Genomic DNA, 72,089 nt, shown 5'->3' on the forward strand with positions numbered 1-72,089 from the left:
ACCCAGAGCTGCTCAAATGCCCACACTCACTGCTGACCTTGATATTACCTGCCAGGATGCCCATCTGACCTCTCTCCCACATCACTCCTGTTAGTTCTTAAAGGCCCAGTTTTTATGTCATCATCTCTGAGAAGACAAGAGTACTGGCCTGGGAACCTGCAGGATGCTGCCCTCTTTCTTTCTGCTAGTATTGCCAGTTTATTATTTCACCTGCTGCATTAAGTAATTTGAGAGAAGGGACAGTCTTTTCCAAGGATGTATCCATATCAAATTCTAATACATATTAGATGCACGACAAAGATTTGTTGAATGAATGAAAAAAAAAATGAGTGTATGTAGAACTTCTCTGCAAACTAGAATAGAACAGACTTTGAAAAGGGCAAAGTTCTTGGCAATAGTCTCTAAAGATAGAACTTTCAAGCTTACTTGTCTTTACCGGAGTGTAAGTGCCCTGAGGTCAATGACTTAGTCTTCTTTACTCACTGCTGTGTCCTTAGCACCTTGAAAAGTTCTGGTCCTTATTAAGTGTCAAATGAATAATTAAATCAATATCAACGAGCAGAGGATAATTTGAAATAAATTCCAGTTTCAAAACATCAATGGGAAGAGGCTCAGCTACCATAATAACTTGCATGGCATTTTGCAGTTCAAAAAATACATATATTTCTCTTAATCCTCTTAACAACATTGTTCAGAGGATTTTATCATAACCACCCCCCATATTATTTTTACCCCCCATTCAGTAGATGAGAAAACTTCAGCTGAGAGAATGGCACAGCCAGAATTGAAACCCTAGTCCTATGGCTCCAAATCCTGTGACCTTTCCACTATAAGCCACTTAATCTAGGACATTAAACTTAATGGCCAGATGAAGAAAAGGAGACTCTTTGCAGCAGTAACACAGTTTTATTAAAAAAATAAGCTTTTGGAAGATCTGGCTACAAGGTGAATAAAAACAAACCACTATGGACCCCTGAGTAACATAAAAGAAGGGTGGTATAAGGTACCATATCTGGGGTGGAAGCCTCCTCTCTAAAAATAGAAGGAAATCACAAACAAAGATCCTCCGTAATATTCTACTGCAAAGAAAATGGATCTGATTTCCATGTCAGTGAAAGGAACTGTAAATATGCATACCTTTAGCAACAAGCAGCTGATAAGTCTTGGAATAATCCAGAAAGAGTGAGTTGTTTGTAGGAATTAATGTAAGCACTGATTATTTGTAATTTGAGAAAAAAAATGCAAGAATTATATTCTCATCTATAGTATCTCATGCAAATGGTATTGGTTCACCTTCTAGGTACGCAAAGAGGTGATTGGAATTAGATTTGTAATCCAGCCTTATGTCTCTTCATCCAATAGGTAATGTGTTTAAAAGTGTTGCCTGGAATACCTATTATGCCACTGAGGTAGGCTGAATAATGCCCTCCCCCAAACAACATCTACATCCTAATCCCTGGAACCTGAGAATAATACCTTATATGGCAAAAAGAGCTTTGCAGATGGGTTTAAATTAATGATTAAGAGATGAGGAGATTATCCTAGATTATCCACGGGAGACTTTAATGCAATTACATGTATATTTATAAAAGGGAAACAGGGAGATTTGACACAGACAGAACAGGAGAAGGTAATGTGACCACAGAGATAGAGATTGGAAGGATGTGGCCACAAGCCAAGGAATGCTGCAACCACAAAAAGCCTGAATAGAGAAGGAATGGCTTCTCCCCTAGAGCCTATGATGAGAGTATGGCCCTGCCAATGCCTTGATTTTTGCCCAGTAAAACTGATTTCAGACCTCTGACCTCCAGAACTACCTGAGAATAAGTTTCTGTTGTTTAAACCATCAACCTTGTGATAATTTATTACAGCAGTCATAAGAAACGCATACACCCACCTACACCTAGAGCATTAGCAGGTGGTTTTGTTAAAACCTTTCCTTGATTTAGCTAAGGAGGTGTGATAGAATTAATGAGACCTTTTGAACTTGTCTCTGGTTCTGGAAATGGGAAATCATTTGCTTGATACTGAGTGAGGACCCTTTGTTTCTCTTCACTAAAAAGTTTAAATCAGATCTGAACATTCTGGAATTAACATATAAAAGTAGACAAGTGGCAATCCTGATGTACAGAATAGTCTTATGTTGAATAGTCTCCATTCGGAAGTCTGTAGAATTTTCATAATACTGCATTTCTAGATCTAGCAGCGTTTCGCTAACTTTTCCTTTCACATAGTCCTCTTAGTTCTAAGAACTCAATAGGGGCTATTTACTGCACTCAAAATTTTATGTATATTATCTTTATTCTCACAATAGACCCTTTCCCAAAACCAAACCCACTGTCGTCGTGTCGATTCTGACTCATAGTGAACCTACAGGACAGAGTAGGACTACCCCATAGAGTTTCCAAGGAGGCCTGATAGATTCAAACCACCAACCTTTTGGTTAGCAGCCGTAGCACTTAACCACTATGCCACTAGGGTTTCCATAGACCCGTTAGGTAGATACTTTTATCTTCATTTCATAAATGAGGAAACGGAGGCTCAGCAAAGTAAAAGAACTTGCTCAAAGTCATACAGCTGATAAGTAATGAAGATTCAAATTGGGTTTCTCAATTCCATTTTACCACATAACACCTTGAGTCAGACAACGCTTTTATTTTCCAGTTATTTGAAAGACACCTTTCATTTTTTGTTTGTTTTTTCAAGTGTTAAAAAAGGAAGGAAGATATACATATGTGTGCATATGAGTGTCACATAAATACGTGGTTTGGGCTCTGAGGAACAATAAAACAACGGTGCAAATACATACGAGGTCACTGTTGTATAAATCTGCCTTTGACACTTCTAGACTGAGTTTTAAGCAAAGAAACAATATTGCCTGTTCATACTTTAGAAGGATAACCCTGCCTGTGTTGAGAATATTGGTTGGTAAAGACGAAGAATGAAAGCATGGAGACTGCTTAGAAGATTATTGCAAGAATCCAGGAGAGAAATCATGGTAGCTTGCACTAGGGAGGTATCAGTGGAAGCGAAGACAAGCAGATGAGTTTGAAGTACAGTTTTAAAAAAGAACTAATAGGATTTAAAGAAAGGTTGGTTGAGGAGATAACTCTTGGGTTTTTAGCTTGGGCAACTGGGGCCATGGAGGAGACTGTGGGTGAGGAACAGATTGGGGTGGTGTGAATGGAGGTAGACATTGAGAGTTCCATTCTGGACACATTAAAATTAGACTCTCTGTTAGAAACTTACATACACATAACAAGTAAGCAATTGAATGTGTGAACCTGAAGCTCAGAGGAGAGATCAAGGCAAGAGACAAACATTTGAAGGCAATCAGCCAAGTTAAGGAAAGAGTAAATGTTGGAAACCTGACATACTTTTGTGTTCTGAGTATCTAGCATACAACTACTTATTTCATTTAGTATAGTCTTATTTTTAAAGAGTATTAATGGCTCTTGCCACTTTAGCAACCCTCTCTCCCTAAATTAAGATTAAACCGTATATCCTTGAACCTCCTTCTTCCATTTATTCTTTAAAAACTATGATGCCCAGTGAGGTCATTTCTCTACACATAAGTGAAATATGATAAAATCCATCCACACTGGGGAGCTTTTTCTCATTAGAGGTGACAGGAATCTGAGCAATTAGTTTTTAGCATCTTTATTTTTTATGAGAAAGGAATACAGACCCCTTGCTAGAATTATCATAGAAATTAGAGAAAGATTATTATTATAGATATCATAGTACTGCATGAAATTATACATCTTTTTACTTTAGGAAGTTAAATATTTCTCGGAACTAATTCCTGCAATGATAACTTGTTGAACGAAACTACTAGGGACGTTGCAGAATGTTTTATGTAAACTGAATATTAAAAAAAAAAAAATTTCAAAGTGTATAAATACACTAGAAAAACACTTTATGATACGAGTGCCAGAACCAATACCAGTGCTGTCAAGTCAGTTCAGACTCATGATGACCCCATGTATGTCAGGTAGAACTGTGCTCCATAGGGTTTTCAAAGGCTGACTCTTATGGAAGTAGATCACCTAGCCTTTCTTCTAAGTCACCTCTGGGTGGAGTTGAACCTCCAATATCTCAGTTAGCAGCCAAGGCATTAACTATTTGCCTTACCCAGGGACTTTATGATAATCTCACTAAAACTGCTTAAGTCTATAGGCAATATGAAGCACTCTATAGTTGCGGTACACAAATACGGTCATGTAAATTTTATGTTTTGAATTAAGTATGTGTGCTTCCACCTTTGTTTTTAGCAGAAAATCAAGACTTCATGAAATTTCCAAGAACCACAGGGATTTTCTGTTACTATTCATTTATAAAGCCTCAAACATGGGTTGGTCTTGCACACTCTTGTGGATTAAGAATTGGAGTCTGATTAGTCCATAACTGGTTATATTTCTTATTGCCACATGGTGCCATGTATGAAGACTGGTCTTCCGCAGCCTATCTGACCATGTTTATTCAGTGCTTATAGTCGGTTGCCCAATGCTTGAGGCTTCAGCCTTAAAACTCAGTTTAAAGTTACCTTCTAGGGATCAGCTGGTACTGGGATTCCTCCAGCTGTACTTACTCTGTGGTCAGAATGCTTTTTTTCTTAAACCTTCTACATAAAAAAAGATCTTATTCATTTTTCATCAAACAATGGGGTTATTTAACAACCCTCCAAGACAGGCTATCTTCAATGACTCTACCTGTCCTACAACTACCTTTCTGAAGGTGGCTGCTGTCAGAGAATCAAAAGTACTTTATCCTTGTAAAGGAGTCTTTACAAGGGATTACAAATGGATTTTCTGCTCCTTATCCACTCTAAAGAAAGAATCCCAAGTTAATCCCTTTTGGTTTATTCCATCACGTGAAGAATGAAAGCTTCCAAATCAAGTCTAATGTCAAAAAATAAAATATAAGCCATACACAGCTCCTTGAAGGGACTTTCTACATCTGGAAAAAATTTCAACAATGTGCTAGAAGAGAAAGGCTATCAGTTAGAGAATTACATCTCACCACAATGACAAGCCATTATGTGTCTGTGACTATATTGCTCTATGTATACTTCTAAAATGACAATAAGTTGAGAGGACTTCTATTTTTGCTGGGCTGAAGTTACTTTCTCCAAACTTGTCCACCCACTGTAATCAACTAGACAAGTGGGGAAATAAAAAAGAAATAAGTGTGAAGGACTGATTCCTACAAAAAAGAAAAACAAGTGAGGTAAGCCCTATGCTAATCCTAGCTTTCCCCTAAAGGCACTTTCTGGACTGTAATGTAAGAAGGAAAAATCAAAACAGACTGTGGTGCACTCACTGAATCAAGGAAACAGAGGTCAGAGGTCAGGGAGATGAAGGTGTCTGGAATTTGTGTAGCAGAGAATTGGAAATGGGGAAATTATGCAGGAAAAGAGCTCCAGAACCATTGCATAGGAGTTCTTCATGTATGTTGATGAATATGAAGATGTGTGTAATATAGGGTACAACTGCATATAGCCAGACAAGCACTATTTGGGTAGTATAAGGTAAAAAATGTCCAGATATCTCACAGAGCCGGAACACTTTCAAGTTCCAACTAATAAGAATTAAGGCCCTTTGTTGATTAGCTAAAGTATTCAGTAAAGTTCTCCAAAGCATTGCATCTTTTTAGTAAGACTTAACTAGCCATAGAGTAAAGACTGCTTTAGACCTTTTCATTGTTAAAAGCTTGAAAGTAAACCTTATAAGGAACAAGGGAATCCACAAGTAAATTTATTGCCTGCTGTACATCGGAATCGACTGTACGGCACACAACAACAACATGTCAAAATGCAATACAAGGAGGAAGAGAATAAAATCCAGGCACTAAACAATGTAACAAGCACAGTATCCAGCATCCAATGAAAATTAGTAGATGTGATAAGAAGCAGGAAAATGTCATCCATTACCTGGAGAAAAATTAATAGAAACAGATATCAAAATAACAGAAAGATAGAATTAGCAGACAAGAACTTTACAACAACTGTTACACACATGCTCACTTATTAAATTAATATAAAGAAATAAAAAACATGAACATGGAAAGAAGAGACAGAGACGAAATAAAAAAGAACTAGAAAGTGTTTCTTTCTGCTCAAGATTTAGAAAGTTGCAAGAAAACTTCATTCCCACCCATGGTAGGCTGACTAATACCCCAAAGATTTTCAAGCCCTAATCCCCGAACCTGTGAATGTTACCTTATTTGCATATATGATTAAGTTAAGGATCTTGAGATAGGGAGATTAACCTGGGTTATCCAGGTGGGCCCAGCGTAATCGAAAGGGTTCTTATAAGAGGGAAGCAAGAGATCAGAATGGATAGTAGGAGAAGTGACAACGGAAGCAAGAGATGTGACAACAGAAGCAAGTGATACAAGGAAGGGGTCATGGGCCAAAAACCACAGGTGGCCTCCAGGAACTGGATGATACAAGGGAACAGATGAGATAGACCCTTGTCAACACCTTGATTTTAGACTTTTAACATGTAGAATTATAAGAGAATAAATCTATTGTTTTAAACCACTAAATTAGTTGTAATTTGTTAGAGTAGCAAGAAGAAACAAATTCAGATTTTGGCACTGGACATGGGATGCTGCTATAACAAATACCTAAGAGTGTGGGAGTGATTTAGAAATTGGGTAATGAGCAAAGAATTCAAGGATCTTAAGGAATATGATAGAAAAAAACTTAGATTGCTTTTAAACAGACTGTTGGTAGAAATACGGACATTAAACATGCTGCTAGTAAAGGCTAAGAAGGAAGTGAAGAGCATGGTAGATAAAACCTACACTGTCTTACAGAACACCTAGATCATCATAAACAGACTATTGATATAAATGTGGATGTTATAAGCACTGCTAGTGAGGGCACAGAGGAAAATGAGGAAGATGTTATTGGAAACTGGAGGAAAGGGGATCCTTATTTTGTAGAGGCAGAAATCTTTGCTGAATTGTGCCCTACAGTTATGTGGAAAGCAAAATTTGTAAGGAATGAACTAAGCAGAGGAGATTTCCAACCACAGTGTTGAAGGTGTGACCTGATTTCTTCTTGCTACTTGTGGTAAAACATAAGAGGAAAGAGATAAGTTGAGGGAATGACTATTAAGCACAAAGGAAACAGGTCACGGTAATCTTGGAATTTTTCAGTCCATCCAGATTGCAAAAGGTGCTAAAAGAGATTCACTGTCAGTCAGGAAAGCTTTTTCTCCAAGGACGTGGCTGGAAAACTTCTCGATAGCCCCTCAGAAGGAACAAAAGTTCACAGCATTCAATAATGTGAGCACTCTTTGAAGAGATTAGACATGCAACTCTTGGATCCACTCAGCCATCTCAGAAGAAGTAAAAAATAAAGATGGGATTATCCAGGATATACCTGTGGTAGAGCCTATTATCTAATGGAGTAAATACTTGTGACATACATGGAAGACTCTCAAGGTTTTGAAGAATGTTCTACCAGAAGAAACGCTTCCAATTTGTATTTGAAAGGAACAGAGAGGTTAAGAAATGAAAAACTCTTTGCGATGGAGTTGATTCTAACTCATAGCGACCTTATAGGGCAGAGTTGAACTGAGGTAATGAGGTCCCTCTGTCTCTCTGCCTGCTTCTCTCTTTTATATCTCAAAAGAGATTGACTCAAGATGCAGCTTAATCTTGTAGATTGAGTCCTGCCTCATTAATGTAACTGCCCCTAATCCTGACTCATTAACATTATATAGGTAGGATTTACAACACATTTTGGGAAAATCATATCAAATGACAAAATGGTGGACAATCACAAAATACTAGGAATCATGGCCTAGTCAAGTTGACATACATTTTTTGGGGACACAATTCAATCCATAACAGCAGCCCACCACCCACAAAGCCAAACACCATGGCTTTTCATTTAATCGTTAATATGTCATGATTTTTAACATGGTGGACTTTAAAAAATCATTTTTAATAATCCCATTGTTTTGTGACTGCTATTGGAAACATTTTCTAATGTACTTCAAAAAAATTATTAAATGCTCAGAAATATGTAAAATACACACCATTGGCACAAATAATCAAGTTTACTAATTGGAGAACTACAGAGGAAATCACCCTTAAGCTGGGTTTGAAAAGATGAGTATGAACTTTCAGGCAAATGAGGAAGGTAGGAGAAAATAGGTGAGTCTATTGAAGTGGTGAGATACGATACCAGAAAGGTAAGCAAAGGGCAGGCTACAGAAAGCCAGCTAAGGAGCTTGGACTTGATTCTGTAGGCAAAGGGAAGATATTGAAGGATTTTTTTTTTTTTTTAGAGCTTTTATTAGATATAACTTACATTCTGTAAAATTCACCTTTTAGTGTGTAATTCAGTGGCTTTTAGTATACTCACAGACTTGTGCAGCTGTTACTATGATTTAATTTCAGAACATTTTCGTTACTTCAAACAGAAACCCTGTACCCATTAGCAATTAACACCCTCCCCCCCCATTCCTTTTTCTCCCTGACTCTTGGCAACCACAAGTTTACTTTCTGTCTCTATGAAATTGCTTCTTTTGAACATTTTATGTAAGTGGAACCATACAATATGTGATCTTTTGTGACTGGCTTTGTTTATGGCACTGGGTACTGGGTTGTTTACTAAGCATAACGTGTTCAAGGTTCATCCATATTGTAGTATGTCTTAGTATTTCATTCCTTTTTATGACTGAATAATAACCATTCCAATGGATATACTACATTTTATTTATCCATTTATCAGTTGATGATCATTTGAGTTATTTCCTTTTTTTGGGTTATTCTGAGTAATGTTGCTATGAACCTTTGTTTATAAGTTTTTGCGGAGATATTTATATATATTTCTTTTAGGTTATGTACCCAGAAGTGGAATTGCTGGGTCATTTATGGTAACTCTACGTTTAATTTTTTAAGGATCTTTCAAAATGTTTCCGAAGTAATTGCACCATTATACATTCCCATCAGCAATGTTTCCAATTTCTCAACATCCTTGACAACCTTGTTATTGTCTGTCTTTTTTATTTTAGCCATCCTAGTGGATATGAAGTGGTATCTCATCTTGGGTTTGCCAGGTCCTGCAGCTACGTGAATCAGAAGAAGCCTCCAGCCTGACCCACGGACTTGGGACGTTTTAGTCTCTACAATCATGTGAGGCATTTCCTTGATATAAATCTCTCTCTATATATATTTGTAGTCTTTACTGGTTTTGCTTCTCTAGAGAACCCAGCCTAAGACAGATCTATTTCGAGTTTATTTTTATATGTGGAATACAGCAGGACTCCAGTTTTATTCTTTTGAATGTGGATATCTAGTTGTTTTATTATCATTTGTTGAAGACTATTCTTTCCCCATTGAATTGTCTTGACATTCTTGTTGAAGATCAACTACCATACATGTAAAGGTTTATTTCTGGAGTCTAAATTCTATTCCAATGATCTATATGTCTAGCCTTTTGCTAGTATAACACTGTTTGACTACTGTAGCTTTTTATTAAGTTTTGAAATCAGGATGTATGAGTTCCCCAACTTTGTTATTTTAAATAGCATCCCTTGTATTTCCTTATGAATTTTAGGGTCAGCTTACCAATTTCTGCCTTAAAACTGGGATTTTTGTAGATTGTATTGAGTCTGTAGATTCGTTTAGAATGTATTGCCATCTTAACAATTTTAAGTCTTGCAATCCATGAACATGGGGTGTCTTTTCATTTATTTCTTTTTTAAATTTCTTTCAACAATGCATATGATTAAATCAGCTGGCATTAAGTAAAGCAGATTTCTCTCCATAATGTTGGCAGGCCTCATCCAATCAGTTGAAGGTTTTAAATTTAAAAAGGGAGGCTTCTAGAGGGCGTATTCTGCCTACAGACTATAATCAGACATCTTATCAGAATTCCTCCTCTTCCCCCATTGCGTGACCTATGGATTTTTGGGACATAAGACTGCTGGAATTTCCAGCCTGTCTACTGACTTGCAGATTTTAGACTTGCCAATCCTCATAATTGTGTGAGCCAATTTCTAAAAAAGTCAATCAGTCGATCTCTTTCTTACTGGTTATACGTTACCGGATCTATTTCTCTACAGAACCCTGACTAAGACAGTGTCATGAGGATGGGAAGAAAGTGCTAAATACAAGACATATTTAGGAGGTATATGAGAATCTCATTTCTGTCTTCTTGGATCTGTCTTTTCTTGGTGTTCAAAGGATTGGTATACAGTTCCTTGGGGTTATTTTTATTTCTGCTGAGACCAGAATGCATTTTAGAAAATAAATTTTCTAAAGAACCTAATAAAAATAAAAGAGAAACAAGAAAAGAAAGCATGCAAACAAACATACACATCTGTCTCAAACACCATCAAACTAACATAGTACAAGTTTCTGACGCTGCAGTTGTTGATTCTTAGCAGATAATCAAGCCAGATTCTAATTTTATATGAAGTCCAAATCTAGAGAATCCTCTTTTTAAGTCATAGTCTGCTTCCCTCTCATGCTCTCTCTACCAGAGCCCACATTCAATCAGAACAGATTTTCTGGAAAAATCAATGGATATTACATGTGTTTGAGGAGTCATCCTCTGTAAAACAATCACATTTTCCTTAAATGTCTATCATCATAGAAGGAAATTCTGTAGTAACAGATTCACTTTTGTGAATCTCTCAAAGGATACAGTCACTAAGGAAGTCCTTTCTTTCCTTTGTGGCAGAGCTCATCCTCAGACATTCAGCAGCTTGGTAGAGATATCAGCTCTCTCTTGTGCATAGAAGACCCTAAGTTACAGCAATAAAAAGACCTCTGTCACTGCCTCCAGAGGCAGGAGTTGAGGGGAGTGGCACAAACACCTGAAGAGGCATGGCAATATGGTGTGATGAGAATGCTGATAAAATTAAACAGAGAGAACAAAAAGGAAAAGGTGTTAGGGAAGACTTCTTAGATGCAGCAGTGAATTGTATTGAAATAATTACTAGTGATTAGCCAGGAGAGGAAAAAGGGGGATATTGCTGTCAGAGAAAAGCAAAAAATCACTCAATAAATCAGAAACTACCTGGATTTTGCATTTATCTGGTTTCAGTATACACTAAAATTCCCCTAGTAGTTTCTGAAACAGTAAACCAACTGATCATCTGATAGAACACTGGAATAAGGATCACAGTTTGCCTGTTAGAATAAATTCTTGTATAAGTTGCTTTGTCTCTTAAGCCCTTAGTCATCTTATCTTTAAAATAAAGGGGCTGGACCCTGTGACCTGTGCTTACATTGTGTGCACTTCCTGAGAGAATTACTATCTTCTCTGGAAAGACAGTGGAGATGTCCAGAAGGGACTTACTGAGTGTAATCGGAATTCTGGGATGGTTGAAGAGTTTTTGGAGTGGAGGAGTTGAGTGAACTGGAACTGTAGGTAAATTGAAAGGCAGTGCTGTGGCTTCAGCCTGCCTTATTCAGGAGTGGATCAGAAGGTGGAAAGGAGGTGAAGATGGTTGTAATGCACTTTGGTGGTAGGAGATTCAAAGAAGAAGAATTTGAAAAGCTTGGTTATGTTTCTTATCCATTAGATCCATTTCTATTTACCATATATAGGTATTTGTGCTATTCTGGAGTTTAGAAACTGTGGTCTTTTATAGGAAACCCTGGTGGCATAGTGGGTAAGTGCTATGGCTGCTAACCAAGAGGTTAGCTGTTCAAATCTGCCAGGTGCTCCTTGGAAACTCTATGGGGCAGTTCTACTCTGTCCTCTAGGGTCGCTATGAGTCAGGATCAACTCAACAGCAGTAGGTTTTTAGGTAGGATCTTTTATGCAGCAGTGTGGTATATGTATCTACTCAAATGACTTAGGACTTAGAAATATCACTCACTCATTCACTCATTCATAAGGAATCCTCAATCCTATCACTTCTGAGAGTTTTCCAGAAAGAAAATGCCAACTGCAGAAACATCATTCTTGTGGAAGAAACGTGTCCCATGAGCTGAATATAGGACATGTTTGGCCCGTACAACGTGTCTAAACATTATGAGCCATGATTTAAAACTAACATTTCACATACAAACTTGAATTTATAGCTTCTCTTGGAAATCAAAGATCTGACAGTATTCAGTCTCTGATCTCACGTGGCTACTATTCGTTGGAGTTGAGTCGTAGATGCTCCCGTTTTATGGGGGATAGACTTGTAATTTAAACTCTTTGTGTATCAGTTTCCCTATCTTTAAATTGGAGTATAATAAGGGAACCTACCTCATAGGGTTGTTTTGAGAAGTTAAACAGATCAATATATGTAAAGTACTTTTAACAATGCCTGGTACATAATAAGCGCTATATCAATGTCTGTTATTATTATTATTTCTTGCCTGTTTAATATAGCCCTAAAACAAAACAGTTGCCATCAAGTTGATTTCAACTCATGTGTGCGAGAGTAGAATGGTGCTCCACAGGTTTTTTAATGGCTTATATTTTGGAAATAGACTGCCAGACCTTTCTTTCTAGGTGCCTCTGGGTGGACTTGAACTGCCAGTTTTTTGGTTAGCAGCTGAGCATGTTATCCGTTGCACTGCCCAGGGACTCTGACATACCCCTTACTATTTGCCACTGTCTTACATCTTGAGGTACTCATTTATTTAGTTTCCTTTCTGACTCCTACAAGCATTTCTATTTTGACCCCTGTTATATAAAAATATATATATAAGCTGTTAACATTTGTGGATTTCACACTCTTATTTTAGCCACTCTAAAGCCACCCAAATGTCTATGACTTGTTGAGATTTGTGGGTTTGTTGAAGCAAAAATTAGAATCACTCATCTTGAAAGCTTGATCAGCAAAAGCAAATCACTCAATCAATGAGTGGGCCCAGCTCAGCATCCTCTTTTCATGTGAAGCTGTTGTTCTTCAGGTCTCTGCAGGCCCACTGTGGAGGGTAATCACTATTGTTTTATCATCTGGCCATCAGTCCATGCCCTCTGTGCACCTCTGTGTACCTCAGGGCTTATTGTGTGCCTTTTTCATTATAATTCTTGCTTCCACAATAAACACTTGAATAAAGTATTATTCTATGGCTCAATAATACATTCCAGTATTATTCTGGAATGTTTGGAAAATAAAGTTCTGACAATGATTGTGAATAATTTTCATGAGAAAGACAAACAGGATCTAGTTAAAAGATTCCTATTGCTGTTGAGTGGATTCTAACTGATAGTGACCCTACAGAACAGAGTAGAACTTCCCCGTAGTGTTGCTGAGACTGTAAGTCTTTAAGAAAGCGGACTGCCACTTACATTTCCTGCACAGTGGTTGGTTGGTTTGAACTGCCGATCTTTTGGTTAGCAGCTGAACGCTTACACCCACTGTGCCACCAGGCTACTTTCCATAAAGATTACAGTCTTGGAAACCCTATGGGGGCAGTTCTACCCTGCCCTATAGGGTCATCATGAGTCAGAATCGACTTGACGGCAACAAGTACTTTGGTTTGGACTTTATTTTATACATCCTGAGCCCAGCCCAGGTTTCTGACCCTCTCCTAAAGCTTGGAACTGCTAACCTAGGAGAAGAATTAGGGCATATGTTGTCATAAATCTAGTGACCAAATAAGAAATCTCTTTTTTCTTCATTTTTATGGGCCTACTTTTCTTTTATATTTGATAAGATTACACTGTAAGGCGATAAGCTAAATTAACTTTGTAGATGTTGTTGTTATTAGCTGCCATTGAGTACGCCCTGACTCATGGCAACCCCGACTCATGGCAATGCCATGCACCACACGATGAAATGCTGCCAAGTCTTGTAACAGACTGGCTCGGTTGTGATCCACAGGGTTTTCATTGGATGATTTTGAGAAGTAGCTTGTCAGACCTCTCTTCCTATTCCTTCATAGTCTGGAAGCTTCACCGAAACCTGTCCACCGTGGGTGACCCTGACGGTAGTGGCATAGCTTCCAGCATCAGGCGATACGAAAGCCACCACAGTACAATATACTGACAGTTGAGTATTGGAACTTTGTAGATAGGGTCGTGTAATTGGAAGACTATGTGATTTTACAGCATCTGGAGAAAACAGACATTAGTTATCTAGCACGGCTTTAACAAGAATTACCACAAGTGGATGGCTTTAACAAAGAGAAATTTATTTTCTCACAGTCTAGTTGGCTAGATGTTCAAATTCAGGCATCAGTTGTAGGAGAAGGCTTCCTCTCTCTGTCAGCTCTGGAGGAAGGTCTTTCTCATCAATCTTCCCCTGGTTGAGGAGCTTCTCAGGCACAGGGACCCCTGGTCCAAAGGGCATGCTCTGCTCCTGGTGCTGCTTTCTTGGTGGTATGAGGTCCCCCTGTCTCTCTGCTCTCTTCTACATCTCAAAAGAGATTGGCTTAAGACAGTATTAATCTTATAAATCTCATCAATATAACTGTCACTAATTGATCTCATTACATCATAGTTATAGGATTTATAACACATAGGGAAATCACATCAGATGATAAAATGGTAGACAATCATCCAATACTGGGAATCATGACCTAGCCAAGTTATGATTCTTCAAAGGCCAGAAAAGACTCTTTCATCTGTCCACAGCATTGCACTGCGGCTGCCTCCAGCAGTCCTGATGGTGCTGCTGTTAAATTCCTCTTTGGCTTTACAGTCTGAACACAAATGCATAGTGGAAATTGGCCTTTAGCTTTATATAGCCGGAGATAACTGCCTGCCCAGTTCTTAGCTAGCCTAATAGGGATCGTTCTTGATCACCAGAGTATAATTAATGTGCCTCTCCTCCCAGGTGACAGAAGTTACCTTTAAAGAATTGGCTGAACACTACCCTTCTGCAATTTCCAATTCCCTCATCATGAAATTCTTTAAAAATATTGGAATGATCATAATAGGTTACTTGTTATGCTCTCAAGATATAGAGAAATATTGCTGAAGCCTCAAAATGAGGAGGAGAAAGTAGAAGCATAGGTGGAGGGAGTGAAAAAGCAGAGCTAAGTTCTTGCTTGTCCTGAAAAAAATGGAAAATATTTCTAGGGCATGGTGTTCTATAAGACATGCTGAATGGCCAGTCTTGTGAAACGCAGAGGCAGACTGTGGGGTTTTGTACCACTCAGCTGGCATTGTAGATAATCTGCCTATCTCTGCCTTTTGCTAAGTTTACTACCATCTACTTCTTGGACTCTGCCTATTTCTTTCTTTTCCATCCTTCTGTATCCTCTAGCTTAGCTTCTGTGATCCATTTATTTCCATGTTGGGCCCCCTGCCTCTGTCTTCTGTGTATGCCCACCCCCACCTGTCCCCAGACACTGACTCAGTGTTGATGTCCTCTCCCACACACCTCTGCCCACACACTTCCTGCACAGCATCACGTCCATTCAGCCTTTGTTGGTGTCCTCTTTTGCCAGCACTGACTCAGTGTGGCCCCCTCTGCAATTTTGTGTTGGTGTCTGTTTGGATCAGTGTCAATCTTAGACCGACATACAAATAAAGCACCACTCAACATTGTCCCCATAAAGCAGAAAGCATGGAAAATTGTCTGGGAGAAAGAGGGAAACTCAGTAACAATGACACTGGACCGTCAGTGTTCTTAATAAGTCCTTGGCAGGTAGCATCTTACTGAGCTCTGGGTTTTCCCCCTAAATTAAATGCCTCAGGTCATGCCTTTTTTTTTTTTTTTAGTTTTCTGTTAGGTTTTTTTTTTTTTCTCTCTCTCTTTTTTTTTTCATATGCTGCTATTGCTGTAGGTATCACAGTGATTGAATGGATGTATTTGCATGTCTGCTCCCCCACTAGACTATGAGCTCCTCGAAAGAGACTGTCCTGTCCATCACTGTACCCCACAGCCTCCTACAGAGCCTCATTCACCAAGGATGATTGGCTTTTTTTTTTTTAAAGTGAAACCAAAAAACCAAATCCTTTGCTGTCAAGTCATTTGCAACTCAAAGGGGCCCTATAAGACAGAGTAGAACTGTCCCATAGGGTTTCACTAAGGAGGTTGTTTTCTTTTCTCTCTCTCTTTTTTTTTTTATTAACTTTTATTGAGCTCCAAGTGAACGTTTACAAATCAAGTCAGTCTGTCACATATAAGTTTATATACATCTTACTCCTTACTTCCACTTGCTCTCCCCCTAATGAGTCAGCCCTTCCAGTCTCTCCTTTCGTGACAATTTTGCCAGCTTCCAACTCTCTCTATCCTCCCATCCCCTGTCCAGGCAGGAGATGCCAACACAGTCTCAAGTGTCCACCTGATATAATTAGCTCACTCTTCATCAGCATCTCTCTCCTACCCTCTGTCCAGCCCCTTTCATGTCTGATGAGTTGTCTTCGGGGATGGTTCCTGTCCTGGGCCAACAGAAGGTCTGGGGACCATGGCCGCCGGGATTCCTCTAGTCACAGTCAGACCATTAAGTGTGGTCTTTTTATGAGAATTTGGGGTCTACATCCCACTGACCTCCTGCTCCCTCAGCGGTTCTCTATTGTGCTTCCTGTCAGGGCAGTCATCGATTGTGGCCGAGCACCAACTAGTTCTTCTGGTCTCAGGGTGATGTAGGTCTCTGGTTCATGTGGCCCTTTCTGTCTCTTGGGCTCTTAGCTGTCGTGTAGGTTTTATTCATATAATTTTTAAACTTCTATTTGTATGATTTTCAATTTGATTGGCATTTATCTTCCTCCCTAAAGCCTTCCCCAGGGAGAGGTAGTTTCCTTTGTCTTCATCCTACCATGGCAATTTGTTCATATTTCCATTGTGTTGTTTCTCATGTTTGATTTGATTTTGTTTATATGTGTGACTTTCTCTAGAAGACAATGTTTCTTTCCTTATGCTCAGTGCCCAAAAGAGTATAGAGCAACAAAAGGGCTGACCTCTCTAAACATGTGGTAGACATGGCCATGTCTGCCCTCAGAAAGCCCCTAAATTAACAGAAATGAAAAATTCTTAGATCCTGCAACACAGGGTCAGATAAAATTAGTTGCATGACATGAGTTAGTTTCAAAAATAGAGGAATTACATAAGTAAGAATTTTAGTGCCCAGAAACCTTACAATGAGTATTGATAAGAAACATAATTATTGCTATAAGTAAGCATAGATTTTTTTCTGGGAACTTACATAGCCATTCCCACAGGGGTGAGGTGACCCCTGGCTTTGGATTTTCTGACCTGGCTGGTTCCTTTCCCTATGCTGACTGCCCCCTGGCCAACACCACTGCCCTAGGGACCTTTCCTGAGAAAGAGAAGGGGGGTGACAAGGATCTTTGTTCACCCTAGTATAATTCTTCGTCTGTGGTTCTCATACCATTTTGATGTTTGAGGAAGCTTGAGCATAGAACAAGTCGGTATCCATGAGTTTTGTTTCCTTAATTCCTCAAATGCAGTCGTTATCTTTCAGGCCATGGGCCTAAGATAGAATTTAGTGAACAAATTTGCACACACACAAAAAATCCTCCTTTAGTGTTATAATTCTCATTATGTTCATGGATTCTACTTGCACTCAAGGGAAAGAGGTTATATGGGGAGTGCATAGCACAGGGAGAAAATTCTTATCATCAATATTTTTAAGTGTTTCCTCCAATACTAAAGTTGATGGTGATGTTATGTGTAGTCCCCTCAAACAATAAGGACTTATTGAGCTATCTTCCTTTAAGGACTTATTTGTAACTATGTTAGGAAAAGAGAACATTAGATGGGGGAAATTAAGGTAATATAATATGATCTTATGTGAGTACAAATACTCTAGGAGTTAACGTGTGAGAAATATCAGTGTAAGCTGGTATAAAAAAATATTTCCTGGAGAAGGTGGGTGTAATCGATGGACAGAAGCAGATATTGACCTGTGTAGTACCTTATTCCTCCAGTTACTGAATGTACTCAGGAGAGATAACATGAAACAAGAAGAATGGAAGACAATACGTGAGAATTATGTGTTGAAGGGAGTTATGACCAGAGAGTCGAGGTGGAGAACACAGGCGTGGAGTATAGGCAGGCAGTGCAAGGGTGCTCTCCAGGGTCCTGAATCACCGTTATTCGTTCTAACCCTGGCTGATAGGCCCAGACTTTCAGGAATAGGCCCAAACACTCTGCCCACACTTGCTGAACCAAGTGTGGGCAGATGTGTTGATGGATGAGATAGAAGAAAGGAAAAGAGGGAGCAAAGAGTAATAAATTTTCCAGTAGTATATAAAAAAAAAGTAGTATAGCCACTGAGAAATGTGATGATTTGCAAATAATTGCAGAGATGGGGTGGGGGTGGGGAGGGGAAGCACAAATAATCTCAGGCAATACATCGAATAACTGTACTGGTTTCTTACTGCTGCATAGCAAATTATAACAGATTTAGCAGCTTAAAACAACATAAACTCATTATCTCACAGTGTGTCTAGGGGTCAGGAGTCTGGGCACAGGTTAGCCAAGTTTTAGTCTCAGGGTCCAACAAAGCTAAAATTAAGGTGTCAACCGGGCTGCATTCCTTTCTGGAGCTTGGAATTCTCTTTCACGCTTATGCCATTGTTGAAAAAAATTTAGTTCCTTGTGGTTGTCAGACTGAGGTCCCTGCTCTTTTACTGGTCCTCAGATAGGGCCATTCTCAGCTCCTAGAAGCCATCTGCAGTTCCTAGACACAGGCCCCCCTCATAGCCTATTCAAAGCACCATAGCATAGAAAGGATCCAGTATCCTTAAAGGGTCCACCTGATTAGGTTACGCCCACCCAGATAGCCTCCCTTTTGAATAACTCAAACTTCACTAGTTAATAACCTAACATAGAAATCCTATTATATTCACAGGTTCTGCCTCTGCCAAGTGAAAGGAATATACAGGGAGTGCTGCACACCAGGGACTGGAATCTTGGGGTAAACTTAGAATTCTGCCTGCCACAAAAAAAAAAAAAGGAAAAATAAAATCGTGTAACAATTTCCAGATTTTTTTTTTTGTTGCAAGTAGCTAAATCAATTCTAGACAACTTAAAATAAGGTGCAATTTATTGTATATATGCTAGACTATATTAAAGATTCTAGGGAAGAGCTGAGCAACTGGCCATTGGGAACAGTATATTTTGGGGAAGTTCCAAAGATCTCATTTAATGGACCCCTTCTTCACAGCACCAAGTAATTCCCAGTCTTCATGTCTCTCAATTCAAAAGTTTAAATTTCTGGGAGAGAATTTTGGCATAGGTGTACACATTGGATCAATCAAATATACCTGGGGAAAAGGTCTTATACTATAGAAATAGCTTATGGAAACCACTCATGACTATTGGGACTAGTTATCAAAGAACTAGTAATCATTGAAAAATGTACAGTCACTCCACACGCATGGAATCTATTCCACAAGTGAGGCAGCAAGGGTGCAATGTTGATGTGTATCAACAATTGTGTGTAGATTGCGTGGAGAATGCCATCCAGGTAGAAATGGCATGATAAAAGATTCATCGTTAGTTAAATCGTATTAAAAATACTCAAAACTTTTTAGTGTTTTAAATTTTCCTGTTCTGATTAAACTTTTGCATTTTTGAATGCTATAATTTAAGTAGCTAAATGCTAGTACTTTACTTTGTCTTCTTGAGAGGCCCTTTGAAATCTTCTGTTCAGTTCTTTCACTTCATCAATTCTTCCTTTTCTTTAGCTGCTAGACATTCAAGAGCAAGTTTCAGAGTCTCCTCTGACATCCATCTTGGTCTTTTCTTTCTTTCCTGTCTTTTCAATGGCCTCTTGCTTTCTTCATGGATGATGTCCTTGATGTCATTACATAACTCGTCAGGTCTTCGGTCACTAGCGTTCAATGCGTCAAATCTATTCTTGAGATGGTCTCTAAATTCAGGTGGGATATACTCAAGGTCATATTTTGGCTCTCATGGACTTGGTCTGATTTTCTTCAGTTTCAGCTTGAACTTGCATATGAGCAATTGATGGTCTGTTCCACAGTCGGCCCCTGGCCTTGTTCTGACTGCTGATGTTGAGCTTGTCCATTGTCTCTTTCCACAGATGTAGTCAATTTGATTTCTGTGTGTTCCATCTGGCGAGGTCCACGTGTATAGTCGCCATTTTTGTTGGTGAAAGAAGGTATTTGCAATGAAGAAGTTGTTGGTCTTGCAAAATTTTATCATTCGATCTCTGGCATTGTTTCTATCACCAAGGCCACACTTTCCAACTACTGATCCTTCTTCTTTGTTTCCAACTTTTGCATTCCAATTGCCAGTAATTATCAATGCATCTTGATTGCATGTTAGATCAATTTCAGACTGTAGCAGCTGATAAAAATCTTCTGTTTCTTCATCTTTGGCCCTAGTGGCTGGTGCATAAATTTGAATAATAGTCGTATTTACTAGACTTCCTTGTAGGCATATGGGTATTATCCTATCACTGACAGCGTTGTACGTCAGGATAGATCTTGAAATGTTCTTTTTGATGATGAATGCAACACCATTCATCTTCAAGTTGTTGTTCCCAGCATAGTAGCCTATATGGCTTTCTGATTTCAAATGGCCAGTACCAGTCCATTTGAGCTCACTAATGCCTAGGATATCGATGTTTATGTGTTCCATTTCATTTTTGATGATTTCCAATTTTCCTTGATTCATACTTCATACGTTCCAGGTTCCAATTATTAATGGATGTTTGCAGCTGTTTCTTCTCATTTTGAGTCATGCCACATCAGTGAATGAAGGTCCTGAAAGCTTTACTTCACCTCAACATAAAGAAAACTGGACCAATGAGCAACATTATGATAAATGGAGAAAAGATTGAAGTTGTCAAGGATTTCATTTTACTTGGATCCACAATCAACAACCATGGAAGCAGCAGTCAAGAAATCAAAAGATGCATTGCATTGGGTAAATCTGCTGCAAAGGACCTCTTTAAAGTATTGAAGAGCAAAAATGTCACCTTGAATACTAAGGTGGGCCTGACCCAAGCCATGGTATTTTCAATCACATCTTATGCATGTGAAAGCAGGACAACTAATAAGGAAGATGAAGAAGAATTGATGTCTTTGGATTGTGGTGCTGGCGAAGAACATTGAATATACCATGGATTTGGAATGTACAAAGCATGAATCAAGGAAAATTAGAAGCTGTTAAAAATGAATCTGTCTTAGAAGAAGTACAACCAGAACTCTCCTTAGGAGCAAGGATGGCAAGACTGTGTCTTACATACTTTGGACACTTTGTCAGGAGAGATCAGTCCCTGGAGAAGGACATCATGCATGGCAGTGTACAGGGTCAGCAGAAAAGAGGAGGTGGATTGACACAGTGCTTGCAACAATGAGCTCAAGCATAACAACGATTGTAAGGATGGCTCAGGACCGGGCAGTGTTTCATTCTGTTGTGCATAGGGTCACTATGAGTCAGAACTGACTCAACAGCACCTAACAACAACAACAACAACAAATGCTAGTAATCTATAGCCGCTGTGCTATATAAAACCACAGTTTATATGAAAAAAAAAAACCAAAAACCAAAACTGCTGCTGTCGAGCCGATTCTGACTCATAGTGACCCTATAGGACAGAGTATAACTGCCCCAAAGAGTTTCCAAGGAGTGCCTGGTAGATTCAAACTGCCAGCCTTCTGGTTAGCAGCCATAGCACCTAACCACTATGCAACCAGTGTTTCCAACAGTTTATATAAACTGCTTTATTTATTTTCAATAGTTTTGACATGTTTGAAATAATTAGGATACCTTCCCTTTCAACTTTGGAAATTCGAAGGTGTGTGGGAATTAATCTTTGCCCCCAAGTATTCCCATACCAACGTCACACTTGTGAAATGGACAGAAAGGGTCAGATCATGTTGGAATAGTGTAAGAAAGGTGTTGGCATTTTGTGCTAAGTGTTATGGATTGAGTTGTATCCCCTCAAAATATGTATGGAAGTCCTGGCCCCTGTACCTGTGAATGGGATCCTGTTTGGAAGTAGGGGTTTCCTTCTGTTAGGTTAACGAGGTCGTACTAGTGTAGGGTGGGTCCTAAACCTAATCACTTCTGAGTTATAAAAAGAATGGAATAGACACAGAAAGATGCATAGGGGAAGACAGATACCAAGGATCACCAAGGTGTGCCACGAAATGCCAAGGAACAACAAAGATCTCCTGGGTCTCCTGCCCTAGAGCTGATGCCTGATGTGAAATTCTAGCCTCCAAAACTGTGAGACAATAAATTCCTGATCTCTAAAGTCATTGTGATAGTTAATTTTATGTGCCAACTTGGCCTGGTGGCTATGGTTCTGAGTTGTTTGACCAAACACTAGTCTAGTTGCTATTATAGAGTACATGACATGTGCTGTTATGAAGTAGTTACATGTTATTAAAGTAAAGCACATTACTGTCAGTAATGTAATGTAATATAATATATGTAATCATCTTTAATCTAATGTGATATGATGTAATTATCTTCCATAATGTAATATAATCAATCAATCAGTTGAAGGCCTTAACAGCAAAAAGGACGTTTCCTGTGGAGTCTCCTACCTCTAGATTATAGATAGATATTTTGGCATTACTGTCATCTCACTCTTCCTGTTGTCTTATATATGGAGCTTGGAATGCAAACCTGCAGCAGTGTCCAGCCTGTCACCAGACCTACAGATTTAGGGCTTGCCAGCCCTCCACAATTGCATGAGTTAATTCTTTGAAGTAAATCAATCTCTCTCTTTCTGTCCCTCTGTTCACACGTGCGCACACACACACACACACATATATATACAGAAAGAGTGAGAGAGATCACCCATCTGCCCATCTGGAAGTTTGTCATACTGTGGTGGCTTGCATGTTGCTATGATACTGAAAGCTATGCCATCAGTGTCTCAAATACCAGTAGGGTCACTCATGGTGGACAGATTTCAAAGGAGCTTCCAGAGTAAGACAGACTAGGAAAAAGGTCTGGCAATTTGCCAAAAATTAGTCAATAAAAACCTCATGGATAACACTATATTGCCCAATACAGTACTGGAAGATGAGCCACTCAGGTTGGAGGGCACTCAGAATGTGACTGGTGAAGAGCTGCCTCCTCAGAGTAGAGTCAACCTTAATGATGTAGATGGAATAATGCCTTCTGGACCTTCATTTGCTTATAAGGCCCAACTCAAAATGAGAAGGAACAGCTATTAATATCCATTAATAACTGGGATTTAGAATGTATAAAGTATGAATCAAGGAAAATTGGAAGTTGTTAAAAATGAAATGGAGTGCTTGAAGAGCAATATCCTAGGCATCAGTGAGCTGAAATGGACTAGTATTGGCCATTTTGAATCCAATAATCATATGGTCTATTATGCCATGAAAAACAAGTTGAAGAGGCATTGAATTCATCATCAAAAAGAACATTTAAAGATATATCCTGAAGTACAATGCTGTCAGTGATGGGTTAATATCCACATGCCTACAAGGAAGACCAGTTAAGACAACCATTATTCAAATTTATGTATCAGCCACAAATGGAAACCTGAAGAAATTGAAAATTTTTAGGAACTGCCGCAGTCTGAAATTGATAAAACATGCAATCAATATGCATTGATAATTACTGGTGATTGGAATGCAAAACTTAGAAACAAAGAAGGATCAGTAGTTGGAAAATATGGCCTTGCTGATAGGGATAATGCCATAGATTGCATGACGAATTCTGCAAGACCAATGACTTGTTCATTGGAAATGCTTTTTTTTTAACAGCACAATGACTTTACATGTGGACCTTATGGGATGGTTTACACAGGAATCAAGTCTACTACATCTGTGGAAAGGGGCAATGCAGAAGCTCAATATTTTCAGTCAAGACAAAGCCAAGTACCTACCACAGAATAAACCATTAATTGCTCATACGCAAGTTCACATTGAAGCTGAAGAAAATCAAAGCAAATCCAAGAAAGCCAAAGTACAATCTCAAATACATCCTGCTTGACGGATAGATTAGATTTGGAATCAAGAACAGATTTGATGCACTGAACATTAATGACCAAAGACCAGACGAGTTGTGGGATGACATCAAGGACATCATACATGAAGAAAGTGAAAGGTCATGTCATTAAAAAGACAGGAAAGAAAGAAAAAACCAAAATGAATGTCAGAAGAGACTCTTGAGCACAGATAGCTAAAGTGAACAGAAGAAATGATGACGTGAAAGCGCTGACTAGAAGATTTCAAAGGGCAGCTTGAGAAGATGAGGTAAAGTATTATAATTAAATGTGCAAAGACCTGGTGTTAGAAAACCAAAGAGGAAGAACAACACTAGACATTTCTCAAGCTGAAGGAACTGAAGAGAAAATTCAAGCCTTGAGTTACAATATTGAAGGATTCTGTGGGCAAAAAAAAAAGAATGACATAGCAAACATCAAAAGATTATGCAACCCATGTATTTAATCAATAGCCTCAGGAGAAACCCTGGCAGCATAGACTGAAAGAAACAGGGCAAATGAAAGAAAAGTTTTCAGCCTCTTGGAATTCTATAGGCAGGAAATGGGCCAATGGAGCTATTTGGTCCTGAACATCTGCTGTCCCCCAAGGAAAGAAAGGGACCATCTGGGGAACAGTTCAGAGACCAGTAGGACTGTCAAAAAGAGCACAGGGGGCAGGGGCACTACTCCTCACTTTCAAAGTGTGGAGCCACTGCCGCCTAGGTTTCAAAGGGTGGAGATACTGCCTAGGTCTCCAGGAATGGGGCCTCTGTTCTCGATGGTGATGCTGCTGTTCAGGTGGGCCAAGAGAATGGGGCTGCCACCGAACGTTGATAAGGATTGACTGTCCTGCAGTGGGCTGAGAAAATGGGCTGAGGGGATGGGGTTGCTGCTCTGGCAGACCAGGAGAATGAAGCTTCACAAGGCTGGCAGGCAGTGTTGCTATCCCAGTGGACCTGGAAAGTGGGGCTAATGCTCAGCAGTGGCATCACTAGTGGTGTGTGGGGGGTGTAGACGACACTAGGCAACACTGTAAAGGGGGTGACACCAAAATGACTGTCTAAAATGTTTGTGCAGTGTGAGCTGTGGGTGTTGGTGGCCCAGACGCTGACAAGCCCCAGGCCTGGTGTGGGTATGGGTGCTGTGGTGCAGCTGTGCCAGGTGCTGGTACAGGAGGAGGTGGCCGACGGGCGCAGCTCGTAGGCTATGCATCTGCTGGGCCAAGGCTATTGGAGCACACAGTGTGGGCGCACCTAGATGAGCAGCACCGGGGCCCCCAAGGGCCTGGCTGGATTCCATATGACTTGGTATCGGAGGAGGGTGACCCCATGAGTTACCACACTGGGTGACACTAAGTCTAGTACTGCCACTGATGTTCAGACTCAAGGGGACTTTGTCCTGAATCTGGAGAGTGGGGCCATTGCCCAGGTGTGCCTGGAAAATGGAGGCTTATTTTCAGATCTGGAGAGCTAATGAGATTTGCCCTGCTGTGTTTTGGACTGTTGGTACCCAAGACCCCTTCTTTCTCTTTAATTTCTCCCTTTTGTAATGGGAATATTTACCTTATGCCTGGTTTACCATTGTACCATTGTACTTTGGAAGCAGATAACTTGTATTCTAGGCTCACAGGTCCACATATGGATAGGAATTTTGCTCCAAGATGGAGCACTCCTAGAGTCTCACCTATATTTGATTTAGATGGTTCATAAGATGAGATCTTAGATTTAGAATTAACCCTGGAATGGGCTAACATTTTTGGGAATGATGTGATAGGGTGAATGCATTTTTACACATAGGAAGAACATTAATTTTGAGAGGCCAAAGGGTGGAATGTCACAGATTAAATTATATCTCCCCAAAATATGTACTGAAATCCTAGACCCTATACCCGTGGATGTGATCCTGTTTGGAAATAGGGGTCTCTTTTGTTATGTTAATGAGGTAGTATCTGTGTACAGTGGGTTCTAAATCTAATCTTTCTGAGTTATAAAAAGAGGCAGAATTGACACACAGCAGGAAGACATGCTAAGGACCACCAAGAAATGCCAGGAAACACCAAGGAACTCTGAGAGCTACTGACAAGGAAGGACCCTGCCCTGGATCCATGCTATCTTAGTCATCTAGTGCTGCTATAACAGAATACCACAAATGGATGGTTTTTAACAAAGAGAAGTTTATTTTCTCACAGTAAAGTAGGCTAAAAGTCCAAATTCAGGGTGTCAGCTCTAGGGGTAGGTTTTCTCTCTCTGTTGACTTTCTCATCAATGTTCTCTGGGACTAGGAGCTTCTTCACCCAGGGACCCCTGGTCCAAATGACTTACTCTGCCCCCAGCATTGCTTTCTTGGTGGTATGAGGTCACCAACTCTCTGCATACTTCCCTTTCCTTTTCTGTCTTGAGAGATAATAGGTGGTGCAGGCCACATCCCAGGAAACTCCCTTCACCTTGGATCAGGAAGGTGACCTGAGTGAGGGTAGTGTTACAATTCCACCCTAATCGTCTTAATATAAAATTACAATCACAAAATGAAGGACAACCACAGAATACTGGGACTCATGGCCTAACCAAGTTGATACACACATTTTTTGGGGGGGACACAATTCAATCCATGACACACACCCTGATTGGGATTCTAGCCTCTAAAATTTTGAGACAATAAATTCCTGTTCTTTAAAGCCACTCACGTGTGGCATTTGTGTTAATGCAGCCCTAGGTAACTAAGACAGCTAACTACACCTGTCACTGGGAACACCCCCTCCACCACCAAACTTCAACTCTTTGACATGGGTGGATTTAACACTACATTTTCTGGTGTTCAAAAGCAATACCTAAAAATTCCATATTGTAATTTTGCCTTTTTGCTGAGGCACAAATTGGAACCTTGTGTACTGTCAGCCTGAGGTGGAATAGTGAGGTACTTTGCCAGTGAGTGAGCAAAGCTGACCACTCGGATCCTGAAAGCCTTACGTAAATATGCGTTTTGTCCCTGCTGCTGTTGTGCGTTCTTTCACATGGGAGGAATTAACGGCAATAGTGGTATTCACTTTGATTTCTTTAAAGTTCCAGAGTATACATATTTTTTTAATATAATAGTCTTATGTACTGTTTAAAATTTATGTAATACTTCATGAATTATAAAGCACTTTTCTATACATGGCATCTTTTGATGTTCACCATGTAACCCTTTGAGGTAGTCAGGTAACCCTGTTCAGAAGGTAAGAACTCAGAAGGAGTTCAGATAGAATGCGTCAGACTCAGGAGCAGAATCCTAGTCTTTTGACTTCTATTTCTGTGCTTTTCTCCTCAACGAAAAGATACCTTTGTTTCTGTCTAAAGTTGTGATTACCAGCAGAAATAACAAAAGCCCAACATTAGCATACCTGTGATCACTCAATAAATATTCACGGTGATGTTTAGGCCATTTTTCTCAATTGGGAGTCCACAGATCTCTTAGTTAAATGGAAATAATTCTAGTAATATTCTTTCTCTATGGGCTTTGCTCCTAGAAGCTCTTTGGAGCACAAAAAAAATGGACTCATTCTTTGTAATTATTTTTTAATTTCTTTCCAATATGCACATCAGGGAGAAAAGACACTGCACAGTAGAAAAGAAGTGATATGGAGCTAGTGACAGGGTGGACCTTGGGGAATCCCCGGGAGTCCAACAGTGCAAGACACCAGCCTTAATTAACAGAGAAGTGAATCATACACAACGATACGCACAGTTTGGTTATGCCTTCTATTCCTTTGTTAAGCTAAATAAAAAATACTGAACATGAGTGTTTGCTTGTGGGGCATAACATTGGTAACAAAGTGGCTGGAAGGGGCCATGACAGGTGATGGTTCCTATATTGCTTTTCTGGTTTATTTTCCTCCCTAAACAGCTTTATAAACTAGTGGTTAGGCTGTTGACTCACAGCTGTGTTCTTCTGTTAGGTTTACGTGCCAGGTATCTTTTGCGTAAGTGAAAAGCAAAATGAAATATGAATGCAGCATCTCCATTTTGTACTGTTTAAAGATACAGTGACAGCTATTTAAATATGACATTGCTCTAGGACTCTGCATGCCCCTGAAAGTCTATTGTGTTCAAAACGTGTATAAAGCCTGAACCAATATTGTACGATGGAGAAAAGATTTTTGTCCAGACAATAAACATATGCTTTAGTGCCCTTCCTAATTGTCAAATCCTTCTCCTCAACCCCTCTCTTTCCTACGTGTGATGCAGGCTTTGAAGGAAAGGGCTCTCCCTGGGGGTGATTTTATGATCTAGGAAAACTATCTTTGGTGATTTTTTTCACCTCTGTATTTAATGTTTATTCTTTCAGCTTTTGAGTCTCCTTTTTTTTCCTGCCAGAACAATCATTTTCCCAAGGTTTATTGAAGAGAAAGATTAGCTTGTAAACTGAATTGCAATAAAGGGGTAGTGATTTCTGATGAATTTGCATTTAAAAGGGAGAAGGTTAAGAACCAAATTTTTCTATTTCACAGATGAGGAAGTGGGCTTAAAGGAAATGAGGAACTTAGCCAGTTAATAAGGGATGCAGGTGAGATTTGTCTACCTACTAAATCTGATCTAATCTCACTGCTTGACAATGCATACTACAAAGGAAAGAATTTCTTATATGGGGAATTTCTAATAATGGGACTCATGAACTCTATTTAATAGATGGGAGTTGTGAGGTCTTCAGCTCTCAGACTTTGTATTTACTCATTCTGCTCAAGAAAAACTCTACTGTCCAGAAGAACCTTTGGGAAAGGGCAAATCCTTCTTCCTTCTCTTCTTTGGGGTGGACTCATTAAGAAAAAAAAGTAGCAGTCAGCAGGAAGTACAGTAGGGTCTGTTCTGTACTGTCTGAAGGTCTTCAGTTTTCCCTCTACATGTGCTCTTTAAGCTTACTACAGCCTGGAGGGAGTGTGTGGTCATGCTCAGCATGGAGGGAGGCAGAACTGGTCTTTACTTGCCCATGGGTATGATTAGGACTCCATAGGGAGGAGTAGCGGGATGAGGCTATGTACACAATGCTGAAGGCTATGGAGTCTGGTATCAGCCAGACCCAGGCTTGAGGCTTGACTTTGCCATTTACTAGCTATGGGACTTTGGGCAAATTACCTAACCTGTCTTTATCTGTAAAATGGGGCGATATCAGAATTTACCTCATCAGGTTGCTGAGTGGATTAAATGAGATAATGAACGTAAAGTGCTTGGCACAGCGGAAGTGTTCAGTACATGTTAGCAAATTTAAAAATGCTAATTTGAATGACTCCTGTTTGTGCTCCATGTAATTGTGTGTTTCAGCCATAGCGCTAGTGACTGTGACTTGCTTCTAAAGGACATGCACTGATGAGAGAAATAAAAGGTGTGTGTACATATATATATATTTTTTATTATGTGGGGTGTGGGTTGCCTAAATAACACACAGAGATGAATATAACCAGCAGCTGAAGAACAGCCCTGGAGATCCCTTCTCTTGGACCACAACCACGCTCAGCTCTGCTCTGGGAAGGTGAATGTGCTATTTCCTGCAGCCCTGGCTGTGTGCTTCTATTCCAGGGTAAGCTCAGCCCCTACTTTGCCTGTCTCTGCCGGACTGTCATTGTGTGATTCATAACTCAACATTAATGGCACATGAGGGAGGAGTGGTTAGGGGAATTTTCTTTCATGTGACATAAAGTGACTAGGATCAGGATTTTGTATAGAAGCATTAATTACCCTTGTCAGTTTAACCAAGAACAAATTTTACTTCAGTCAAGGATCATGGTATTTCACTGGCACCCAGTGAATACGCAATGGAGGTTTTGCCGTTTATCCATGAGTATAATAAATTTGAAGTCTCTTGTGATATTTTTTTTTTCCTCTTCTGTTTAAACTAGTACTCATAAACCTGTTGCTGTCGAGTAAATTTCAACTCATAGCGACCCTATAGGACAGAGTAGAACTGCCCCAAAGGGTTTCCAAGGAGCAGCCATATGTGTGCCAACAAGCATATGATTCTGGAATGTGAGACAGGAAGAAGGTAGTTGGTGACATAACCAGATGACCAGTGTGCAAGTGTGTTTAAACTCAATTTGTTGCCTCTCTTATCCTTTTTCATTTTTCTGCTTTTCCCTTTCTTTACTGATTATGGAAGCCAATGGAATATTAGAATTGGAAAGAGCCTAAGAGATCATCTATCCCGTTGCAAGAAAAGATTGTGGAAGACTAAAATTTGGTAGGTGCTTTGACTAGCTCTGGTCTTTGATAAGACTATTTTACAACTCTACAAAAGAAAAAGTTAATCTGTAGAAGGGTAATAATAACACAAATAATCCCTGTCCATTTGAATGCATCGGGTAAAAGATAATTGATTATGGATATAGATCAGTTTTACTAGTTTTGCATCCATTTATAAATTCAGCATTCCTTATTTGACTATGATCGTGTGGTACTTTGAGCACCCTTTGAACCAGTTACATTACTAGTTCCCTTATTTAAAACCTTGGACACATGTCCACTTACATCTGTATGACTGACACGATTTTACCTTTAAAAATGATCCTTTAACATTATTAATGAGGAAATAAAAAAAAAGAACATGAATTAACCCAGCATTTCTACTACTAAGTATACTGTATTTTTACATAAATAATGTGTGAATTCTGCATTTGTTTGCCAATTATGCCTCCCTCCCCCTTGAGGTATTTTTGTAAGCACCACTACGCCAATTTTTTTTTTTCACCTGCTGGTGTTAAAAAAATTATTATAGCATGCTTACAAAAGTACCTTTAGGGGGAGGGTGCATTCAGCAAACAAACACAGAAGGTGCACATTATTTGTGTAAAAATATGGTATAAAAAAAAATGGTATACTTAAGATATAGTATACTTAAGATAAATAAGGAGCCTTGGTAGTACAGTGGTTAGGAGCTTGACTGCTAACCAAAAGATCGGCAGTTCAAATCCACCAGCCTCTCCTTGGAAACTCTATGGGGCAATTCTACTCTGTCCTGTAGCATAGCTATGAGTCGGAATTGACTCGAAGGCAATGGGTTTTATTTTCTTAAGATAAATAAAGCATATACTCAACAAAATTGGTACACAGTGGTCCCTAACAGCATTATTCATAGTAGTCAAAAAGTAGAAACAGCCCAATTGCCCATCAATTGATGAATGGATAAACGAAATCTGTATATACATACAATAGAATATTATTCAGCAATAGAAAGGAACGAAGAACTGATACATACTACAACATGAATGAAACCTAAAAACATTACGCTAAGTGATAGAAGCCAATCACAAGTTACACGTGTGTGATTCCACATATATGAAACGTTCAGAATAGGCATATTCATAGAGACAAAAAGTAGATTAGTAATTGCCTAAGGATGGATTCATCTGGCTCATAACGATGGTATAGTGACCTTATAGGGACCCAGTAGGACAGAGTAAAGCTGCTGTATAGGATATCCAAGGCTGTAGATTTTTAAGGAAGTAGACTGCCACATCTTTCTCCTGAGGAATGTCTGGTGGGTTCTAACCGCTGACCTTTTGGTTGGTGGCCATGGCTTAAACACCGCACCGGTTGGAATTGACTCGATGGCAATGGGTTTTAGGTCTGGAAGGCTGGATTGTGGGTTAAGATTGTGGGGAGCGACTGCTAATGGTAAGAGGTTTCTTTGTGGGGTGATAAAAATGTTCTGAAATTATATGATTGCACAACTCTGAATGTACTAAAATCATTGAACTATATACTTTAAAGAGGTAAATTTTATGACATGTGAATGACATCTCAATAAAGACCTTAAAAATGTACTTACAAAGTGAAAAAAGAAAAGGGATGGGGCTGTTGTAATATAGGATTCCTTTCTGTACCAGGACCAAGAATAGTATAGCATATGTAAGGAAACAGAGTAAATAATATTTGGTTGTCTGGCTAGAAGGCCCTGGATAATTATTTTAATTTGAAAGATCCAGTAAGATCTGTGGAGTCAAAGTCAGGAGTTCACTCCTGCCACTATCAGTTGCTGACTCTGACTCCTGGCTTTTCTTTCTGTGAGAAATGACTGTATTAATGTCTCAGTGTGTGTGTGTGTGTGTGGTATGGTGGCAGAGAGTGAGAAAGAGAAGACTGCATGAAATAATGCATGTCAGACCTCTAGCAGAAGACCTGGCACATAGAAGAAACGTTGTTGTTTTTTTATTAGTGTTATCATTGCCTTTCTCTAGGAGAGTAGGAAAATACAGGTTTATTGCCAGATGCAGCATTTAGGACTTGTATTTAGAGTAGATAGTAAGTTAAAATAGCCATGTAAGACTCTCGTCTTTGAGTACCAGTGTGTCTAAAAAAAAAACGTTCTTGGCCTCTGCAAATTGTTACTTTAGTGAAATAAATTCTATTCTTTCTAAATTTGCAAAATGTAAATATTTTCTACTCTAATACTTTGCTATAAAACAATTTCATAGAAGAATTCTAATTTAGGAGACGTATTTTTTTTTATAATTCTGAGTATGTTAAAACTGTAATGGTTTAGAAAAAGCTTTGCTAGGTGGAAAAAAGTGAACATACTCAACATATAAACCAGTGTGGCCTAGCTGCTCAGTCTGATATTTCCCTGTGAAAATTCCTGTTCAATTCTATGTTGAGGTAAAGAAAGCATCCAATTCTGAGTTCCACTTCTACAAAGATGAAAGAAAATTTTTTAAGGAACATTTTATTTATTTATTTATTTATTTTTGAGTGCTACTGAGGTGAAATACAAAAATCAATTGAGAGAGATGTGAATTGAAAAGCAACTGGATTTAGTTATTTATTTATTTTTTAAGGAAAGAAATGGTCAGTTTAAAAGTAGGGAACAAAGTTCTAATTAAAGAATGCAATGATTAGTAAAAAACATTCTTCTGTGGACAGAGAACTTAGATCACTTAAGGGAAGGAGTCAAGTGTGAAAGGAAAGAGAAAGAGAAGGAAAAAGCATGGGGAAAAAAGATGGAGAATCATTTCAATGCTTCCAGAAATTTTGAATGTTAAAAATTTTGCTCCTTAATAAAATGACACTTTAATTAATTTAAAGCTAAAATGCACAAGTATTTGAAGTGCACATGATTTTGAGAACTTGATTGTTTTTGGGGGGATGAAAATCTCTATATTCAGAAATGTAGTAGCTGTTGCAACTCCTATTTTTGGCTATAGGACAACAATACGCACAAGCGGAATCATCTTATGTTTCCTACATGAAAAGTAGCGTTTTCTATTTTAAAATTGTAAGATACACATTTTTTTCATATTATAATGTTTCTGAAATTAAAAAGTCATATTTTTTAAAAGTAGGGATTTTTTTCTTTATTTTTTTCTGAAAACCAAAAACCAAACCAAGCCCATTGCCAATGGATTGACTCTACTCATAGCGACCCTCTAGGACAGAGTAGAACTGCCCTACACGGTTTCCAAGGAGCACCTGGTAGGTTTGAACTGTCAACCTTTTGGCTACCAGCCAAGTACTTAACTGCTGCGCCACCAAGCCTCCTTTTTCTGAGAAGCTGCTATCAAATCAAGGGTATCATTCAATGACATCTGAGGATCAAGGAAATTAGTAGACACAGTGTTAAATTCTGGCTATAGAACGGAAGTTTCTCATAATAAAGCTTGACTTCTGTTACTAGTCTATTTCTCTGTCACTACACAAATACACTAGAAATATGGACCAAACATCAGAAGTTAGGAAGCTAAATTTTATTGTTATCTGTGGCAACATACCAAGATATGTTTAATGTCTGCTCAATTCTGAATCACATAGAACTGTTTTCTGTCCAAGACAGTCACCACTAGCCACATATGGCTACTTCAATTTTAGTTAATTGCAATTAACTAAAATTAAACCTTTAGTTCGTCAGTCACACTAGCCACGTATGGCTTGTGGCTACTGTACTGGATAGCACAGATATATATTGTTTATATCATCTCAGAAAGTTCGATTGGACGACACTGATATACACAGGTTCCAAAAAGATACCTGTGGTTACTGATCATAGGTTGGCTGGTTGAGGTTAGTAATAAGGCAGTGTTTTGACACCAACATAGCCCATTAATTTCACATCACATTCTCTAGTCATTGGGCACAGAGGCGTCCTTAAGTTTGTTTATAGGCATCACAGACACGTGTTAATTGCCTTGGGACGGGATATGAACATATAAAATAATCATTTAAGCATTCACTCATCCAGCAAATACTAACTGAGCACCTACTGTCTTCTGAGCACCATGTTTACTTATGCTAGGTCCATGCAGTAAGAAGGAGAAAACACCATCCTTGACCTTAAGGAACTGTATTAGAGAAAGCAAAATTAAATAAGGCCATTATGGAGCTAAAAGAAGTGGGTTCTGTGGGAGCACAGTGAAAGAAGTGGTTTATTATGGAAATTAGTTAGAAAAGGTGTACAACTGGGAATCCTATTTTAGTTTGTTCTAATACTTCTTTCTCCTTCACAGAATCTAGCAATAGCCTAGGTTCATAACCACTCAAAAAAACCAAACTAGTTGCCATTGAGTCAACTCCAACTCGTGGCAATGCCATATGTGCAGCATAGAGCTGCTCCATAGGGTTTCAAGGCTGTGACCTTTTAGAAGCAGATTGCCAGGCTTTTCTTCCAAGATGCCTCTGGGTATATTTGAATAGCCAACCTTTCATTTAGTAGTCAAGCATTTAAACATTTGGACCATCTAGGGACTCCTAGGTTCTTAATAGATTGTCAGTATATCAACTGAAAAATTTTAAAAGAATCAATCGCTTACCTTGTTAGATCTTTAGAGAATTTTCTTAAAGAAGCTGTATCTTTTAAAAGGATTTTGAACAAAAAAGAAAAAAGAGGACATTTCAGGATAACTTCTGGAAGCCCAAGATGGTTTTGTGAGCATAAAGGCAAACATAATTTTCTCAAATTTGAAAATATATTTTAAGTTCACCCTTATATGAATGTCAACCAAAAGGGCCTTATAGCTGTCAACTACAAAGGTTAATTTTTTTTTCTGTTAATTTTACAATGAACTATAGATAACTGACAGAAAACATAATAAGTTTGAGCTTTACCTGCTGCCTGGGGAGTAGTCAGGGTTTGAAAATGATCAGGGACCCTTCAAAGAAAAAGAAAGTCAAGGACCAGGGAGATGTGTTGTCAGTCAAGGCAGTTGAGATGAACAGGATGGTTGGCATCAGCTCTCCTGAACTTATTTATGATGTGGGCAGTTCCAAACTGCCATTTTATTCTTATATTTGCTACCAGATGGATTGTCCAGTCCCTCCCACTCTGTATTAAACAAAATGTCTAATAAATATTCAACACTTGGCACATGTAAACTACGCTTGTTGAGCCTCCTTAACAGACACTAACGAGGGTGTTAGCTTTCAATTAACTATACATATAAAGCTTTGGGTTTGGACTCGAACGTTCATTCAGCACAGGCGTCAATTTGTAGGTTATTATGGGACATTAGTTGGTTGCTAGACAACCACATGTCCTAGCAGATTTTAGGCTAAGTGCCAGTGCTAAGCAAGGATCCGATATTTAAACTCTTAAATTTATGTCTTGTTATCTGCTCCATCCAGATTATTCTAACAACTATACAGATCTCACCAGGCAAAGATTGGGGGGAAACAGCTACAAAGTTCAAATACTGGGGTAACAGGTCAAGAAAGTAACCATGAATGCAGAGTAAGAAATGTTTGTGTCACGTGAGGCTGGTGACAATCTCAGCCAAACTGCTGGGAGGACTGCATGTGGGGCTGAGGAATCTGATGACAGGATATTGGGTACTATTTTATGGCTTCATTTGTGTGACTTTTTAGGGTTTCACTGATATTTTATTATTGTTTTAATAAAAATTTTTCTGTGAGAAATATGATTTATATATATTTGTTATATGTTTAATTTTGTTTCCCGATATATAAGTACTCTCCATTAATATGTCTGTGATATTACAATGGAACCCATATGAAAAAGGATACGGTATAAAATATGACTTTGCTGAAGGACATTGCTCCCCTTCAGTGACCTAATTGGTGATATATTTCTACAAGTAAACCTTAATAAGCAGATCTCCCATACTGGGTGAAATGGTCACAGGAGAGAATTGACAAAGTTGATAAGGGAGCCAATGACTTACTGTGTATTACTCATACATTTAAGTCGAGTTTGGACATTTTTTGAGGCTTGTCTATGGGGTGCCAGTCATGGTCTTGGTCTCTGGAATTATTCTACCACCTGTATTATATTCACTCCACAAAACTGGATATGGGCCCCACTTCCTCCTTCCCTATTATAATAAAATGGGCAGGTGCTCATTCATTTTCTGGGGTAGTCAGTTCTCTCAAATGTCCTGCACAGAGGCAAAGCCTCAGGCTACTGGCCATACAACACTTTCAAAAAACATAGAGGAGATAGAATCAGTAGGTTCAGATATTGCTACAAATTCATTTATGTCATCCATCAATAATACAGCTCTTGGGACTGATCCATATCAAATTCATTCCAGCAAGTGATTTTCAATGATACCAAAAGAAACCACCCCTCTATTCATTTTCAAAAGCATGTGTCAGCACTCCCTAAAACCCACACTGATTTCTTTCCAATACCCTCTTGTGCTTTGAAGGAAGGACCTGATAAAAGCCCAAGTAAAGAGGTTTGCCATTGACCGGGGCACTTTACTGGCTATAACTCAAAGCAAAGGATACATCTTCAGTCCATTAGGGTAAGCCACACCTGCCAGAAGCTCATTGGCAGTCAAAAGTTATAAGACACCCCAAATATCCCCAGTGGGTCCTGTGTAGGTGAGAGATAAACATACAATGAACTGGAGATGCCGAGTGCATTATGACACTCTTTGCATTTGACTCAAGGCCCTGGTTGAGCTCTGTAGCCATTTACTGTCAGTGTATTTCTATCTGCATTTGGTCCCCTTTGAAGCAGTTCCCTAGAATGGTTCATCATGCACTTGGCACATAGTAGCTGCTAAGGAATATTTGTTGATAGAATCAGTGGATGGTGGATGAAAGAATAGAACTAAGTGTTTAAAAGTGGGCTCTGGATTCACCCCTAAGCTCCACCTTTTCCTTTTTTAAGAGCACTTGATTAGAGTTAGTCCCATGTATTGGATTAGTGCCTGATCCCACTCTCTTACACTCTCACAAAATGGTTTCTAGATATTCCAGTAAATAAACTCTCTCTCCTTGGTGCAGACTTAATGCCTTAGTTCTTATCATTTACCTGGCATCAAGTTGTATACAAAATGTGCCCAAATCCACCTAGCTTAATAGTCCATTTGACCAACATTACTGCCCAGTGTGTTTATGGGTTGTTGTGAAAATAAGTTTTACACACTGATCTAAATTGGATGGATGTATGAGCTACAGCACACAGATTGAGGATCACTGATTTATTGTTTGTTGGAATTCAGATTCATTTAATCTCACATGGAGAAGCTCTGGAACCCCTTCAGTTTATGTTACCAAAGAACTGTGCTAATCATTGCCATATGTATCCAGATCTCAGCATAAATACATGCACCTGATTCGTTCTCTATAGCTAAAGCCGTGTTGATGGAGACTAGCACTCAGGATCCACAACTGTGATCGCCAGTGAAAGGGCAGCAGTGAATTAGTAGACACATAAGGCCAGCAATTTGGGGCTGGTATTCTTTTACAAAGAAGGCTATGATTAGTCAAAATGTATCTGGCCTTCTCATCTTCTAACCTAGATGGCTGGAATCCTTTAAACTGTATTTTTGACATGGTGATTGACAGTGCCCTGCCATTTGAAGGACAGGGAGTGACATAGATTTATGGTAATATAGAAGCCAAGCTGTGTTAGCCTTTTAACAAAACAAAGATGGCACTAATGACCCATCATCGACGTATAACATTGTCTTGTTTATCCAGTGGTCAGGATGAGGTTCTACTTATCCAGTTTACGCATTCTCATTTGGTGTCATTTGTGACCATAGTTTTGACCTATAAGCCTCTAACCTGAAGCCTGGGATGAAGGAAGGCAGATAATTAACAAAACAAAACAGAAAACCAGTTGCTGTCAAGTTGATTTCAACTCATGGCAACCCCATGTGTGTCAGACAAGAATTGTGCTCTGTAGGGTTTCCAATGGCTCATTTTTGGGGAAATAGATCACCAGGAAGCATCAAGAGAAGATGGAAGGAATACACAGAGTTGCTGTACCAAAAGCAATTGGTTGAGGTTCAACCATTTCAGGAGGTAGCATATGATAAGAACTGATGGTACTGAAGGAAGAAGTCCAAGCTGCACTGAAGACACTGGCAAAAAACAAGGCTCCAGAAACTGACGGAATACCGATTTAGATGTTTCAACAAACAGATGCAGCGCTGGAAGTGCTTACTCATCTACGCCAAGAAATTTGGAAGACAGCTTCCTGGCCAACCAATTGGAAGAAATATCTATTTGTGCTTATTCCAAAGAAAGGTGATCCAACAGAATGTGGAAATTATCAAACAATATCACTGATATCACACACCAGTGAAATATTGCTGAAGATAGTTCAAAAGTGGTTACAGTAGTACATCTATAGAAAATTGCCAGAAATTCAAGCTGGATTTGGACGAGAATGTGGAACAAGAGTTATCATTGCTGATATCAGATGAATCCTGGCTGAAAGCAGAGAATACCAGAAAGATGTTTACCTGTGTTTTATGGACTATGCAAAGACATTTGACTGTGTGGATCATAGCAAATTATGGATAACATTGCGAAGAATGGGAATCTCAGGGTACTTGATTGTGTTCATGAGGAACCTGTAAATAGATCAAGTGGCAGTCATTTGAACAGAACAAGAGGATACTGAGTGGTTTAAAGTCAGGAAAGTTGTGCTTCAGGGTTGTGTCCTTTCACTGTACTTATTCAGTCCATATGCTGAGCAAATAATCTGAGAAACTGGACTACAAGAAGAAGAATAGGGCATCAGGATTGGAGGAAAAACGACACAACCTTGCTTCCTGAAAGTAAAGAGAACTTGAAGCACTTACTGATGAAAATTAAAGACTACAGCCTTCAATATGGATTACACCTAAACATAAGGAAAACAAAAATTCTCACAACTGGACCAGTAAGCGACATGATAAACGGAGAAAAGATTTAAGTTGTCAAGGATTTCATTTTACTTGGATCCACAATCAATTCCCATGCAAACAGCCGTTAAGAAATCAAACAACAAATTGCATTGGACAAACTGTCTGCCAAAGACCTTTTTGAAGTATTAAAAAGCAAAGATGTTACTTTGGGGACTAAGATGTGACTGACCCAAGCCGTGGTATGTTCATTCACCTCATATGCATGTGAAAGCTGGGCAATGAATAAGGAAGACCTAAGAAGAACTGGGAAACCCTGGTGGCATAGTGGTTAAATGCTACGGCTGCTAACCAAGAGGTCAGCAGTTCAAATCTGCCAGGCGCTCCTTGGAAACTCTATGGGGCAGTTCTAATCTGTCCTATAGTGTCGCATTGAGTCGGAACTAACTTGACAGCAGTGGGTTTGGTAAGAAGAACTGACACCTTCAAATTATGGTGTTGGTGAAGAATATTGAATATATCATGGAGTACTAAAAGAAAGAACCAATCTATCTTGGAAGAAGCACAGCCAGAATGCTCCTTAGAAGCAAGGATGACGAGACTTCGTCTCACATATTTGGACATGTTATCAGGAAGGGCCTGTTCCTGGAGAAGGGCATCATGCTTGGTAAAGTAGTGAGTCAGCAAAAGAGAGAAAGACCCTCAACGAGGTGGTTAACATGATGACTGCAACAATGGGCTCAAGCATAACAACCATTGTGAGGATCATGCAGGATCGGACAGTGCTTCGTTTTGTTGTGCGCGGGGTCACTGTAAGTTGGTACTGACTTGACGGCACCTACGAACACCAACAGATCACCAGACATTTATTTTCAGGCGCTTCTGAGTTGACTCGAACCTCAAACCTTTTGGTTAGTAGCCACCCAGGAATTAAGGCTGCCATAAGGTGATCTACCCCATGAACTTGGCCTTATCAGCACCATGCTGTCATTGGAGAGACGTGCGGAAGGTGGAAAAACCACAATTCTTAGAGTCAAACATACCTGGATTGAAATCTCATGTCTGCCACTCTCAAACTGTGTTTCATTGGAAAACTTCTTCAGACTCTCTCAGTAACTCAATTTTCTTTTATTTAAATTGAGCTAGTAATTTTTTTTTTTTTTAGTAATAGCAACGTCCTCTATTTTTTGTGCGGGTGGTGACTCAACATACATTAAATAAGATAATATATTGGCAAGTATCTGCCACAATGCCTGGCATCAAGCAGATGTTCAATTGCTAATCTCTTTTTTTGCGTTCTTCATAACCCAACTAGGATGTCGGAAGTGTTCTTTTTGACTCAAGTAGCGCTGCTTGCAAAGCACTGTCGTCTCTAAACCAGAAACACATAACAAATAAAAATTCAATTTGGACAAATCTCCACGCTCTTTTTAAATCAATAAAAAGAAGCTTCACTTTAAGGGGACTTTAAACTGCCCAAAAACAAAGACACAGGTGTTTTTTTTAGCCACTGCAGCAATGTTACAGTGTGGTCTGGATGAGAGGTGAGTCTTTGCTGAAATACAAATGTAGATGCTTGAGTACATGAATAATGCATGTGCAGTTGCTGCCTGTCTGCTAGAAGAATGTCATCTTTAAGATCAGGATTTGGGAAATAATTAGAAAATAAAGGCATTGGTAATGAATATTCCCTTTCTGAAGACTATGTATACTGTATATGTCATTTATGCCCCTTTTTACTCAATGTTAAGCATTTTCTTTGATAAAAAAAATTCAGATCACTTCATAAGTAGTGAGACGCATTGACACACAGGTGTTTGTGAAGAGATGGGACTCGTTTATGTGGTTGCTTCTATTGTCTGTCTGCATTTAGACAGAAGGTCCTCAAGGACATGGATCAAACTTCATGTTTTTTTGTAATCCTTACTCATCTCTAGCATAGTGCTGGCCACATAGGAAGTAAATCCTCATTGATTAGAATTGAATGAGTCAGAACACAGACATATGACCAAGAATAAAGAGCAGGATGAGTCAGAGGAGAACGAGAGGAGTCAGGGTTTGAGTGGGGATGTAGGAGGAAGAAAAGGGAGAGAAGCAATGTGGAAAAAGCAATTGCTTTGGGGGTGGGAGTTGCTTGGAGACAGGCCTACTAGAGCCCAACAATCTGTGTCTGAAACATTATTCAAAATAGATCCTATTTTTTTTTATTGCCCTGTTTAAGTAGAGAGAGACCTAATTATATTAGGCAATTTTTGCTAGCTCTCTTGCCTCCTTCTGGTCTTTGCTCCTGTCAACTTTTCCATGATATCTTCTCTGACAACCCTTTACAAGCCATCACCAACACCCCCCAATCCTTCCTTGTATTCTCTATACTTTTCATTATTTTATTTTTTTTCCACTACACTTATCATCTGCTAACATGTGTGTTACTTATACCCCCTTTATAATGTTGGCTTTATAATTGCAAGGTTTTTTTTTTTTTTTTTTTTTTAATTTTTCTGTCTCTAGAACCCCAAAACAGTATTCGGCATATAATAGATGCTCAAATGTGTTGAGTCAGTAGATGAATGAATGAGTGAAGGAATGGATGAATTTAGTGTTTGCCAAATCCCTGATACTGTACTAAGGAGGTCAAAACCAAACCAAACCCATTGTCTTTGAGTCATTCCCATCTCATAGAGACCCTAAGGGACAGAGTAGAACTGTCTCACAGGGTTTCCAAAGCTATAATCTTTACGTAAGCAGACTGCCACATCTTTCTCTTGCAGAGAAGCTGGTAGATTCAAACTGCCAACCTTTCAGTTAGCAGCCAAGTGCTTAAGCACTGTGCCACCAGGGCTCCGTGTGCTAAGTAAGTACTGAGGATATTAAGACTATTAAGGTAGGCTTTCTCCCCATGAAGTGCTTGTAAAGGCAGACAGGTAAAATAATCATTTCCCCAAATGATGGTCAGTGTGCTAAGGGTATAGTAGAGCTAAGTGTGGGTTTCTCTGGAGGAAGCACTAACTGCCTGCAATAGGACATAAGGGGCTCAGGGAAGTTTCCCTCAAATGAGTGAAGTCAGAGTTGGGATGTGGAAAATGGGTAGAAGTTAGCTGGATACGAAATTAAAAAAAAAAAAAAATCCTAAGCAAACAATACATGTCTTGGGTATAAAAAGTCTCATTTTTAAAAGATCAAATACAGCGAGTAATTCGCTGAAAGTATAAACCTAGCTGGTTTGTGTGTGCCTCAGTCCATGCAAGCTTTAACAAACAAGGAGAGAAGGGCCATTGGAGCCTTGATAGCAGGATAGCTTCTGAAGCTTGACCATTTTACATGAGACCTTAGATTAACCAAATGCCTCTGAGTAAATTTCAACTCGCGGAGACCCCATGTGTGCCAAAGTAGAACTGTATTCCATAGAGTTTACAATGGGTGACTTTTTGGAGTTAGATAGCCAAACCTTTCTTCTGATGTACCTCTGGGTGAACTTGAATCACCAACCTTTGTGTTAGCAGCCTAGCACTTAACCCAGGGTCTCTACCCTAGAGCATGTGCTAAAAAATTAAGGCAGATGCCCAATGGCAATGAAAAGAAGTCACAGAAGGTAATCAGAAATTCCTTTTCTCTTCTTAAGGAATATATTAGGAATATTTATGCTTCAATGAAGATATTATCTCATTGATTTAGAAAAAGCAAACCTGTGTAATTTTTGATGCCCAAGACTATAAAGATGCCAGCTATGTAAGCAAAAAAGCAATGTCATCTACTTTGAGCCAATACCCACTGACCCACCCACTGCTGTCGATTTGATTCCCACTCATAATGATCCTGTAGGACAGATAGTGTTCTGTAATTATCTGTTCTGGTTCACAAGAACCAATTATTAAATTTTCAGAAATTCTGTGAGCTGGTTGTTAAAAAAAAAAAAAAAAAACCATTGCTGTTGGGTTGATTCCCACTCATAGCGACCCTGTAGGACGGAGTAGAACTTCCCCGTAGGGATCCCAACACCATAAATCTTTATGGAAGCAGACTGCCACATCTGTTACCTGTGGAGCATGCAGTGGCTGGTGGGTTCAAATCACTGACCTTTTGGTTAGTAGCCAAGTGCTTAACCACTGTACCACCAAGGCTCCTCAGTTCTTAAACAACCACTATTACAAATTATTATATAAGCTTTCAATTAAATAAATTACATTGGGGGCCGAGATGGCAGAGTAGTGAGATGATTCTGTTGGTCTCTCTTATAACAAAGACCCCCCAAAATAAGTGAATTGATTATTTATGACAATCTAGGAGCCCTGAGCATCAAAGGTAATGTTGAGGAATTGGACTGAATGGCAGGGGGAAGGAGAGACAGTTTAGAAGCAACCAGGAGTTGCTATAGCTTACCTGGGGGGAAATAACTTCCTGCAGGCCGAGCCAGCTGGAGTACGCTGTGAGGCAAGCAGTGGTGTTCGGGATGCATTTTCCACGTCGGGAGAGACCAAGCAGCAGAGAGTTTACTCAAGCCTCCAGAACCAGTGAAAAGCAGGGCTCAACTGGCAAAAGATAAATATATGTCTAACCTACTGCACGGAAAAAAAAAACACCCCATTTGGAAAGAAACCTCCCAGCTCTGCACCTGGTCCTGGGGTGGCTTCAGTGACTGCTGCTTTCCCTGGTCCAGAAGTAGGACCCACCACACTTCCTGAGCCATTCTCCCAGTCTTGGAGAGGGAACAAATTAACAAACAGGAAAAAATAGTCTGCCAGCCCCCCAAGCCTGGAATTCAGGGCAAGAACAGCTCCTTTGCCTAGGTACAGGCATAAGGGCTTCAGAGACTTTGAATGCCATTCACCCCTGCATAAAACTCTGTAGGCCCATTTCCACAGCATAGGCCCTTGTTAGCACAGTAAGATAGGGTATCTACCTGAAGCCTAACTTCAACTGTATCAGCTATATGGTGGAATGGCAGCTTCATGACATTTGATACCACTCTGCCCATTAAGCAGGGTCCTCACCTACCCACATCATGGGCCTAAGGACTGGTGGCTCCACCCATACTACCTTGCCACCTTCTACAGGGGTCCAAGAACAAACGCTACCTGCCAGTCCTTACACCATTGGGTGCCTTTACTGCTGCAAAACCCACCCACCTACGCACTCTAGGAAACAGGGATTTGCTTTCCTCCCAGACACTCAGGAGCAGCTGTCAGCCCCCTGCCTCACTCAGTGTGTGACCTCCTCTGCAGCCAGATATCTGTGCCTACTCAAATCACCCATCTGGGACTGTAGATGAGAGCCTGCACCTGGTGGTCAAATACCTGGATACTTGAGCTGAATCCATACAAGAAAAGTAAAGGAACTCCTGGGCTCATATACATAGTAACAGACCTAACCACCAGTTGACAGGACATTAGAGCTTCAAAGACACCAATAATCAAACTAGCTCACAAGAGCAGCCTATCTGAGCATATTGGAACAAAACAAAACAAGAAGATAGGACACAGTAAACAAACATAAAATAAATACAATAAATTATTGATGGCTCGGAGACAACAGTCAATATCAAATCACATAAGGAGGGAGACCATGATGAGTTCAGCAAGCTCCAAAAACAAAGAATCAAGACTCTTCTGGTGGAAGAGAATTTCTTGGAATTGCTGGAGGTGGAATAAACCAAACCAAACCCAGTGCCATTGAGTCGATTCGGACTCATAGCAACCCATAGGATACAAACCATTAATATAGAGAACTCTTCAAGAGATCAGGAAGGAGGTCAGGCAAAATGCAGAACAAAAAAGGAACGCTCAGATATAGCATTAGAAGAACTTAAGATTAAAGAAGAGCATAATAACAAATTTAATAGTCTGCAAGAATCCATAGAGAGACAGCAAACAGAAATTCAGAAGATTAACAATAAAATTTCAGAATCAGACAACTCAATAGGAAGTCATAGGAGCAAAATTGAGGCAATGGAAGTCAGAATTAGTGAGATTCAAGGTAAAGCAATTGACACCAACATATTTGAGGAAAAACTCAGATAAAAGAATTAAAAAAAAATGAAGAAACCCTAAGAATTATGTGGGACTCTATCAAGAGGAATAACTTACAAGTGATTGGAGTACCAGAAAGGTGGAGGGGGAGGGGGTGGAAATAACAGAAAATACAGAGAGAATTGTTGAAGATTTGCTGGCAGAAAACTTCCCTGATATCATGAAAGATGAGAAGATATCTATCTAAGATGCTCATCTAACCCCACACAAGGTATATCCCAAAGAAAGTCACTAAGACATATTATAATCAAACTTGCCAAAACTAAAGACATAGGGATAAACAAAAAGTCATCTACAAAGGAGAGTCAATAGCATTAACCTCTGATTACTCAGCAGGACCCATGCAGGCAAGAAGAAAAAAAAACAAAATCGCCAGCCGAGAACTATATATCCAGCAAAACTTTCTCAAATATGATGGCGAAATTAGGACATTTCCAGATAAACAGACGTTTAGAGAATTTGCAAAAAACCAAACCAAAATTACAGGAAATACTGAAGGGATTCCTCTGGTTAGAAAATCAATAATATCAGATAATAACCCAAGACTAGAGCACAGGACAGAGCAACCAGATATCAACCTAGATAGGGAAGTCACAAAAATAAATCAAAGCTGAAACACAGAAAATAGGGAAACAGAGATGTCACTATGTAAAGGATGACAACATTAAAACAAAAAAGAGGGATCAAGTAATGTAGTCATAGATCTTTCATACGGAGAGGAAGTCAAGGCGATATAAAGAAATAAAAGATTGGTTTAAACTTAGAAAAACAAGGGTAAATAGTAAGGTAACCACAGAGGAAACTAACAATCCTAAACATCAAAATTAAAAAAAAACAAAAAACAAGAAAAACATAAAGAGTCAGCAAGTACAAAATCAACAACAATGGAAAAGATGAAAAGGAAATACATAAAAATGACTCAGCACAGAAAATTAAGTGGAACAAAGGAACAGTCAACAAAACACAAAAGAAGACATCACAATGGCAGCACTAAACTCATACCTATCAATAATTACACTGCAAGTAAATGGACTAAATGCACCAATAAAGAGACAGAGAGTGGTAGAATGGATAAAAAACCAGGATCCGTCTACATGCTGCCTACAAGAGACACACCGTAGACTTAAAGACACAAACTAAAACTCAAAGGGTGGAAAAAAATATATCAACCAAGCAACAACCAAAAAACAGCAGAGACTTCTGGCCAACATGGTGCCATAGACAGAAGAACCACACCGTCCCTCTACAGCAAAGACCCGAAAAACTAAGTCAAACAGAGGCGAATGACATTCCTGGAACCCAAAGTGTTGAATGACGAGATAGAGAACTCAGCCAAACACCGAATGGAATAAGAAACTGGCAGATGACAGAGAGCAAGGAGAGATACATGCAGAGGTCTCCTATCAGTGAGCATGGCAAGGATTCACCGTCTTGGACTCCTTTTGAGGATCAGTGGTCAGGGAACACAGGGAAGTAGCTTTATGGAGCTCCCGGCAGGAGACAGAGAACCTGGTAACCAGCGATACATACTTTCCCACCCCCTATCTTTTTTTTTATCCTCTTCCTACTGTTCTTCCTCGGAGCTTCCTGGCTGGCTGTGGTGGCTTTGTTGGCCAGGAAGTGCAGCATCTGTGCCACTTGGATTTGCCCTGCCCACATCAGATATCTGCAGACAGGGAATATGGGAAAGCAGCTTCACAAAGTTCCCAACAGGAGACAGACAACCTGGTAACAAGTGATATGTGCTTTCCTAACCCCACCCTTCTCCCGGACCCTTGGCGTCCTCTGCTTCCCGACAGCCACAGTCTCTTGGCCAGGAGGCAACTGCTTTGGCTCAGGGCAACTTGGATTCACCCCACCCACACTGGCTGGCTCCCTGAGCTGCTATTGCTTCTTTCCATTTCTTTGGGTGTCTTCTGAGCCTTCCACAACCTCCCACTCCTTTCTCTTGAACACCTGGCTCTGTGTGCCGTCTTTGCTTCTTCTTGAAAGGCTATGAAGCCCTGCTGGACTAAGGAACTAATCCCCCAGCCCGAGACACCATACTGGTGGGATACCTGGGGCTTTTTCTTTTTTTGCTTGTTTTGTTTTGCTTTGTTCTGTTCCGTTTTGTTTGTTTGTTTGTTTTTTCCTTCTTTTTGCAGCTTGGGAGCCCCTTCTAGCCAGGTTGTACTGCATGACTTAGGAGCTACTCCTCCTATCTGCACAACTGTATAGGTGGGATCCCTGGGGGCATGTCTTTTTTTCCTCTCTTTTTCCCTTTCTTTCTTCATATCTCAGTTCTCATCTCTCTATAATTACCTTCTTTTCCTGTCTCCTGAATACGTGGTGTTGTGTGACAACTATATCCTCTCTAGCCAGGATATAGTGTGCACCCTGGGAGCCACTTCCCTAGTCTTTGCGGCTGCACCAGTGGCACCCCTGGGGGGCTTTTCTTTTTTCTTTTTCTCCAAAATTTTACCTAGTTATTTTTTCAATTTTTCTTTTTTTTTTCTTTGTGCTTTTCTCCACTTCTCGATTTCTCATCCCTCCACTCCAATGGCAAGCTCCCTTAGCATTTTTTTTCTTTGTGTTTTTGTTTGTTTGTTTTGGGTTCCTGTTTCTCTCTTCACTCTCTCCTCTTTCCCATACCCATATTACAACTTCTACCTCTTCACACATCACAACTTCTACCTCTTTCCTGCCTACCTGCACCATGCCTACATCACACCGATGTGCCTACATCACACCAATGAGCAGCACGGGCATGGAATACCGGAATCTGCCTAGCACTGATTTCTGGCCTGTCCTGTCAGGCCTAGTACAGCCCGTCCCAGCCCCTCCCCTTCAGCTGGACCTGCCTTACTACACCATAGCTGAGTGACTGGACCTGACTGTTGGACAAGGAAGTGGAAACTATCATGACTACAGATGAGCAAACAACAAAGATGCACAGCCCGCCTGCTCAGACGTAAACAAATAAAACAAAAAAGCAGCCTGAAACAAACAAATCTGTGATCAAGAAACAAAATAACTATTGAATGTCCTGAAGACAGTAGATAATATCAAAACATATTTTTAACAAAGAGGGCAGGATGGTTTCAGTAGATCCAAAATAAAACACCAGATGACTTTCCAGTAGAAGAAAAGGCACTAGAACTACCTGACAAGGAATTCAAATCTCAAATATTCAGAGCTATCCAAGAGTTGAAGCAAAAAGCAGACAAAAATGAGGAAAAAATAGAAAAATGTATGGAAAAGGCAAACAAATTCAGGGAAAATAGAGACAAAAAATGGAAGAATTCAGGAAAAAAAAATGCTGGAATAAATTCACAACTAAAAATCATACAAAAACATCAATTAGAAATCCTAAAGATAAACAACAGTATTTCAGAAATGGACAGAGTCATACAAGGGCTGAGGAGTAGGTTAGAAGTGATGGGAGACGGGATCAGCAAAACTGAAGACAAAGCACTTGGATACAACTCTGTTGTTGCAATAAAATAAAAATACTTAGTAATAAATGTAACCAGAGGTGTAAAAGACCTATACAAAAAACAAAACAAAAAAACTATAAGATGCTACTGCAAGAAACCAAAAGAGACCTACATAAGTGGAAAAATATACCTTGCTCATGGACAGAAAGACTCAGCGTTGTGAAAATGCCCATTCGACCCAAAACAATCTGCAGATACAATGCAATTCAGATCCAAATTCCAATGGCAGTTTTTAATGAGATAAAGAAACAAATCAGCAACTTCATATGGAAGGGGAAGAGGAAGAAAGTGAGAGGCATTGCATCACCTGACTTTAGAACCTAGTATACTGCCACAGTAGTCAAAACAACCTGATAATGGTACAACAGATACATAGATCAATGAATAGAATTGAGAATCCAAATGTAAATTCATCCACCTATGAGCAGCTCATGTTTGACAGAGGCCCAAAGTCTGTTAATTGGGGAAAAGACAGTCTCTTTAATAAATGGTGCTGACGTAACTGGATATCCATCTGCAAAAAAATGAAACAAGACCCATACCTCACACCATGCACAAAATCAAACTCAAAATGAATCAAAGACCTAAATATAAAACCTAAAATAGTATAGATCATAGAAGAAAAAATAGGCAAAAACTAGAAGCCCTAATCCCTGGCATAAACAGTGTACAAAACATTACTAACAATGCACAAACACCAAAAAAGATACTAGATAACTGGGAGCTCCTAAAAATCAAACACCTATGCTCATCAGAAGACTTCACAGGAAGAGTAAAAAGACAACCTACAACCTGAGAAAAAAAATTTGGCTACAACAAATCCAATCAAAAATGTCTAATCTCTAAAATCTACAAGATATGGAAAAACCTCAACAACAAAAAGACAAATAATCCAATTAAAAAATGGGCAAAGGATATGAACAGGCACTTCACCAAAGAACACATTCAGGCAGCTAACAGATACATGAGGAAATTCTCATAATCATTAGCCATTAGAGAAATGCGAATCAAAACTACAATGAGATACCATCTCACCCCAACAAGGTTGGCATTAATCAAAAAAACACAAAATAATAAATGTTGGAGAGGCTGTACAGAGACTGGGACATTTATACACTGCTGATGGGAATGTAAAATGGTACAACCACTTTGGAAATCAATTTGTCAGTTCCTTAAAAAGCGAGAAATAGAAGTACCATAGAATCTAGCAATTCTACTCCTTGAAATACGCCGTAGAGAAATAAGAGCCATCACAGGAATAGATGTTCATTGGAGCACTGTTCACAACAGCAAAAATGTGGAAGCAACCTACGTGCCTATCAACAGAAGAATGGATAAACAAATTATGGTATATTCACACAATGGAAAACTATGCAACAAAAAAGAATAATGATGAATCTGTGAAACATTTCATAGCATGGGTGAATCTGGAAGGCATTATACTGAATGAAATTAGTCAGTTGCAAATGGAGAAATATTTTATGAGACCGCTATCATAAGAAGTCAAGAAAAGGTTTAAACACAGAAGAAAACATTCTTTAATGGTTACGAGGGTCGGGAAGGAAGGAGGGGTGTATTCACTAACTAGATAGTAGACAAGAATTATCTTTTGTGAAGGAAAGAACAACACACAACACAGTTGAAGTCAGTAAAACTGGACTAAACCAAAAGCTAAGAAGCTTCCTGAATACAACCAAACACTTTGAGGCACAGAGTAGCAGGGCCCAAGGTCCAGGGACCATGGTTTTGGGGGACATCTAGGTCAATTGGCATAACAAAGTTTATTAAGAAAATGTTCAGCATCCTACTTTGGTGAGTGGCATGTGGGATCTGAAAAGCTAGTGAGTGACCATCTAAGGTGCATCAGTTTGTCTCAACCCATGTGTAGCAAAGGAGAATAAAGAACACCAAAGACACTAGGAAAATATGCGCTCAAGAGACAGAAAGGGCCACATAAACCAGAGACTCCATCAGCCTGAGGCCAGAAGAACTAGATGGTGTCTGACTATCACCAATGACCACCCCGACAGGGAACACAACAGAGAGTCCCTGATGGAGCAGAAGAAAAGTGGGGTGCAGAACTCAAACCCAAGTAAAAAGAACAGACTTATCAGTGTGACTGAGACTGGAGAGACCCCGAAAGACATGCCCTCCAGACTCTCTGGTAGCCCAGTACAGAAACCATTTCTGAAGCCTACTTTTCAGACAAAGCTTAGACTGGACTATAAGACATAAAATTATATTGGTGAAGAGAGTGCTTTTTAGCTCAAGAAGATAAAAAAAACATGAGGTTAAATGGGCAGCTCTTGTCTGAAGGCGAGATGAGAAGGCAGAAGGGTTCAGGAGCTGGTTGAATGGACATGGGAAATCTAGGGTGGAAAGGAGTGTGCTGTCACGTTATAGGGAGAGCAACTAGAGTCACATAACAATGTGTGTATAAATTTTTATATGAGAAATTAACTGTAACAGTAAGCTTTCACTTAAAGCACACTAAAAATAAATGAATAAATTACATCAGAAAACAAATGTGATAAATACTCAAAACTTAGCAATTCCTGTCTTACTACATTTACTATCAGCTATGTTCTTGAGGATATTTAAATCTATTGTCTCTGCATGGTGACAATATAAGGGTGTTCTACCGCATTCTCTCTTCCCAAAGCTCTGCATTCAGTGATGTCATATTGGCAGCTAGAAGTTAGCCACGATGGGAGTATTTAAAAAAAAAACATATTTACGGCACGGAGATTGGCAAAAGCTAGGAAATAGTTGTTCTGCTGGGGAAAACCTGGTGTAGTGATTAAGAGCTACGCCTGCTAACCAAAAGGTTGGCAGTTTGAATCCACCAGGTACTCCTTGGAAACCCTATGGGGCAGTTCTATCCTGTCCTATAGGGTTGCTATGAGTTGGAATCAACTCATAGGCTATGGGTTGCCACCCAAAGAGCTGTTCATTAAACATTTTCCAGCACACCCCTGCTTAATGGCGTTTAGGCTCTGAGGGGCAAATTAGTCAGACAGCCCACAGAGTGGACCAATGTCATAATCATAGTTGCTCAATACCTCTTAAATGGCTTTTCTTACAATATGGTAATTTCCTATATTAGAGTCCTATACGCCTCTCTCAGTCTCCCTTGCCACTGTTGCAAGACTAATGGCTACCTTATGTATAACAGAACAAAACATTGCCTGGTCCTGCACCATCCTCACAATTGTTTCTGTGTTTAAGCACGTTGCTGCAGCCACGTAACAATTCATCTCCCAAGGGTTTACCTAATTTTCCCTGACTCCCCACTTTATGAAACATGGTGCCAGGAAAGATGATGTGTACAAAGTAAAGAAGACCGAGTCTCACCATCCTCTTTTCTGAGGGAAAGTAGGGCCCTGCTTGTTCCAAGATTGATTTGTTTATTCATGGTAGTAGTTCATGGTACATTCAGTATTCCTCAGTAACATCACAATTCAAATGCGTCAATTTTCCTTCCATCTTCCTTTTTCATTGCCCAGCTTTCACATGCATATGAGGTAGTTGAAAAGACCATGGCTTGGATCAGGTACACCTTAGTCATCATGGTGATATCTTTGCTTTTTAACACTTTAGCACCAGATTGCCCAGTGCAATGAGTCTTTTGATTTTTTGACTGCAGCTTCCATGGGCGCTGATTATGGATACAAGCAAAATGACATCCTTGACAACTTCAATCTTTTCTGTTTATCATGATAGTGCTTACTGGTCCAGTTGTGAGGATTTTTGTTTTCTTCGTGTTGAGGTGTAATCCAAACTGAAGGCTTTAACATAAGCACGGGCATATAGACATGTGACCTACTTTTCACCAATCCAAGAAAATGAAGAAAGATGTGTTGCTTGGGATTTTCTTTGCTGGCAGGGTTGGCGGAGTGTGGTGGAGGGGCATGGAGCCTCACAGGTAAATCTGCTCCTATGGTGGCCTTCTTTGTTTCTTATCCTGTGAGAGCTGTGGTGTCTGCCTGTTATGAGAGGCTCATACCTTCAGGGAATTAGGGGAGTGGTTTGGTTCTTATTCAAGGGTAATCAGATGCTGTGATTTTCCTCTTTAATTAGTTTATCTTCTGCTTGAAGTACTTAGATGGGCTCTGGGACTTGAAGCTGAGAACCCTGATCAATGCAGTAGCTTGTTTCTATTTTAACACACATAAATGAAACTATAATTGTTTAACATTTGGCATTGCAGAATAAAAATACTATTATATTGCATAGATTAAAATCTTTACTGCCAGTTCATTTATGTTTTTATAAAAAAATCAGAAAATATAGAAGGAATATTTATTATCTATGATTCACTACCGGTAATATTTTGGCATGTTTCTTCCTTTTTTCTTTTTCTATGCAGTATATGTTTTAATAAGAGCAAGCTCACACTGTGTATATTGCATTGCATTGTACTATATTGGTGGTATTAGTTACGTATATTTAATAAGAATTACCTGCATTTGTCTCTTTGAATCAAAATTGTATTCGTTTTTACATTTTGTTATAGTTTGTATAAGGACTTTCTTCTGAATCCGATTCTTCTGGGGGCTTTGTTAAGATAAGTCTTTAATTTTTGGAGAGGTAGTCTGATGTCTTGGAATAAACATGGCCTTTGTAATTAATATATTCATTAATTCATCTATTTAATAAATGAATTTTGAGTACCTATTTTTTTTACTATGTGCAAGACACCGTTCTAAGTGCTGGAGATATGGCAATGAGTACACAGACAAAAATCCCTGCCTTCAAGGAGCCTGTACAATATTAGCTGGACAATACAGCTAATATATAAACAAATTATAGACATGGTAAAAGTGATAAGGTGCTATGAAGAAAAATAAAGCTAGGTGAGGAAGTTGGGTGTGCTGGGGTGTGGAAGGTGTTTACAATTCTACTCTGGTCAGAGTAGGACTCACTGATAATGTGACATTGAGCCAAAACTAAAGGTGAGGGAGCTAGCTGGGAAGAGCCTTCTAGACAGAGGTAGGAGCAGTGGAAAGGTTCGATGTAGGAGCTGGCCTAGAGTGTTCGAGGAACACTGAGGATGCCAGGGTGGCTCAAGTGGAATGAGCAAGGAGAGTTGTATTAGAAGATGAAGTGAAAGGTTTAAGAGGGGAATTTGAATCATTAAGGGTTGTTGGCCATTTCAGGGACTATGGCTTTTACACTGAGTACAATGGGGAGCACTGGATTATTTTGAGCAAAGGAGAAATATGATTTGACATTGCATTAAAAGTATGGGGCCCTGGTGGCACAGTGATTAAAAGCTATGGTTACTAACCAAAAGGTCAGCAGTTCAAATTCACCAGTCCTTCCTTGGAAGCCCTATGGGGCAGATCTACTTTGTTCTATAGGGTTGCTATGAGTCAGAATCGACTCGAAGGTAACAGGTTTGTTTTTGTATTGTTTTGTTTCAAGCATCACTCTGATTTCTCTATTCAAGGTGTTGTCTGCAAATCAGGAGCACTGGCATCTCCTGGAGCTTATTAGAAATGAAGACGCTCAGGCCTTGTCCCAGATGTACTGAATCAGGATCTGCCTTTAACAAAATCCACAGGGTGATTTGGATGCACAATACAGTTTGAGAAATAGTAATAGAGACTAAGAAGAAGGTTAAGGGGAAAACCGAGGGAACAGGGGACTGTTGCTATACTTCTGGTAAGATATGATAACGGCTTGGACCAAGGTAGTATCAGCAGAGGTGGTCAGAAGAAAAACGGTATATGAGGTGTAAGAGAAGGGACAAGTCAAGGATGATTTAATGATTTTTGCTCTGAGCAAGTAGAAGGGGGAGTTCTCATCAACTGAGTTGGAAGAAAATAGATGGAGCAGATTTGGTCAAATTACATTTGAGGTGTTAAATAGTTATGCAAGTCTAGAGTTCAGGGGAGAGATCTAGGCTGCAGATATGAAGCTGAGAATCATCAACATATAATATAAATGTAATTTTTTATGGAGGAAACCCTGGTGGTGTAGAGGTTAAATGCTACTGCTGCTAACCACAAGGCCTGCAGTCCGAATCTACCAGGTGCTTCTCGGAAACTCTATCGGCAGTTCTACTCTGTCCTATAAGGCTGGAATCGACTCGACCGCAATGGGTTTTTTTGGGGGGGAGGGGAGGGTAAGGCTGTGGAAGTAAATAAAGTCACTAAAGAATTTTGGTAGATGGAGGACAGAGGAGCCTAGAAGTACTAAGCCTTGGAATCCTCCAATGTTTAGACGTTAGAGGAAAAAGAAGAAACCACAAAGGCTGGAAAAAAGTTACCAAGGAAGTAGAAGAAAACCACATAAATGTGATGACGTGGAAGCCAAGTGAAGAAGTATTTCAACAAAGAGGTTTTGATTGTATCTACTGTTATTGATAAATCAGGTAAGATGTACCAAACAGGAGGTCTCAGATGACCTTGATGAGGGCAATGCTCACTGACAAGCGGAGGCCTGGAAACCTGATTGGAGTGAGATTAAGGGAGAATGGGAGGAGAATAATTAGACAATTACATTTTGGAATCACAGATCAAACACTTACTAGCTGTGTGACCATGAACAAATTATTTCAACTGAACCTCTTTTAACTGATATGGTTAAATAAGATAATATAGATGAAAATGCCTAGCATAATCGGAATCGACTTGACGGCAGTGGAAGTGGGTGGGTTATTAAATGTCCCTCACGCATCTGTCGGTTTGTCGTACTGTGGTGGTTTGTGTGTTGCTGTGATTCTGAAAGCTATGCCACTGGTATTTCAAGTAAGAGTGGGGTCACCCATGGTGGAAAGGTTTCAGCAGAGTTTCCAGACTAAGACAGACTGGGAAGAAGGGCCTGGCAGTCTACTTCTGAAAAAGTTAGATAGTGAAAATCTGTTGAATACCAGCAGAGCATTGTCTGGAGTAGTGCTGGAAGATGAGCTCCTCAGGTTGGAAGGCACTCAAAATATGACTGGGGAAGACGAGCCTCCTCAAAGTAGAGCTGTTCTTAATGATTTGGACGGAGTCAAGTTTTCAGGACCTTCATTTGCCGATGTGGCACAACTCAAAATGAGAAGAAAGAGCTGTAAACATTCATTAATAATCAGTACATGGAATGCACAAAGTATGAATGTAGGAAAATTGGAAGTCATCACAAATGAAATGGGCCACATAAAGATTGATATCCTAGGCATTAATGAGCCTAAATGGACTGGTACTGGCTATTTAGAGTTGGACAATCATATGGTCTACCATGACAGAAATGACAAATTGAAGAGAAACAGCCTCCCATTCATCATCAAAAAGAACACTTCAAGATCATCCTGAACTACAACACTGTCAGTGATAGGATAATATCCATACACCTACAAGGGAGACCAGTTAACACGACTACTATACAAATTTACGCTCCAACCACTAATGCCAAATATGAGGAAAGGGAAGATTTTTACCAACTTCTATAGTTGAAAATTGATCAAACATGCAATCATGATGCATTGACAATTAGTGGTGATTGGAATGTGAAAGGTGGAAACAAACAAGAAGAGCCTGTAGTTGGAAAATATGGCCTTGGTGATAGAAACAACACTGGAGATCGCATGATAGAGTTTCACAAGACCAACAACTTCTTCCTTGCAAACATATATTAGTTCAACAATATAAATGGCAACTATACATGTGGACCTCACCAAATGGAATACACAGGAATCAAATCGACTACATCTGTGGAGAGAAACAATGCAGAAGCTCAGTATCATCACTCAGAACAAGGCTGGGGCTAACCAATTGCTCATGTAAGTTCAAGATGAAGCAGAATTAAAGCAAGTCCATGAGAGCCTTGACTATATCCCATTTGAATTTAGAGAACATCTGAAGAATTTGACACATTGAACACTCATGACCAAAGACCAGATGAGTTGTGGAATGACATCAACGACAACATACATGAAGAAAGCAAAAGATTATTAAGAAGACAAGAAAGAAAGACCAAAATGGATGTCAGAAAAGATACTCTGAAACTTGCTCTTGACGTCAAGTAGATACAGCCAAAGGAAGAAATGATAAAGTCAAAGAGTTGAATGGAAGATTTCAAAGGGCAGCTTCAGAAGACAAAGTAAAGTAATATAAAGAAATGTGCAAAGACTTGGACTTAGAACACCAAAAAGGAAGAACATGCTTGGTATTTCTCAAGCTAAAAAGAACTGAAGGAAAAATTTAAGCCTCGAGTCGCAATATTGAAGGATTGTACAGGGAAAATATTGATCAACAAAGGAAGCATGAAAAGAAGGTGGAAGTAATACACAGAGTCATGTACCAGAAAGAATTGGTTGATGTTCAACCACTTCATGAGGTAGCAAATGATCAAGAACCGGTAGTACTAAAGAAAGAAATCCAAGCTGCACTGCAGGGAATGGTGAAAAACAAGGCTCCAGGAATTGATGGAATACCAAGTGAGATGTTTCAACAAACGGCTGCAGCATTTCCATGTCAAGAAATTTGCAAGACAGCTTTCTGGCCAGTGGACTGGAAGAGATTCATATTTGTGTCCATTCCAAAGAAAAGTGATCCAATTAAATGTGGAAATTATCAAGCCGTATCATTAATATCACACACAAAATTTTGCTGAAGATCATTCAAAAGTGGTCACAGCAGTACATCAACAGGCAATTGCCAGAAGTTCAAGCTGGATTCAGACGTAGAACGAGGGTTATTGTTACTAATGTCAGATGGATCTTGGCTAAAAGCAGAGAATGCCAGAAACACGTTTACCTGTGTTTTATTGACTGTGCAAAGACATTCAACTGTGTGAATCATAACAAATTATGGATAACATTAGGAAAATGGGAATTCCAGAACACTTAATTGTGCTCATGTGGAACCCGAACATAGACTAAGGGGGGTATTGCCTGGTTTAATATCAGGAAAGATGTGTGTCAGAGTTGTATCCTTTCACCATCTTATTCAGTCTGCATGCTGAGCAAATAATATGAGGAGCTGGACCATATGAAGAAGAATGTGGCATCAGCGTTGGAGGAAGACTCATTAACACTCTGTGATATGCAGATGACACAGTCTTGCTTTCTGAAAGCGAAGAGGACTTGAAGCACTTACTGATGAAGATCAAAGGCTACAGCCTTCAGTATGGATTACACCTCAACATAAAGAAAACAAAAACCCTCACAACTGGACCAATAAGCGACGTCATGACAAACAGAGAAAATGTGGAAGTTTTCAAAGATTTCCTTTTACTTGGATCCAGTCAACATCCATGGAAACAGCAGTTAAGAAATCAAATGATGTATTGCCTTAGGCAAATTTGCTGCAAAAGATCCCTTTAAAGTATTAAAAAGCAAAGATGTCACTTTGAGGACTACTGTGTGCCTGACCCAAGCTGTGTTATTTTCAATCACCTCATATGCATGCAAAAGCTGGACAATTTAAAAAACAAACAAACAAAATCTGCTGCTGTCAAGTCGATTCCAACTCAAAGCGACCCTACAGGACACAGTAGAGCTGCCTCATGGAGTTTCCAAGGAGCGCCTGGTGGATTCAAACTGGCAACCTTTTGGTTAGCAGCCATAGCTCTTATGCATTATGCCACCAGGGTTTCCGGACAATGACTAAGGAAGACCAAAGAAGAACTGATGCCTTTGAATAATTGTGTTGGTGAAGAATATTGAACAGACCGTGGCCTGCCAGAAAAACGAACAAACCTGTCTTGGAAGAAGTACAGCCAGAATCCTCCTTAGAAGCAATTATGGCAAGACTTTGTCTCACTTACTTTGAAATGTTATCAGGAGGGACCAGTCCCTGGAGGAGGATATCATGCTTGTAGAGGATCAGTGAAAAGGTGAGGACCCTCAGCGAGATGGATTAGCACAGTTGCTGCAACAGTGGGCTCAAGCATAACAATGGTTGTGAGGATGGCACAGGACCAGACAGGTTTCACTCCGTTGTATGTAACGTCACTATGAGTCAGAACTGACTCGACAGCGCCTAACAACAACATTAAATGTTAATTACCTTCTACTTTCTTTTGAATGAAAAACGGAAGGAGTAGCCAAATACAGCTTTTTTTTTTTTTAATGCAACTTAGCTGTTTTGAAGTAACTTAAATGATTCCACTTCAATGTAATTAAAAAAAAAATAGAGCATGTATGTTCACCAACTAACTGTTTTACTATCATATTTATTAGTATTCACTCCAGGTGACTCTGTTGGTTCAGGGTGATAAAGAGGCCAAGTCATCAGTTGATCTCTATATGAGTCAGTTGTTTCTACAAAAAGAAAATCGGTTACACTATTGCAGATAACTCCCCTCAGCAACCCCGGCCACCTCTCTCTGACTTCCCCGGGCAATATCTTCACTTTTAGAGAAACAACAAATGCTATAAGGCTTTTCAGCAGTAAAACACATTCTTAAATGAAAGCCATTTTTATGTAGAGTTTTCGGTAGGAGTTTAATCATTGCATGGGAGGATAATTAAATAACCTTTAAGGTCCCTTTCAACCTTGATACCTTCATAAAAATTATTTAAATGCTAGGAAAGTGTGTGTGAGATCTGGGTCTAGGAAACTGTACATTTAAGGGGAAAAGAATAAACTGTTGTAAGAAATCTCTTTGAATACGAAGTTTTGATGAATTTGATAAAGCGGAAGAAAGATGGCTATTTCTGTAGACTCTACTAGGAGAAGATTTTAATTTGGTTTGGTTTTTGGAAGCTGTAATGACCTTTAAATTTCCGGAATCAAAATCTCTGCTAAGACAGGTAGTATTAGCGGAAAATATTTAGTTTGTGGAAAGATTCAGTTGATGACTAAGTTGAGCTGAACTGGTTTCATTCAATATGAACATAGAACCACCTTTTTTCTCAGCTCTTTGAACAAATGTGTTATTATAGGCGGTCTTTTTAAATTTTGATTGGAAGTCCAATAATACTTGATAGGTCTCAGATTGACAGTAAATTCTGGAATAGAGTTGGAATTAATTAGGAAGAATGAACATATTGGTAAGGGTAACATTATGAGCTCAGAATTGGGGGACAATTTTGTCCACCAGGTGGAATAGGTTAGGTTAGTAGTGGTTTTGATAGCCCAGGATTTGGAAGGATTCAGAATTGGACAAAGGAGGAATAGAGTGGAAAGAGTTTTCAGAGAAAAATGGGTTAGGGTTTCAAATAAAGACCAGACAAGATTTAGGATAAGGTTAGCCAGATCAGGGCAATGGAAGTCAGGAAAAGAAAGGCCAGGTGTGGCACCCAAGAGAATAAAAAATGAGACAAGATCTGACTGAACGGGGTTTTTCATTTTAACTGGTTGGCCAGGTTTCCAAGGTGGAACTCTATACCAGGTAACCCTTTGTGGTCTAACTGATAAGATTAAGGTTCCAGTTTATTCACTTACATGTGTAATACTGGAAACTCTGGTGGTGTAGTGGTTAAGTGCTACAGCTGCTAACCAAAGGGTTGGCAGTTTGAATCAGCCAGGTGCTCCTCGGAGACTCTATGGGGCAGTTCTACTCTGTCCTATAGGGTCGCTATAAGTTGGAATCGACTCGACAGCACTGGGTTTGGTTTTTTTTTTTTTTTGGTGTGTAATACTTTCATGAGTTTTAAGAGGAAACTTTAAAAAAAGAAACTATTTTAAACGCAAAACCTCTCACCATAAATACAATGGAAACAAAACAATTTTATCAAGTTCTAGCTAAATATTCTTGCCTGCACTTTTTCCTTTTTATTAAATGGGAAATTATCTTAAAGTTAGATTACTGATAAAGACTAGTACAAAACTGAGTCTTTCTCCAATCAAAAGAGCCAAGGGAAAAATGGAAAAAGATGTGATAACTTTTTGCCAGTGTGTGATTCAATGTTATTCATTGCTTTTTCTAGGCATAATGTGAACATTTCTCATACAAAAAACCAATCCCATTGCCACTGAGTCAATTCTGACTCACAGCAACCTTATAAGGCAGAGTAGAACTGCCCCAGAGGGTTTCCAAGGAGCGACCGGTGGATTAGAACTGCTGACCTTTTGGTTAGCAGCCATAGCACTTAACCACTGTGCCCCCAGGGCTCCAGTTTTCTCACATGACACCCCAAATCATCTCATTTACTGCTCAAAATCATTTTAAATGTCACATTTGGGGAAACACCACTCTAGAATAAAGGGGTTCATAGGATCTATGGAGCCCTGGTGGCACAGCGGTTAAGAACTATGGCTGCTAACCAGAAGGCTGTAAAATCTGAGATAACGATTTCCAAGTAGGTTTGTGCTAAGTATGGAAACATTGCCACCAGTCCATATTGAAATGAAAAATAAGGACAATATATGAAATTTTCTTAATGTTAAGTTCATTCAACTTACAATAATTATGAGATTATATCTTCCTATTTTTTGATGAAAAAATGTTCACTCATATGAAATGATAATGATGGAGGATGATTTGAAAAAAAATTTGTATTGGACGTATAAAAGCTTGTCTTGCCCTTCCCTATTTTGAGTAATAATAATAATTATTATTTTTTTAATGGTTGGCCAACTCCACAATTTTGGAAACCCCAGGTCTTTTATCCTTGAAAGACTTTAGGTTTCTTACTTACTTTAAGGCCTTTCTGGTATACTGGTTGTCATAGATTCTCCTTGCTGTTTCTGAGATTACCACAGAGAAGTGAGCACTAGGGTATCTGTCAGGTTGCATTATAGAGAGAATAAGACAAAAAAATCTAAGCCATTAATGGTGAAGGGCTTTGATGGGTGATACCCCTTATGAATAAGAGAGCTTCATTGTTTTCCTGGCCCCTGTGGTATCTGGGTCAAGGCGAAAGTCATACCCTTGCATTTGTATTTGGAGGGGTTCATAAGATGGCTGGAGCCCTGGTGGCAAAGTGGTTAAGAGCTGACTAGAAGTTGCTCCTTGGAAACCCTATGGGGTAGTTCTACTCTGTCCTGTGGGGTCTCTGTGAGTCGGAATTGACTCCACAGCAACCGGTTTGGTTTATGTTTTTTTTTTTTTTATAGGGTTTATGCCCTTTAAAAGCTTCTATTGCCCTAATGGTTAGTGATCCCATCACTTTAAGTACTAGAGTCAGAGAACTTGGTAGCAGGAATCATGACAAAATAACCTTCCAGTTCCTTACATTATGTTCCCATGATGCCTAAAGCTAAAATGCTTATTTAATTTAGAAATCAGATTGGAAAGCAAAAGTTATTAAGCGAGATAATGCCAGCCATGTTTGATCAGTATATCTTTATACACACTGTACTTTTACGTAAATATCATGTGTCTTCTGCCTTGTTTTGCCTGCTGCACCCTCCCCACGTGACATATTTTCATAAGTGCACTATGCTAATTTTTTTTACAGCAACATGTAGAAGAGAATTGGCATGGTGGTACTTGTGAGGGTGCATCTCGGAAGAGGAGGGAAGGGTGCAGGCGGCAAACAAACACAGAAGGTGTGGTTATTTGTATAAAAAGGCGGTACATATGTACAATTTATTTGTGTATGTTGTTACTGTTGTTAGGTGCCACCAAGTCAGTTCTGACTTATAGCGACCCTATGTACAACAGAATGAAGTACTACCTGGTCCTTCGCCATCCTCCCAATCATTGTTATGCTTGAGTCCATCGTTGCAATCAATCCATCTCGTTGAGGGTCTTCTTCTCTTTTGATGACCTTCTACTTTACCAGGCATGATGTCCTTCTCCAGGGACCGGTCCCACTGGATAACGTGTCCAACGTACATGAGACAAAGTCTCACCATCTTCACTTCTAAGGAGCATTCTGGCTGTACTTCTTCCAAGACACATCTTTTCGTTCTTCTGACAGTCATTATATATTCCTTGGCAATGCCATAATTCAAAGACATCAATTCTTTTACAATTCTGATTGTCCAGCTTTCACATCCATATGAGGTGATTGAAAATATCATGATTTAGATCGGGCATACCTTAGTCTTTAAAGTGATATCTTTGCTTCTTAACACTTTAAAGAGGTTTTTTTGCAGCAAATTTACCTAATGTAATACATTGTTTGATTTCTTGACTGCTGCTTCCATGGGTATTGATGGTGGAACCAAGTAAAATTAAATCCTCGGCAACTTCAATCTTTCCTCCTTTTATCATGATGTTGCTTATTGGTCCAGGTGTGAGGACTTTTTTTTTTTTTTTTTTTTAACGTTATGGTGTAATCTATGCTAAAGGCTGTGGTCTCTGATCTTCATAAATAAGTGCTTCAAGTCCCCTCTGCTTTCAGCAAGCAAGGTTGTATCATCTGCATAATGCAGGCTGTTAATGAGTCTTCCTCCAACCCTGATGCTACATTCTTCTCCATATAGTCCAGCTTCTTGGATTATTTGCTCTGCATTCAGATTGAATAAGGACAGTGAGAGGATACAACTCTGATGCACACCTTTCCGATTTTAAACCACCCAGTATCCCCTTGTTCTGTTCAAATGACTTCCCCTTATACTGTTGGAAGGACCGCCACTATGTACAGGTTCCACATGAGCATAATTAAGTGTTCTGGAATTCCCATTCTTCTCAATGTTTTCCATAATTTTTTTATGATCCTCACAGTTGACTGTCTTTGCATAGTCAATAAAACACACATAAATATCTTTCTGGTATTCTCTGCTTTCAGCCAAGACCCATCTGACGTCAGCAGTGATATCTTCTGAACCTAGCTTGAATTTCTGGCAGTTCCCTGTGGACCTTACATTCTGCAACCTTGCTAAAATCTTTTATGAGTTTAAATAGAATCTTTGGTAGATCCTTTAGGGTTTTCAACGTACAGGATCATGTCATCTGTAGTTCTTTTGTCTTATTTCTTCTTCTTTCCTTACCGCATGGAGTGGAACTGCCAATGCAGTGTTAAATACAAATAATGAGAAAATATCCTTGTTTTTTCTCTATTTTAGGAAGGAAACATTCAGTCTTTAATCATTGAGTGTAATGTTAGATGTAGAATTTTTTTGTCTTTGTAGATGCCCTTTATGAAGTTAAGGCTGTTCCTCTCTATTCTTAGTTTATTGATAGTTTTTATTACAGATGGATGTTAGATTTTTGTCAAATGCACTTTCTGAATCTGGGAGCCTGATGTTGCAGTGGTTAAGCACGCAGTCTGAATCGACTAAGATGATTATGTGATTTTTGGCTTTTACTCTGTTTGTATGGTGCATTGCATAACTGAGTCTCAGATGCTGATCCAACTTTACATTCCTGGGATAAATGTTACTTGGTCGTGGTACATAATCATATGTTCATGTACTTGGTTTGCATTAGCAAGTTAAGGATGTGTGTGTATATGTTCATCAGGGATATGGGTCTGCAGTGTTCTTTTCTTTTTACACCCTCATCTGGATTTGGTAATTCATAAAAAGAGTTGGGAAATATTCCCCCCCCCCTTATTTTCTGAAACAGTTTGTGTAGTATTGATATAATTTTTTTCTTAAACATTTGTTAGAATTTACCAATGAAGCCATCCTGACCTGAGCTTTTTTTTTTTTTTGCAGAAGTTTTTAAATTAAGAATTCATTTTTTTTTCCTTTTTAATGGTTTATTAAATATTCTATTCTTCTTGGGCCAGTTTAGGTAATTTACATATTTATAAAAATGTGTCCGTTTAATCTAAGTAGTCAGTTTTATCAGTTTTGTTGACAGAAGAACAATCTTTGGATATCGTTGATTTTTTCCCGTTACTTTTTCTGTTTTCTATATCATCGTTTTCTGCTCCACTCTTTAGTTTTTCTACTTCCTGTTTTTTTGGAGATTCATTTTTCTCTTCTTTGTCTAGCTTCTTGCAGTGGAAGATTTTAGACTTTTCCTTTTCAATATAAACATTTAACTAAAAAAAAAACTTGTTGCCGTGGAGTCGATTCCAACTCATAGTGACCCTGTAGGACAGAGTAGAACTGCCCCATAGAGTTTCCAGGGACAGCCTGGTGGATTCGAACTGCTGATCTTTTGGTTAGCAGCTGTAGCCCTTAACCACTACGCCATCAGGGTTTCCATAAGCCTTTAAAGCTATGTATTATTTTTCTAAGCACTGAAACAGCTGCATACCATAAATATTGTCATTTGTGTTTTTATTTTAATTCAACTCAAGACATGCTTCAACGCCCCTTGGGATATCTCCTTTGAACTATAGGTTATTTAGAAGTGTGGTGGTTAATTTTCAAATATTTGAGGCTAACCCACAAAATGTTTTACTGTTGATTTGAAATTAAGTTCATGTGGTAGAAAATATACTTTGCGTGATTTTAATCCTTTAAATTCATGGATTAGCATATGATCTCTCCTAGCAAGTGTTCCATGTGTGCTTGACAAGAATGTATACATTACTGTTGCTGGGTTGAGTGGTCTATAAGTGTCAGGTCAAGTCGTTTGATACTGTTATTCAAGTCTTCTATATTCTTACTAATTTTATTTCTAGTTCTAACAATTACTGAGAGAGGATTATTGAAATCTCCACCTATAATAGTTGAATTGTTAATTTCTCCATTTAATTCTGTCATTTTTGCTTCCTGTATTTAGAAGCTCCGTTATTAGATACATATACATTTATAATTGATGTGTATTCCTGAAGTTCTGATTCTTTTTTTATTAAGAAAAGTTCTTTGTCTTTAGTAATATTTCTTGACTTAAATTCTATTTTCTCTGATTTTAACTTAGCTATTACAGCTCTGTTATGATTGCTGTCTGCATGGTATATCTTTTTTCCATCATTTTAATTACTTCCTATTTGTATTTTTGCAACTAAAGTATGCCCTGTGTAGATAGCATACAGTTAGGTTTTCTTTTCTAATCCATTTGAGCATTCCTGTTAATTGGAATGCTCAGTCCGTTCATATTCAATGTAGCTATCGATATGTCCATATTCACATCTGTCATTTTTCCTTTTTTGTATATGTCTTATATCTTGTTCCTCTGTTCCCCATTTTTGCTATCTTCTATGTTAAATATTTCTTAGTGTATCATTTTACAGTTATTTAACTTTTTTTGTTGTTGTTGTTATTTTCTCATTAGTTGCTCTGGGGAGTATAACGTGCATTTTAACTTATCACGGTCTACTTCAGGTCAATTCTGGTAACTATAGCGCTTGTGTTCCAAGACAGCTCCATTTTCTCTTTCTAACCTCCATGCTATTATTTTGTACTACATAACTTATAAATCCAATAATATAGATCTTTATTTAATGCTTTATTCAGTGTTAGAATTTTTAAGGAAATTAAGAGAAAAATATGTATTTTATATGTTTTAAATATTTCCCCTCATATTTATTTTTTTTATGCTCTTCATTTTTTGTGTGTGTGTGTACATTCAAGTAAACTGTTTGATGTCATTTCCTTTCTGCCTAAAGGACTTTCTTTAGTATTTTTTGAAGGGAAAATCTCCTAACAGCTAATTATTTAAAAAAAAAAAAAAGGAAATATTTTCTTTTTGCTTTCATTTTTGAAGGATAGTTTTATAGATGTCCTTTATCAATTTTTGCTTGACAGGATTTTCGTTATTTTTTCTTGTTTGCTTTTGAAGATAACATTTCATTACCTTCCGACCTTAATTGTTTCTGATGGTAAAACCCAAAAACCCAGTGCCCTCGAGTTGATTCCGACTCAGTAGATCTGCTATTAATTATGTTGTTTTCCGCATATACATGGTGAGTCATTTTTCTCTTGCTACTTTCAGGACTTTTCTCTTTGTATCTGTCTTTTATCAGTTTGAGTATGATATTTCTAGTTGTGGATCTGTTTGTGTTTATCCTACTTCAGGTTATGGAGATTTTTGGTTCTATAGATTAAATGTTTTATAACAAATTTGGGCAAGTTTCAACCTAATTTTTCTGCCCCTTTCCCTCTTCTTTTGGGACTCACATTACATATATATTCATATGATCGATGTTGTCTGACAGGTTTCTGATTCTCTGTTCATTTTTCTTCATTCTTTACTCTTTTTTTTTCTTCATTTTGGATAGTTTCAATTGATCTATCCTCAAGTTCACTGATCCATTTGCTATCTCAAGTTTGCTAATGAATCCACCCAGTCAATTTTTCGTTAGTTCTTATACTTTTCAATTTAAAATTTTCCATTTGGGTTTTTTTTTTTTTTTTTTTTTGGTATCAGCTTTATTGAAATACAATTCACATACCATAAAATTCATCCATTTAAAATACATAATTCAATGGCTTTTAATACATTCACGGAATCATCACAGTCAATTTTAGAACATTTCTCTTATTTCACAAGGAAATCCTATTATCAGTCACTCCCCATTCTCCTCTATTCATCCTTCCCAGCCACCATCACTAATCTTTGCAAAGATCTGGAGATGGAAAACCAAAAGGCAAGAACACGCTCAACGTTTCTCGAGCTGAAAGAACTGAAAAAAAAAAAAATTCAAGCCTCGAGATTCAATAATGAAGTATTCCACAAGGAAAACATTAAATGACGTAGGAAGCATCAAAAGAAGATGCAAGGAATACACAGAGTCACTGTACCAAAAAGAATTGGTCAACACTCAGCCATTTCAGGAGGTAGCATATGATCAATAACTAATGGTAATGAAGGAAGAAGTCTAACTTGCCTGAAGGCATTGGTAAAAAACAAAGCTCTGGGAATCGACGAAATACCAACTGAGATGTTTCAACAAACTGATGCAGCAGTGGAAGCACTCACTCACCTATGCCAAGAAATTTGGAAGGCAGCTACGTGACCAACTGATTGGAAGAGACCTATGTTTGTACCCATCCCACAGAATGAGGAAATTACTGAAAAAATATCATTAATATAACAAAGAAGATCATTCAAAAGTGTTTACAGAAGTACATCGACAGGAAACTACTAGAAATTTAAACCAGATTCAAAAGAGGAGATGGAACCAGGGATATCACTGCTGATGTCAGATGGATCTTGGCTGAAAGCAGAGAATACCAGAAAGATGTTTACGTGTGTCTTATTGACTATGCAAAGGCATTTGACTGTGTGGATCATAATAAATTATGGATAACATTGCAAAGAATGGGAATTCCAGAACACTTAATTGTGCTTATGAGGTACCTTTACTTAGACCAAGAGGCAGTCCTTTGAACACAACAAGGGGACACTGTGTGTCTTAAAGTCAGGAAAGTTGTGTTTTAGGTTTGTATCCTATCACTGCACTTATTCAATCTGTATGCTGAGCCAATAAATAATAATAATCCGAGAAGCTGGACTATATGAAGAACGGGTCATCATGATTGGAGGAAGACTTATTAACAACCTGCATTATGCAGATGACACAATCTTCGTTGCTGAAAGTGAAGACTTATTTATGAAGATCAAAGACCACAGCCTTCAGTATGGATTACACCTCAACATAAAGAGAACAAAAATCCTCACAAATGGACCAATAAACAATATCACGATGAACAGAGAAAAGATTGACATTGTCAAAGATTTCATTTTACTTCAATCCATAATCAACACCCATGGAAGCAGCAGTCAAGAAATGAAATGACACAGTGCATTGGGCAAATCTGCTGCAAAAGATCTCATTAAAGTGTTAAAAAGCAAAGATGTCACTTTAAGGATTAAGGTGGGCCTTACCGAAGTAATGGTATTTTCAATCACCTCATATGCATGTGAAAGCTGGGCAATGAATGGGGAAGACCAGAAAAGAATTGATGCTTTTAAATTATGGTGTTGGAGAAGAATATTGGATATACCACGGACTGCCAGAAGAACAAACAAATCTGTCTTGCAGGAAGTAGAGCCGGAATGCTCATTAAAAGCAAGGATGGCAAGACTTCCTCTCACATATTTAGGTCATGTTATCAGGAGGGACTGGTCCCTGGAGAAGGACATCACGGTTGGTAAAGTAGAGGATCAGAGAAAAAGAAGAAAACCCTCAATGAGATGGATTGACACAGTGGCTGCAACAATGGGCTCAAACATAACAATGATTGTGAGGATGGTGTAGGAAAGGCAGTGTTTCCTTCTGTTGTACATACAGTCACTATGAGTCAGAATCAACTGGACGGCACCTAACAACAACAACGATCTGCTTTCTGTCTCACCACACATGACCATTCTGGACATTTCATAGAAATAGAATCATACAATATGTGGTCTTTTGTGACTGACTTCTTTCATTTGATATAATATTTTTAAGGTTCATCCATGTCGTAGCATATTTCAGTCATGATAAATGGTCAAGAAATTGAAGCTGATGTCATATTCCATCAGCAATGAATGTCTATGGAAGCAGCATTCAAGAAATCAAACAACATATTGCAATGGGTAAATCTGCTGAAAAGACCTCTTTAAAGTTTAAAAAGCAAAGATGTCACTTTGATGACCAAGATGCACCTGATTTAAGCCATAGTGTTTTCAATCACCTCGTATGTATGTGAAAGCTGTAAAATGAAAAAGGAAGACCAAGGTGGGGCCAAGATGGTGGAGTAGTGAGAAGCTTCCTGTGGTCCCTCTTGCAACAAAGACCCGAAAAATCAAGTGAATCGATCACATGTGTGTCTTAGGCTGGGTTCCCTAGAGAAGCAAAACCAGTAAAGTGTATAAATATATACAGAGAGATTTATATCGAGGAAACAGCTCATGTGATCGTAGGGGTTGGAACGTCCCAAGTTCTTGGATCAGGGTAGAGGCCTTTCCCAATTCACAGAGCCACAGAAGCTGGTGAACCCAAGATGGGTAAAAAAAAAAAGGTAGGTTGGACAAAAGGGCTCCCGCTCACAGGATGTGAAGGTTGAGGAATCCCCAAAGCTGGCAGGCAAGACTGCTGTTTCTTCTGATTCATGTAGCTGCAGGGGCTGGCAAACCCAAGATAGGAAGGTTGAAGAGCAGGACTCTTGCTCTCAGGCTGTGAAGATTGACGAATCCCAAGATGGACAGGTAAGCTGCTAGCTCAAGTCCTGAGAACCAGAGGCCAGACAAGAGACAGCTGCTGGATCCAGAACAACCCAACAACCTTTGGAAGGCAAGCAGGAAGGAAGGAGGCGGCGGAAGGTGGAGAGATGAAGGCTGAGGGGGTGGTGTGCTGCCGCAGGCCCCACCCCTGCTGGTACCACTCAGCAGATTCCATCATGGGGGTGATCACATATCAAATTTCAACAGGGAAGTGATCACAGTGATGTGTCTCCATGTGGGAGCATTCCTCCCTTTGGAACTAAGACCTCTAGGCCTGCAGAGCATAAGGTCATGGGAACAGGAAGAAAAATCTTGCAAGTGAGCCACTCCTGTTTCCACCCCTTAATTCCTGGACCCATGAATCCTGGCTATGGGAGAAATAGCACCATATATTGTACACTGGTTTAGGGCATATACTGCCTCCTGGAGAACATTGCCCCCACCTTGCAAGCTATTGCCACCTAGCCAGCACTGTTTTTGTGTCTTTACGAGGCGATTTCATGGTTCTATCAAGCCAGCTGCTTCAGGACAATGGGAGTCATGGTAAAAAAACTTCATTTACTATGAAGTGAGTCCCTTGGTCAGAGGCAATGCTGTGTGGGATACCATGAATGTGAGCATCCTGTAAGTACACAGATGGTAGTTTTGGCAGAAGCATGGTGGCACGGAAGGCAAATCCATATCCAGAGTAAGTGTCTATTCCAGTAAGGACAAAATGCTGCCCTTTCCGTGATGGAAGTGGTCCAGTGTAATCAACTTGCCCCCAGGTTGCTGGCTGATCACCTCAAGGGAGGGTGCTGTATCGGGGACCCAGTGTTGGTCTCTGCTCCTGGCTGTAGCCAAGTCAGCCTTGGTGAGTGGAAGTCCATGTTGCTGGGCCCATGCATAACCTCCATCCCTGCCACTATGGCCACTTTGTTCATGAGCCCAATGGGCAATGACGAGAGTAGCTAGGGAAAGAGGATTAGTTGTTTCCACAGAACCTGTCATCCTATCCACTTGATTGTTAAAATCATCCTCTGCTGAGGTCATCATTTGGTAAGCATTCACATGAGACACAAATATCTTCACTTCTTTGGCCCATTTAGAGAGATCTCTCCACATACCTCTTCCCCATAAATCCTTGTCTCCAATATTCCAATCATGTTCTTTTCAAGTCTCTGACCATCCTGCCAAACCATTGACTACAGCCCATGAATCAGTATACAGTCGTACATCTGGCCATTTCTTCTTCCAAGCAAAGTGAACAACCAGGTGCACTGCTTGAGATTCTACCCACTGAGAGGATTTCCCTTCACCACTGTCCTTCAGGGATGTCCCAGAAAGGGGCTGTAGTGCTGCCGCTGCCCACTTTAGAGTGGTGCCTGCATATCACACAGAACCATGTGTAAACCAGGCACAAGTTTTCTCTTCTTCAGTCAACTGGTCACAAGGCACTTCCCAGGAGGCCACAGGTGCAGACTGGGGGATGGAAGGTAATGTGACAGGAGTGGAGATCATGGGCATTTGGGCCACTTCCTCATGCAATTTACTTGTGCCTTCAGGTCCTGCTTGGGCCTGATTTTGTATATGCCACTTCCATTTAATGATGGACCGCTGCTGTGCACATCCAACTTTATGACTCTGTGGGTCAAACAAGACCCCATTCATGATGGGCAGTTCAGGCCGCATGGTGACTTGGTGTCCCATGGTTAAGTGTTCAGTAGTTATCTGCAGGGGATGTCAGGGCTCTGCTCCAAAATCCTAAGGGTCTGCACTATGATTCACCAATAGGGGCCTTCCAAAGACTCCAAACAGCATCTCTATCTGCCACTGACACTTCAAGCACCATGAGATCAGCGGGGTCATACGGCTCAGTGGAGGAGTGGCTTGAACAGCAGCGTGAACCTGTTACAGAGCCTTCTTTTATTCTGGGCACCAATCAAAACTAGCAGATTTTCAAGACATTTGATAAATAGGCAAGAGTAGCACACCCAAATGAGGAATATGTTGCCTCCAAAATCCAAAGAGGCCGGCTAGGCACTGTGCCTCCTTATTAATTGTGGGAGAAGCCAGATGCAATAACTTATCCTTCACTTTAGAAGGGATATCTCCACATGTCCCACACCACTGGATCCTTAGAAATTTCACTGAGGTGGAAGATGCCTGAATTTTTGTGGGATTAATTTCTCACCCTCTAGCATACAAATGTTTTACCAATAAGTCCAGAGTCATTGACACTTCTTCGTTACTAAGTCCATAATGTCATCAATGTAATAGATCAGTACGATGTCTTGTGGGAGGGAAAGGAAATCAAGGTCCCTGCAGACTAAATTATGACATAGCGCTGGAGAGTTGAAGTAGGTAGGCTGATGCCTGAGATAGGCAAGTGAAGGTGTATTGCTGGCCTTCCCAGCTGATAGCAGACTACTTCTGGTGGTCTTTCAAAACAGGTGTGGAGAAACAGGCATTAGCCGGATCAATAGCTGCACACCAGGTACAAGGAGATGTATTAATGTGCTCAAGCAATGAAACTACATCTGGAACGGCAACTGCAATCGGAGTCACCACCTGGTTAAGTTTCCGACAACCTACTGTCATTCTTCAAGATCCATCTGTTTTTTTGCACAGGCCAAATAGAGTTGAATGGGGATGTGGTGGAAATCACCACCCCTGCCTCCTACAAGTCCTAGATAGTGGCAGTAAACTCTGCAATCCCTCCAGGAATGGGGTATTGCTTTTGGTTTATTATTTTCCTAGGTAGGGGCAGTTCTAATGGCTTCTACTTGGCTTTTCCTACTGTAATAGCCCTTACTCCATTTGTTAGGGATCCAGTATGGG

The sequence above is a fragment of the Loxodonta africana genome, chromosome 1 (genome assembly GCF_030014295.1).
Source record: "Loxodonta africana isolate mLoxAfr1 chromosome 1, mLoxAfr1.hap2, whole genome shotgun sequence".
Classification (NCBI taxonomy): domain Eukaryota; kingdom Metazoa; phylum Chordata; class Mammalia; order Proboscidea; family Elephantidae; genus Loxodonta; species Loxodonta africana.